We start from the raw sequence: 72,089 nt of genomic DNA, 5'->3' as shown, positions 1-72,089 counted from the left end.
AACGAGATATCACCTTCCGGTTATTAGGATAGACACCATCAAAACTCAAAGGATAACAAAGGTTGATGCCCTTTATACACTGCTGATGGAAATGTAAACTGGTGCAGCTGCTTGTGGACAACAGCATGGAGGTTTGTCAAAACATTAAAAACAGAACTACCATAAAATTCGTCACTTTCACTGCTGGGGATATGTCCAAAGGAAATGAAATCACTGTCTCAAAGAGATATTTGTACCCCATGTTCATAGCAGCATTAGTCAAAAAAGCCAACATATGGAAACAACCTAAATGCTCACTGACAGGAAAATTTTAATGGAATATTATTCATCTTTAGCAAAGGAGGAAATTCTACCTTTTTTTTGTTTCGACATGAATGGACCTGGAAGACATTATGATACATGAAATAAGTTAGGCACTGAAGAATCACTACATGATTCTGCTTATATGAGAAATCTAAATTATCCAAATTTAAAGAAGCAGAAAATAGAATGGTGGTTACCAGGGGATTGAGGAGGGAGAAATGTGGAGTTGTTGTTCAATGAGTATAAAGTTACCATTATATAGAATGAGTACCTTCTGGAGATCTGCGTTACAACTTAGCGTCTGTAGATAACAATATGACATTATGTACTTCAAAACTGTTAAGGGATTAGATCTTAGGTTAAATGTTTGTACTCCACACATGTGTGAGTGTACACACACACACACACACACACACACACACACACACATCCCAAAACCAAAGGGACACAAGAAACTTTTGGAAGTCCAAACATATCCAATCATACACATTAATTACATGCAGTCTTTTGTGTATCAATCATACTACAATAAAGCTGGTAAAAAAAAAAAAAGCAAAACTGTAAACAGCTTTTAAAAAGCATAATTTTTCAGTTTCCCAGTTTTTCAGTTTACATTTCTTAAAATGTAAATAAATGCATTATCTTTTCCCAGAACTGAGCAGGGGATGGGGAGGTAAGTAGTGAGTGGAAAGAGATGTCAGTCTGACTCTTGATTCCCTTTGGGAAATCCTACCACCCACATCTGTGGGGACTGGCAGATGAGAGGAAGAGATTAAAACATCCCGGTACAAAGAACTTACAACAACGGAGTTTTCAGTGAGCAACGCAGATTGCTTAATATTCCAAACTGAACGTTAAGGATCTAAACTAAATGATGTAGTTTTTGTAAGGGTTTTTCAGAGTAACAAAGCAGAACGTTAAATGAGAGGATGCTCTGTTTCACTTCCCATCAACATCACTGTGTTGTTCTTTGTTCCAATCAAAGTTGAATATGGGTCAGAAAAGAAATAGCATAATGCTTATTCATAAATACTTGGAGAAAAAAAAAACAACCCAAACCAAAGTAAATGAAAAGCGAGGAAAGCAGTGTAAATAAAAGGTAGATGAAAACATCCCGATAGAGGGATTTGACTAAGACATGGGATAAGACTTGAGAGAAATGTTGCTTTGTAATTTCAGGGAAATGACAACATATTTATTCTTAAAACAAACAAAAAACAGATGTGATTCAGATCTAAGAGTTCAAAAATGGTATTAAAGACAACAGAGGAGATAAAGATTGAACACCGACTTAAAAGGGAAAGGAACAGTAAAAGCTTCACGGACTGAAGCACTTTACAAACAACATAATAGTGCAATCGTGACAGATGACAGAGTCAGTGGTATGATAACAAAGGAAATCAAATCCCAGTGACATAAGAAGAACAAGGATTTGAAAAAGTAGAACGCATGATGGCTTTAGCAGAACAGAGCGATCCAGTGGTGTTACTGGACTCCAGAGCTTTAAAAAAATGCCATCAAATAAATGATCAAATCTATAATGGAAGAAAACTTTTCTTTTTAAAAATTTTTTTCTAATGTTTATTTTTTCTTGAAAAAGAGAAAGAGCGGGAGCCAGGTGAGGGGCAGAGAAAGGGAGACACAGAATCCAAAGCAGGCCCCAGGCTGTCATCACAGAGCCATATGCTAGCGGACTTGAACTCAGGAACCAAGAGATCATGATCTAAGCCAAAGTCTGACGCTTAACGACAGACACCGGGCACCCCTATGATGGAAGGAAACTTTTCTGAAGTAAGGACAGACTTGAATCTGAAGATCAAAAGTCATTTAATGTGTGGGTGGGTGAATGAGGAATGGGAAATGAGGATTCTGAAACAGACCTGTCAGAAAAGAAGCCATATCGTGGTTAGATTAGAAGGAATCCAAATATTGAGGAAACTATTAGTATAACCTCGCATTTTTCCGAAATAGCTTTTAATACTAAAAGAGTACAGAGGCATCTACAAATTTCTGAGGAAAGTACATCTAAAGGGTTTTATATCATCTGAATTATCTTTCAAACGTAGAGTCTAAAAACACCCTCTCAAATTTTCAAGATTTTAGAGGACATTGATTATGAATATTGAGACTGGAAATACAATAGTAAAATGACTGGTCGAAAACATTCCATCTTTTTAGAGAGACCTAAAGTTAAATAGTTGTAAGACATATCTTTATATAATCAAATGTAAATACTCTAACGAATGACAGTAAAATAAAAAAAAAGTTTTGAAATAAGGAAAGGTCAAGAGAAGTATAAATGCAAACATTTCACCACTGATCATAGCAGGGGCTGGTCACTAATTTTAGTGCCTAAAATTAAAGTGAGAAAAGATTCTGACCTCATGATGTTTTTTATAATTATTTTTTTCTTCACTCTTAAGAGATCTTCTAGTAACTAATATTACATTTCATTAGCATTAAGAAACCATTAATTATGAGATGCACGACTATTTTATGTAACACTAATGAAGAGAAATAAAGACTACAAATAAACTATGACACATTATTAAGATGTCCTTGACTCTAAGGGCCATCCTGATTTCAAAGAGCTTAGAATGTGGAAACTCAAGTATCTTTAATGGATGCAACACCATATGTCTTTTGGTGAAGAAGCATTTATCTAAAGTTCAAAAATTCCTTTAATTTCACCCTAATATCTACATATTATATCTACACCCTAATATCTACATATATATATCTACATATTATATATATATAAATAATATCTATAGATACAGATATCTATATATCTATATATCTATGGATATCTGTGTCTATAGATATATATATCTACATAATACCTACATATTATATCTACACCCTAATATCTACACATATATATTAAGTTTAACATTTTTATTGAAAAATAACATGATATAATGTCATTTACATGTATTAATATACTTTGATATATGAAATACATATTTATACTCTTTCTCTCCCCCTTCTGTCTATTCACTCATCTTCTGAACTATTCCCCATATATCTCTATCAATAGAAAATGTATGTAATTGTGTCTATCACACTGTAGCTAAAGTGTATTCATGTGAGTGTATTTAATAATACATATGTGTATTTGTATATGTACTGTTTCTTCATTCTTTTGTCCTTTCCTTGAAAATTTTGTAACAGACATCTAATTTGCACAACTATTATTATTCTTAGAAAAATTGCTTTCTCTCTGCAAATAACAATACCAAAAAAATGTCTAACCATTTTTCTTACAAGATATTGTTGTATTATCTACTTAAAGAAATTTGTCCTGATTTTCATAGATGTGATTCTGCATATATAGTTTGGTGTCCGGGCAATTTCTTTACCTCTTTTTTGCCTTATAACAATTTTAAGAAGTCGAATCTATATGTCTGTCTATCTATCTATCTATCTATCTATCTATCATCTATTTATCTACAAGTTGATTTCCGTATTCTGTATCTGAAAAATCACTGCAAAACTGCAAAATAAAAAACCGGCTGAATATAAAGTATAGCGTTTTCTGGCTGTTGAAATGCTGGCAGACATTTTTATTGGTTTATCTTCTTGCTGATAGATTGAGTTGCTCAGTCATATGGCAGATCATCAGGGTCTGTGATCCAGGCTAATCCATCAATTTACAGCCTCAGAGAGATACTTGTTATGTGATTGTTATAATTGATAGTTGACTTATGATATATTTATTCTACAAGTAATAATAGAATTTTAAAACAGGTAAATAAGCAATGATCAAGTAATTCTTGGTCTATTAAATTAAATTTGAGCCAAGCCAAGAGGGGCATGGCGAACAAGCATAGTATTCTGGCTCTGCTACTTCTTACGAGTGGGTTACTGGAGAATGTATTTAACTTCCAGAACTTCAATATTTTCATCCACAAGCAAGTATTCTTGTGAGGAATAGATGATAAAAACCATATGAAAGCATTACCGAGATTGTACGTCTGTTATGCGACTGTTTGATAAGTGCTTTGTATTATATACATATTAACAAACTTCTGTCTAAATGAAATAATGGCAAGATAAGGTTTTCAATTAATCAAAGTACCTCTGTGGACAGAGAAGGAGAGAGGGACCATAAAACCACCCCAGGAATGGGTCTTCATGAGAAGCAAGGAGCTGTGGACCCCACCTTGAAATTCATGGTGTTTCGGGAGGAGCAGAGAGCAGTTCCCACCCTTAGCTGGGAACTGGATCCAGGTCCTCACTGTCTTGGGAAATTTGTGGAATTTGTAGCCCCCAAGCTGCCAATTTACAGCCTACTCAGAACTGTGGGACTCAGTGATTTGGAGAATATAATTATAAAACAACCAGAAGAGAGATCACATTCTCAAGGTTATCTTCAAGTACAGAGCTTCCTTCTCAATATTTGTGTAGAAAATAACTCAGTCATATTACACGTAGAAAACTAACAATATGCAACGTAAAAACAAGCACACAAATTTAGTTCGGAAAGAAATGTAAAACCTGGAAGTATCTGGAAAAACTTGAAATAAGTATATTTATAGGTCACAAATATATAATGGAGGAGTAGTGTCCAAAATAGATCAGTATCTATGAAACAAAACCAGAAGAATTGGACAGAAAGTCTAGGCAACAATAATGGGAAGAAAAATGAAACGAAACAAAGAACTGCAATTCTGAAACTTCATTTTTATTAGGTAATCTTCCCAAGTGTAATAAAAACAAGTCCTTTGCACCTGTTGATGATAGCATTGTTTTACTCATATGTTATGTTTATGGCAGGTGATATACAGAGATCTGGAAGCAAATTCTGGATCTTCACTTACATGCCGTATAAGTTTTGGGAATGTACTTAATCCCTACTAGTTCTATATCCTCGTTGGAATATTGTTAAGAAATAATAACTCAGTGGGGAACATTGAGGATTAATCTGCTAGTACCCTTGCCTTCATAGTGAACCTCATATTAACTTTAATTACTGATTAACAGTGTTTAGTCTTGGAATAGACCATCTAAATTAGTCACTTATTGATTATTATTTTGATAAACAGTCAACTCATTATGTGTGGTTGCTTTGTTTGTTTTTTATTCATCACTAAGACATTTTTTCCCTTATGAAGGAAAATAAAATTAAATACCAAGTTTAAAATCCATGACTTGCATCCTCTTCCAGATAACCAAGTGTATCTTTCAATGGTTTCACAAATCATTCTTTTTTCTTATTTTTAAAAATTTTATTTATTTTTTTAAAATTTACATCCAAAATTGTTAGCATATAGTGCAACAGTGATTTCAGGAGCAGATTCCTTAGTGCCCCTTACCCATTTAGCCCAATCCCCTCTCCCACCACCCCTTCAGTAACCCTCAGTTTGTTCTCCATATTTATGAGTCTCTTCTGTTTTGTCCCCCTCCCTGTTTTTATATTATTTTTATTTCCCTTCCCTTATGTTCATCTATTTTTTTCTCTCAAAGTCCTCATGTGAGTGAAGTCATATGTTTTTTTGTCTTTCTCTGACTAATTTCATTTAGCATAATACCCTCCAGTTCCATCAACATTTGGCACATAAATATTTACAATTGTTACGTCCTCTTGGTGGATAGACCCCTTGATTATGATATAATGCCCTTCTGCATCTCTTGATACCATCTTTATTTTAAAGTCTAGATTGTCTGATATAAGTATGGCTACTCTAGCTTTCTTTTGTTGACCATTAGCATGATAGATGGTTCTCCATCCCCTTATTTTCAATCTGAAGATGTCTTTAGGTCTAAAGTGGGTCTCTTATAAACAGAATATAGATGGATCTTGTTTTCTTAACCATTCTGTAACCCTGTGTCTTTTGATTGGAGCATTGAGTCCATTGACGTTTAGAGTAAGTACTGAAAGATATGAATTTATTGCCATTATGATGCTTGTTGAGTTGGAGTTTCTGGTGGTGTTCTCTGGTCCTTTCTAATCTTTGTTGCTCTTGGTATTTATTTATTTACTTATTTACTTATTTACTTATTCACTTATTTATTTTTTCATCTTTTCTCCCCTCAGAGAGTCCCCCTTAAAATTTCTTGCAGGGCTGGTTTAGTGGTCACAAACTCCTTTAATTTTTGTTTGTCTGGGAAACTTTTAATCTCTCCTTCTATTTTGAATGACAGCCTTGCTGGATAAAGAATTCTTGGCTGCCTATTTTTCTGATTCAGCACATTGAATATATCCTGTCACTCCTTTCTGGCCTGTCAATTTCTGTGGATAGTTCTGCTGCAAACCTGATCTGTCTTCCTTTGTAGGTTAGGGACTTTTTTTTCCTTTGCTGCTTTCATGATTCTCTCCCTACCTGGGTATATTGTGAATTTGACTATGATATGCCTTGTTGGTGGTCGGTTTTTGTTGAATCTAATGGGGGCCCTCTGTGCTTCCTGGATTTTGATGTCTGTGTCTTTCCCCAGGTTAGGAAAGTTTTCTGCCATGATTTGCTCACATAACCCTTCTACCCTTATTTCTCCCTCTTCCTCTCCTGGGACCCCTATGATTCTGATGTTGTTCCTTTTTAATGACTCACTGATTTCTCTAATTCTTAAATTGTGCTCTTTTGCCTTCATCTTCCTCTTTTTTTCTGCTTCATTATTCTCCATAAGTTTGTCCTCTATATCGCTGATTCTCTGTTCTGCCTCATTCATCCTTGCTGCCATGGCAGCCATGCATGATTGCAGCTCAGTTATAACATTTTTTATTTCATCCTGACTAGGTTTTACTTCTTTTATCTCTGCAGAAAGGGATTCTAATCTATTTTTGACTCCAGCTAGTATTCTTATTATCGTGATTCTAAATTCTGTTTCAGACATCTTGCTTGTATCTGTGTTGGTGAAATCCCTAGCTATCGTTTCTTCATGCTTTCTTTTGGGATGAATTCCTTTGTTTCGTCATTTTGAAGGGAGAAAATAATCAGGTAGAAAAATTAAAATTAAAAAATTAAACACACACACACACAAAATTGAATAAATGATGCTAGATCCTAGGTGTGTTTTGGTTTGGGTTTTGAAAGTGGTTTTATAGATTAGAGAAAAAAGGGGGGAAAAAGGAAGTCGTTTGAGAATTAAAAAAAATGAATACACTGAAGTAGACTAAAATGAAATGATGGGAGTAAAATAGAATTTGAAAAACTTTACACAAAGGTAAAGAATAGAGAAAAATTAAAGAAAAATATTATTAATAAAAATTAAAAATAAAAATGAATTTTTTTCTTTCTGTAGTCAAGAAAAGAAAAAGAAAAAAGAAAAAAAGGAAATCGTTTGAAAATTTGAAAAAGTGAATACACTGTAGTAGACTAAAATAATGAAGTAAAATAGAATTTGATGAAGTTTACATAAGAGTAAAAATATAGTTAAAATATTAAAGAAAAATATTTTTAATATAAATTGAAAATAAAAATGAAGTTTTTCTCTTCCTGTATTCAAGAAAAAGTGAAGAAACAAAAAAGTGAAAGAGGAAAAAGAAAAACAAGGAAATCGTTTGAAAATTTGAAAAAGTGAATACACTGAAGTAGACTAAAATAAAATGATGGAAGTAAAGTAGAATTTGAAAAAATTACACAAAAATAAAAATATAGTAAAAAAATTAAAGACAAATATTTTTAATAAAAATTGAAAATAAAAATGAATTTTTTCTCTTTCTGTATTCAAAAAAAAGAAGTGAAAAAGAGAAACAAAAAAAAAAGAAAGAAAATTGAATAGATGGACCTGCTAACAGATTGAAATAGGACTGAAATTCCTTCATTTTCCCCCAGAAGTCAAACTACAAAGCCCCTTACAGTCCACAAACTAAGCAGGCCCATTCTTCTGAAGAGCTAGGCTGGCCCGGTTGGGTGGGGCCTAGTGCAACGGCTCCGCTCGCCACCAGATGGCGCTGCCAGCCCCACTGGGGTGGGTTGTTGTGGCCCTTGTAGGTGCTTATGCGCATGTGCGGGCGCTGTGAAAACTGCACCTCCCAGCTACCCCGTCTGTTCTTCCAGATCAGCGATCGCGCACCTGTCCTCTGTCTTCAGTTTTCGTCCACTCCCCGCTTCTTCACTGTCTGTGACCAGTCCCCAGGCAGGACCTCCCTCCCGAGTTTTGTCTCAGATGCGGCTGTTTTCCCCCCGGCCCCTTACTCCTGAAGGACTGCGGCTTTGACCCGCTCCGCCTCTCTGCGGGAGGGTCTCACCGAGCAATGGCCGAACGATGGTCGAATGTCAGCTGCGCCCAGGAACGCCTGCTGGACCTTGCTGGTGCCGGAGCCCCGAGACTGCGGCCGGGTGCCAGCCCGCCCCAGAAAAGTTCGCGAGACAGCGTAGCAGCAGCTTTTCAGGGATTATGGAAAATCGCAACACACACCTGGCACCAGGCTTCACCCTCAACGACCTTGTTCCAGCACCAGCGAATGTGGCCGCTTTCTGGGGTCTGCCGGGACCAGGTGGCTTCAACAGTCTCCACCAAATGTCCTTCGGCAGTGGAACCGCTTTTCCTGGTGTGGCCAGAGAACCTCCCGGACCCCACTCGGCTCCCGGGGATCGCCCTTCCCACCGCAGCACCGCCAGGTATGGAAACGCGGAGTTGCAGCCTTTGCGCTCCCCTTGTTTACAGTCTTAATGGAATTTAAACCCTCGCCTTTCTCCCTTCTCCTTTCTCCGTTTTTAGTTTAGTCCCTGCGGCTGTTTCCAATTTTCCACTTTCTCTCCAGCTGCTTTTGGGGAGGGGTGCTTTTCCCTTATTCTCCCCTTTGGTCTCTGTCCTCTTTCTACCCACAAAAGCGGCTCCTGCCCTCGCGTCTTCTCTCCTTCCCAGTTCACTTCTCCACTTCGCGTACCTGCTGAGTTCTGTGGTTCAGGTTGTGCAGATTGTTGTGTTAATCCTCCGATCAGTTTTCTAGGTGTGTAGGATGGTTTAGTGTTGGTCTGGCTGTATTTCACGGACAGGAGACACACAAAAAACTTCCATGCTGTTCTGCCATCTTGGCTCCTCCTTTCACAAATCATTCTTGATGACACAACAAAATTGTCAAGGTGGAAACTTGCTCAAACAACTCTGCACTGTTCTTTATATTTGTTGCTTTGTTTTCAAAGCAGAGACGCTGGCGAAAAAGGTCGTAATTTGTGTTGATTTAATTGACAAGTGAAAAAAGAAATCATGAAGAATGTTATATGGAAGTCTGCCACAATCTGGAATACACAGATTTCTGGTTTTTTTTTTCTTTTCTAAGTTTTAATTTAAATTCCAGTTAGTTAACATATAGAATAATGGTATGGAATTCACTGATTTCTTTTTATTTCAGTCCGTTATTTAAAATTTACGTATTTCTTAGGCATAAAAAAACCAATTAGACATGGTTCTTGGGAGTTCTACTTACCATCCTATCCTTATGAAGCCCCACAACTTGCAGCAAAGATACAGGGTTTTATTTTATTTATTTATTTATTTTTTTCATTTTCGGTTGGTTGGATAGTTTGGGGCACACAGCTACACAAACTGAAACAAATATATTTGCAGAATATTTTGGTCATATCTTTCTGGAGAATGTATCAAGGTTTATCTGCCTCAAATATTTTTTATTATTGTCATATAAAACAAGTTATAGCATCCATACTTTAAAGGATTTTAGAATTAAGCATATTGCAACAAATATATACTATTTTTCCACACCTATTATGAATATTTAAGACACTTGGTCATACTGACGCAAAAATACTTAAAATCATGTGGGAAAGTTGTAGTTTTAATCTCACTATAATAAATTTGTGTGTTTGACTGCCAAGGAGGTACTTGGCATTTGTTTTGAATTATGAATTGCCACTTACATCATGATGGTTTTTAAAATCATGATTGGGGCAACTGGGTGCCTGAGTCGGTTAAGCGTTTGAGTCTTGGTTTTGGGTCAGGCCATGATACCACAGTTTGTGAGATCAAGCCCTGTATCGGGCTCTGTGCCAACAGTATGGAGCCCACTTGGGATTTTCAATCTCCCTCTCTCTCTGCCCCTCCCCCCCCAACATAAATTTAAAAAACTTTAAAAAGTAAACTAAAATAATGATTAGCAGAGAAAACGTATATTGTAAATGATAAATGTATATATAGATAGATTATTATTAGAAAAATAGTTTCGGGGCGCCTGGGTGGCTCAGTCGATTGAGCGTCCGACTTCGGCTCAGGTCACGATCTCACGATCCGTGAGTTCGAGCCCCGCGTTGGGCTCTGGGCTGATGGCTCAGAGCCTGGAGCCTGTTTCAGATTCTGTGTCTCCCTCTCTCTCTGCCCCTCCCCTGTTCATGCTCTGTCTCTCTCTGTCCCCAAAATAAATAAACGTTAAAAAAAAAATTTAAAAAAAAGAAAAATAGTTTCAAGATTTTAGATGGGCCAAAATCTGGAAACCGTAGCCTCATTCAAATTTCTCTTAGTGTTACTATCATCAGGTTCCCATTTAAAATATAAACTGAACACAAAACATATCTCAGATTGTATTTTTGATGATCGGTGTGGGGAATAAGCCTAGAAATTCCCCGGAATTATGCCAATGGGTTAAGAAGGCATAAAGAATTGCAAAGCCACAGGATGCTCACACCTGAGTTTGGGTAAACAAGACAAGACAACCAAGAATAGGGAGGTGCAAAGGCACACAATACATAGGTACATGAAATAAACAAGATTAGATATTCAGGGTGGAAGCACCCCCCCCACACACACACAATTTAGTACTATAGCAGAAAGCTGCTTTCACAGGAAGGAAGGACCAGCTAGGTAAACTGGTAAATTGGGCTATAGACTGCTGCGCAGCAGGTGAAGCAGCCCAGAGTGGAGATGATTAAGAAACGTGCCTTGTTAACACTGAGGTCATGTGTCCTATCTGTCTCATCCCCTGGGCTAGTTAAGATAAACAGAGGTGTTCACTGTAAACAACCTTCCGCCTGGTGCCCGGATTTTGCTTTGTATTAACCCAAAACCTTAACCCCTCTTAATATCTTCAAGACCCCCTTTTCCTCATGTCCTCAAGTTAAGGTTCACAGTTTCATTGTCTCTTTGTGCGCGTCCATTGCCACATTTGTAAGCCTTCTGATCCTAATAAAAATGGAGCGAGACCCTTATTTGGGGCTCTTGTCTTTTCCTGGACATTAGACATCTCTCACTTTTCATCCTGCGTCCTGCTCTCTTGCTAGGCAAGAGAGCACTTTAGACCCAGAGTCTACGACAGATTGGTTCAGCAGATCAAATTGTGCATGCTTTGTGAGGAAGGGACACTTTTATGCTTACATTTTTATAACAAAGGGAAGAGAGTCAATTCCTTAGGAGGACACTGACATTATGTTAACATACTCCACAACAGACTTTTCAAAATCGGATGTTCAAAGGACAACATCTGTTGTCTATAGGTCTTACTCTCAAGGAAGGAATGATACCATCCGGGGACAAGGCATAGTACTCTTTCCATTAAAATGGAAAATCTTTCCTCCAAAAGGTCTTCCTCACAAAAACCTATAACCTTAGTCTAATCATGAGGAAAACATCAGACAAATACCTATTCAGGAACCTTTTACAATATGCCTGATCGTTACTCCTTAAAACTATTAAAGGCTTCATCAAAGTCATTAAGACGGGGCCTGAGAAAATGTAACAACCAAGAAGAGGCTTGAGGAAATATGAAAACTAAATGCAATGTAATATCCTGGAGGGGATCTTGAAACAGAAGGATATGAGGGAAAACTAAGGGCATTTGAATCCTTTTGCTAATAATAAACCAACATTGGTTTATTAGTTTTGACAAATTCTTCATACCAATGTAAGCTGTGAACAATAGGGGACACAGTGATCCACAGGAAATTTCTATACTATCTATACACCTTTCCCACAAATGTAAATGTATTTTACGACAAAAAGCTTACTTTTAATAGCTGATGGAGGTTAAGGAATGCACTTGCTGTGTTAAGCCCTGGCTGCTATATGACTGTGTTGAATCACTCCATTGTACACCTTAAACTGATATTATACTATATGTTAGCTAATTGGATTTTAAAGAAAAAAATGTTAAACTTTTACTTTAATAAAAAAGTGGACGATGAAAATGACATTTGGCAACATCGGGTTCCTCATCCTAATGAAAGGATTACTGTACTGGCTGCAGAAATTAATTTGATCATACTAAAGAAAAATTGCATTGCTAGTACTCAACGTGAGTAAGGAGGTTAATGTCTGGAATATAAGATACCATCTGGGACACTTCACAGTTGTCCCATGTCCTGGATAACAATGAATGGAAAACTGCAGAAACATCAAAGAGCCAAGACGGTCCTGCTCATGGCTCAAAACCTGCAGAAATAAAGATGATTCGGGCCACCCCATCAGACAAAGAACTACACCAAAATGCTAGCAGATGGTGAAGAAAATAAGGCATGAGTAATGAAGGAACAACATAAGAGCTATAACCATGTGAACAATTGTGGAAATGAGGGTTGTAATAGTTCTGAGTATTTCTGACTTATTGTGGTGTGAACTGTATTAAAATAGGATTAACCGATTCTCCCTTCCTCCCGTACACCTACCAACTCCTATAGGGGTGTGAGAAGCAGGTAATCTTAAATATTAGTATTGGGGCTACAGCCTATTAAGGGTGGTGTGCCTCAGCTCCAAAGGAGAGAACATCGCCCAAAGGTAGATAATGAAACTGTGTATTGTCTTTGAGGAGCAGTTGAAATGTTCTGTGTATGAGAAGAAACAAAAACATTGGAGGTGAAAGCATGATATTTCTGTACTCGAAAATTAAGTACGGTTGAAAGAGATGTGCACGGATGCCAAGACAGGAAGTTGACGGTGGTAGTGTCGAACTATGGCAACATGGGTATGTTTCCCAGAATTCTCGTTATCGTCCATACTGGATTAGAGAAGGTGTGCAAGATGTGAAGGCGACATGGGACCAGTAACCATTGTGGTCTGAAGATCACCCGGGGACACAGAGGTTCTGTTGCTCACACACATCCTCTCTGATCTACCAGCTGGTTAGCCCAGAGGGTACCCTTCCTTCAGGGTTTCCACAGCCTGGGGCAGGCACCTATGAGAAGGTTGCCAGCTCCTTCTGGAGATCATTTGCACAAAGTTGGAGACAGTGAGATACCGACACAGGCATCCCTTTGTCCTTGAGGGTTTCAGTTTGTCCTCATTGGTCTGAATTTGCCTTTGCTGTTCTCTGCCGCACATCCAGCTGTTTTTCTGGACTCATGACACTGGCCGCAGGCCACCACAGCAAGAGGCTTTCCAAAGGCTTCTTTTTGAGTTCCCACTGAGTAGGGATGAATCACTACAATTAATGCCCTATTTCATGTCATGCAAACTAGTTTTGTTTCTCTGATCAAACCCTAAGCAATATAAAACATGCAAATGAAAGTTGTGGAGGCGGGAGGACTTCTGGCTTGCTAAATGCTTGGATGGACCCGAATGGGAAGCCACAGAACATAACAATAGGCTCGCTAATCAGAGAATTTGGGGAAGCAGGCTGCTTTCTCCTTGCCAGTGCCCCAACACTGCTTGAAGAAGCAGAGGTTGGCAAGTGTGTTTGAGTAAGAATTGAAGCTGCTGGCAGTTGTTGGAGCTGCAAGGACTGTGTCCCTTCAAGGTAGTAGCACCTCGAGGAGACAGGGAGCTTCAAGAAACACGAGATCCAGATGCTAACTCATCCCAGGAGGCAGCATGGCCTTCCCCAACATGCACAATGACAAGAAACAAGATCTTGCAATCAATCACATCTGTATTCCAAGACAAATGAACATGGATTATCAAATTAACAGAAAAGTAGAAAAATCAAACCTTGCTAATTACTTGAAGAAATGCAGTAACCTGAAAGAGCCATAAGCCTTAACCGGCAGAATAATTAACCATGGGACTCCTGAGGAGACTTCCCAAAGCATTTAGAGACTTAAAATAAATATATTTAGAGACAATGGACATAGCTGAATTCCCACAAAGAATAGTGTTACCAAGTAGAAAAGAACATATGTTGAAACTTAGAATATCATTGTCCATGAATTAAGAATGAAAACAATCTACTGTGGAGAATGAAAAGCAGAGTGAAAAGACCTAGGTTATCTACATGGGAAAGTGAATTGGATTCATAATGAAATTTTTATTAAATACATTAAGCATGGATGGCAAAAAGCAACATTGTAAATATTCTCAAGGAAAATGAATTTGAAACTAGATTCGTCTACCCAGACATTTTAGAATTTGTGGGAAAGGATAATTGGAGGCATTTTTTGGATATGCAAAGGTTCAGAAACTTTTAACAACTACGGGATCTCCCTGAAAGAATTGTTGAAGAATGAATAGATTCAAGGACATTTTAGGCTAAGAGAAATGGTAATACTAAGAGTAACAATAAAGCTTAAATATGTGTCTAAATAATTGTTGTCAAAAAATTGTTCTATAATTAAAAAAGAAAAATCCCAAGAGGTTTCAAAATGGGTAGGGGTGGTGATAGGGGAGAAAAGTGGAAATATGCTAAGATGCTTTTCTTATTCAGAGGTAAGATACATTATGTTCAACTCCAGACTGTACTGGAAAAAATACATCTTTAAATGTGAGGTGAATGAAACAAAGAAAATTTGTTCCAATCATCAAAAGAAAAATATGACGGAAAAGCAAACGAGAAGGCATAAGTAGAAACCATGAACTAAGATGGTGGGAAGATAGTCAAGCAAATCAATATAAGCGTAAGGATGAACTGGAGATCATCTCAGGGCTGCAAACAACCTTAGGTAATCAGCTGTTTTCAAGGGACACTCGTTTAAAGTAACAAAATTAGAGCCTCTGAAAATACTGGCATGGAAATACTGGTTGTATGAAGGAGAATAAAGCACATGTTGTAATACGGATGTCAGGTGAAAGGCAAAGCAGAAAGTTGTGCAGGGGTGGAGAGAGTACATCAAAGTGCCAGAGTCTGCTGAGCAGAGAGTGTTCGCCAGGTCAGTTAAGAAGAGTGATGCCAAAGGGGGGAAGGTTGGAGAGCTTTAGGGACAGAGATTTTGAAGACACTGTTATTAATGATTTGAAAGGGGATGAAAACAAGCATAGTGAAAACAACTTTCAACTTCAAAGATTCTGGGGGCTGCATCTGCACGGGAGAATCTCATTTCAGGTAAAGTATGGAGGAGTGGGGCAAATATTTTAAAATGTCATGATGATGGGGGTGAGTGTGCAGATCGTCAAGAAAGAGACAATTCTGTAGAAAACCTCTCCGGAATGTGGGAAGAAGCTGGGGGTAAAGAAGCAGACGATAGAAAGGGGCACTGGTCTAAAGAGGACAGTTCATCTGAGGGTCTGCCCTGGGGCATGCTGGCCTCAGAGCGAGTTATATGGTGGAAGGGGTCCTGCAGCTGTGCTGAGATCCAGGCTGTCTCCAAGTGGCCAAGCGCTACTCCCAGAAGTGGAGAAGGCTTTTAGGGAGGGCTAGGATGACAAAGTAACCCTTCCTGTAGGTACCGAGTTGACACTCCATTTGGTGGCAGATGTTCTCGAAAGGAGGGCAAGAGTGGTGGTTGGTCAGACTGAGCCTCTTGCTAAGGCTGCCTCTCAAGAAATTTGCTTCAACACAGGTTCTTGAAATTTGTATGTAGCAGTGTTTTTTCCCTGTGAGAAGGCAAGGAAATACAAGAGAAACGACTTATGAGATTCTACTAGTAGACATCAGTCTGTGTGGAGGTAGATGCTCAAATGGTAGAATTAAAACACAAAATGTTGAAGGAAACTCGTTTCTTGTGGAAATCGATGTGGTTAAATCCGTGCACCCATATACACGTCTACACACTCATACATGTTGATGAACCTTGAAATTACGGCTGCCGCATCTTCCGAGTTTTCAGAGGGGGCTAGAACACACCTGGATGCATTTACGGAGGTGGGGAAAGGGTGTTTGGGAGATGAGGATTTCCTCTGGAGGATATCCTAGTCATTTCTCATCAATTCTCATAGACCCTGCATGGTGGGAATCCTGGCTCTACCATTTACTGGTTTTGTGATACTTGTATGCAAAAATAACATGATAATCGTATTTAACTCACAGGGCCATTGTGAGAATTAAATCAATCAATCAAAGTAATGTGCCTAGCCTTACATCTGGCTCATTGAATGTTCAATAACTGTTATTATCATAATTATTCTTCTTTTCCTCTTCTTGGTTATTTGCCAGGAGAGGAAAGAACAAATAAACAAAAATATATCCGAAATGTGAAACCTAGCAAAATAGTGAAATTTTGATAGGAACTTCTGTTATATGTAGGAGAGCAGGTAGGGAGACAGGTTGATCTGTATATAGCTGTATCTGCTAGGTATAGTTGGAATATGTAGTCTTATGGAAAGTTCTTCACCAGAGGAACACATTTATTTATATATCACCTCTTATCAGATATTAAAATAGATACTTTAGAATTTTACATACCCCCTAATATGCCTATCTGACTATGACTACTATTAATAATAACAATAAGACTTTCAGAACATATCCATGTCTCAAAAATTTCACATTTATTTTGAAAAAAAAATCTAACCTTTAAAAAGTCTAGTTTGGAAAGCAGTGTTTTAAATATTTTGCTTATAAATGTGCTGCTGAATAGTCAGATTTATTTTTCTTACTAGAGGTAAATATAATGTGGTTATTTTACTATCAGATACAGTAGCTTCTTCTTTCCTGGGATGATAAATACTAAATATCATCCCCCTCTCTTTTTAGTTCCTTTACCTCTCTTCCTCTCTGTCTACCCTTCCTCTCTGCCTCTCTATATACAGGAATTTTTTACAGAATATTGCACACTTTTTTTTTCCTGCTAGAGAATGGGGTAAATGGATGTTGTAAGATATTTTAATTTTTTTTATGTTTATTTATTTTGAGAAAGAGGAGACAGAGCGTGAGCAGGGGAGAGGCAGAGAGAGAGGGAGACACAGAATCTGAAACAGATTCCAGGCTCCAGGCTGTCAGTACTAAGCCCAATGCAGGGCTTGAACTCACGAACTGAGAGATCATGACCTGAGCTGAAGTCGGATGTTTAACTGACTGAGCCCCCCGGGCGCCCCTGTAGTAACATATTTTAAAATGCAGGGTACAGATAATCTCTTCTGAAGCAAACAGCAAAGACTTTGTTCTTTATTTTTGAAACCTTATTTGAAGTGTAACAAACCTAGAAAAAAGAGGACAATCCTAACTGAACGGCCCAATGAATTACCACAAAGTGAACTCATTTATACTCTAGAGCAGGTCATTACACTGATTGTTTCAGCGCCAGAGGGGCCGTTTATGTCTCCACCCAGTCATTAATCTGTCCGCCCTTAAAAAGAAAATAAGTATCATTAAATCTTAAAATTGAGTTTTATCTGTTTATTACTTAAAGTAAATTGAATCATAAAATTGCATTTTTTTTTTGTATGTGTGTTAGGCATCTTTCACACAAGATCTTCAGATTATTTCTTCAAGTTGTTTCATGTAGCTATTGTTTGTTCTTTACATGCTCACTAGTGGGCAATCCATTGCTGATTAGCACTTGAGTTGTTTCCTGTATTTGCTAAGGGTAATTCAGCCCTGAACTTTCTTGTACCTGGGTCTTGATACCTACGTGCATACACCTGAAATATTCTGAAGGATGGAATTGTGTTGATGTTCAACTTTAGTGTATCTTGACTTCCACACAGTGCTCCAAAGTGATTGGACCAATGGGTGCTCACACCCCCAGAGTGGGAGAATTTCTTTGTCCTACAGCCTTGGCAACAGTGGGCGTAGTAAGTGGCTCTTTTCTTTAATCATTTGGAAGGTGTGCAATAATAACTCCTATAGAATATATTGATCACGATTGTACCTCCGTGCTTAATCATTACAATTAGTAATCTTTGGTGCATTGTTTGTTTGGGATGTCTTTCTAAAATTTTCTGGCAGTTGGGCTCCTCGCTGGCTCAGTTGGAAGAGCATGTGATTCTTGATCTTGGGGTTCAAGTTTAAGCTCCATGTTGGATGTAGAGATTACTTGAATAAAACTTATTTTTTTTTTCTGTCACTGTTTTGATTATTCTAGATAGGAGCTGTTTTTCAGTGTGTATTCTGTAAATATGTTCTCTCACTCTGTGGCTTGGCTTTTCAATTTGTTAAAAGTGTTTTTTGGTGAAGAAGAGTTTCTATTTCAGGCAGTCCAATTTATCAATATTTTTTCTCTGTAGTGTTAGTGTTCTTAATGTCTTAAATCTTTTTCTTTACCAAACTCATGAACTTATTCCTCTATGTTACTTCAAAGTGTGTGTGTGTGTGTGTGTGTGTGTGTGTACAAAAGCACATATTTTCTTTGCTTCTAATGCTTTTATCAGGATTTTGTTATCAAGTCTATAGTAGAAAATAAAATTACTTGTTGCATATTCCCATTTTTTTCTTATTTCTTGAAGAGATGTCTATGACTGACGTGACTTGTTTCTCAAATGTTTGGTTGAATTCCCTAGAATAAAATCATCTGGACCTTGAGATTTTTTTAGGAAGATATTTAGTTGTATACTCCATCTAAGTTTTTCAAATTTTAGTTTTCTCTTTCATAAGGTTTAAGAAGTTTTCATTACTTTGTTGATTCAATTTCAGTTTTCCAATGTATTGGTGAACATTTGTTCACAATACATTCTTACATTAATTTTATACCCATAGACTCTGTAGTGAAGTCCCTATTTATTCCAGATATTCTTTTCACATTTTCTTTCAATTGTTCTTGCCAAGAATTTATCAAGTGTATTAGTTTTTTCAGAAAGCGATAATTTTTTTTGCTGATCTCCTCAATCTATTTTCTACTGTTACTCCTATTATTACTTTCTTTCTATTTTAGGGGATATAATTTTTATTAAAGTATAATTAATATACAATGCTATATTAGTTTCAGCTGTATAACATATTGATTAAATAATTTTATATGTTACCTAGTGCTCCCATGGTAAGTGTGGTCACCATCTGTCACCAGTGTTGTTATATTATTGACTATATTCCCTATGCTGTACTTTTCATAGTTCCCTTTATCTATTGCACCCATTTCCCACCCACCTCCCCCTCTGGCAACCACTGTATTTAAGAGTATGTTTTTTGGTTTGTTTGCTTTGCTTTTTAAATTCTGCATATAAATGAAATCATATGGTACTTGTCTTTCTCTGTCTGACTTATTTCACTTAGCATAATACCCACCTGGTCTATTTGTGTTATTGCAAATGGCAAGATTTCATTCTTTTTTATGGCTGAGTAATGGGCCACATCTTCCTTATGAATTCATTTATTGATGGACATGTGTGTTGCTTCCATATCTTGGCATTAGTAAATCACGCTGCTATAAACATAGGGCTGCATATATCTTTTCAAATTACTATTTTGATTTTCTTTAATAAATACCCAGCTGTGGGATTACTGGATCATATGGTATTTCTAGACCACTTTCTTACATCCTATACAAAAATAAACTCAAAATAGATTAAAGATGTAAATGTGAGACCTCAAACCATAAAACTTCTAGAAGAAAACATAGGCATTAATCACTTTAACATTGGCCAGAGCAACATATTTCTGGATATGCTCCTTGGGCACGGGAGACAAATGCAAAAATAAACTACTGGGATCACACCAAAATAAATAAGCTTTACACAGTGAAGGAAACCATCAACAAAACAAAAGTGATCTGCTGAATGGGAGAAGATATTTGCAAATGATATGTCTAATAATGGGTTAATATCCAAAGTATATAAAGAACATACAACTCAACACTAAAAAAAAAATAATAATCTGATTAAAAATGGGCACAGAATGTAATTTGTTATGAATTTCATTTCACAGGGGTATGCTTAACTCATTTTTCAGCCTTTTTCTTCTTCTGTATATATATTAAAGGCTATATAATATTATTTAAGTATTGTTTTGCTGCATTCTACAAGTTTTTATAATTGTATTTCAATTATCACTCAGTTCACAGCATGTTATTCTAAAAAATAAAATTAAATAAAATAAATATTTTATTTCGCCTGATTTGTCCTTCTTCTGGTGTTCTTTATTTATGTAGATTTCAATTTCTGACCATCATTTTACTTCTCTCTGAATAACTTCTTTCAACAATTCTTGCAAAGATCTATTGTTGATAAATTCCCTGTTTCAGTCCATCATCAACCTAGAGATTAGGCAAGGTATATCCAGAAAAGTAGGAACCCCTTTGTTTATTTGAAACAAAGTGAATATAGAGCAAATCATTTTAACAGAAGTAATGGGAGACCTAGAAGTCAAATGAAGGTTTGTGATTTCACTAGAACAGAAAGCATAGGGAGCCTGTAGGACCAGCTGTCTGGAGGGACATAAAGAATCAGTTAGCTGAGGGTAGAACTTGGAGCTCCAGCAGCCTGTCAAGTAGGGATCAAATTGGAGTGCAGAAGGTGGCAGTGATGGAGATAAGGTTTGGGGTGGAGAACAAGGAGAAGAGACATAGTAGCTTCTTCCCTGCCTACTCTCCAGTGTTCCAGTGGACCAACTACAGTGGAAGACCTGAAAAAAAAGGCCAGGGAAAGAGGCCCTTTCAGTGGTCAGGTATGTATTTTTTATGGCAATATAGGCAAAGTGTGAGGAATCCATCTGAGGGCAAAATACCCAGAGGCATTCAAATATTACATTTGTTAATATTTTAGATGCATTCATTCATTCAAGAAAAATTTGTCGATCATCATACAATGACAAATACTAGCATGGTAGGTGCTGGAAAATAGAAGGATTAGGCAAATTAAGCAAACAATTATTAGAGTAATGGATTGTTAGGAAAGAGAGCTGCAGCATCGTGTGCCTCTGTATCAGGGAAGCTGAATCTGGACCAGGTAATTAGCCTATCTTCTCTTCCCACCTCTCTCAGAAGTGAACCTAATAGTTACATCTGTAGGCTAGGCAGGAGAAAGTTAGGACGATAGAGTGAGGAAGAAGGTCGTAGGCAGAGGGAAAACCATGTTTGAATGCAAGAAGCTAAGAGTACAATACACTATGAAGTTGAAGGAGTATGGTTATGGCCAAAGTCCCTTGGGAGAAAGGGGCAGCAAAATTTCCTGGAGACTCAGTTGGTGCAGTTTGCAGAAGCCAGAATGTGCAGCTCTTTGAAAGCTGCCAAAGTTCTGGATATCATTCTCTAAAGAGTAAAATATAGAAAAAAATAGTTGTAACCAGACATAGATTTTTAAGGGATTTCTTTTACTGCAGGTGGTAAACTGACCACAAGCTCTGTAACACTCAGACGGAAAACATGGATGTGGTTCAGGAAAGAGATGATAAGAGCTTGGATGTTGGAGACTGAAGTAAGGAAAGCAATCATAAGTGAAGCCCAGAAATATTTATTCAGAAAAGATACATAAGATTTGGTGATGTTTGTTTATTCAGTCATGCTTTCACTCATTATATTCAACAATATTTGTTGACTAACTACTAAGTGAATAAGATATATATTATATGTATATTGAGGGTTATTAATATATGTTGCTATAGTTTGTTACTGTAAATCCTAACAATAATTATTTTAGGAAGTACTTAATAGAGAATAATAGAGAGTGGGATAGTGGTTTAATTAACAACTTAAATAGGTGGTTTGGCCAATGCACAGACTTCTGGAGTAATTGCCTTAAATCTATCATTGAAACCATAGAAGCAACAATTACTTCATGGGGAGAGGAAAGACTCCTGAGTGAGTAGAGAAAGCAGTAAAAAGACCGAAATAATAGTGGACAGAGTCCACTTCCACCTTCAGAGTCTCCTCATCTCACTAGCAAATCAAGTCAATTACTGAGAGCAATGTTTGTACTTCCCTGTCAGTAAAAAAGATTTACTATTTTATTTATTTTATTTAAGTATAGTTGACACACAATGTTACATTAGCTTCTGGTGTATGACATAGCAATTGGACAAGTCTATGCATTATGCTGTGCTCACCATAAAAGAGATTTAGATTCTCATTTGCCTTAGTGATTTCTCCAATAACAAGACTGCTGGACTCATGGCCCAACAGTGAAGAGAACCAGTGCAAATGACCAGGAATGGAGCTGAAAATAGACTCGGTTTAGATTGCCAATCCCTTGCTATGGATTTAATCCAGTTCTTTTGCTGTGGTGACATCTTGCCCCCCTCAACTCTTCTCTTCCCTCTAGTTTGGCCCAAACTTACTTCTTTCAGGGCTCTGTGTCCAACACTTATGGAAAAAAATGAGACCTTAAGAAACTTTTGTAGAAATGCTTGAAAATCAATTGCTTTTATTCCAGGACCAAAAAATCACAATACTTCATTTTCTTTTACTTTGGTGGCACTGAAAATGTGCTCGCCTTCTGTACTAAAAAAAGAAGTTGTTTAAAATCTATTATTGCTAAGGAAACTTGAGAAACACTATTTGTCAAATATTAAATATCACCATGCCTAACCTGTGGTGAAGGCAGAAAATATTCATTTACAAGAGTTTGTTTTACATATCACATAAGGGGAAATAAAACGATTTTCTAGAAAAGTCAACATCTGCTATTTTTCTCAGATCTAGCTGTGGAAGATATTGGAAGGAGGCTGGACCCTGGAGCCAGAGAGCCTGGTTCCACTCCCTGCCTGGTTACCCCTGATTGTGTGAAATATGGCCAGTTGCTTAAATACTCTGGGAATCAGTTATCCCAGCTACACAACCCATACTGGTGCTATGTGGATGAGGAAGATGAGGCACAATATACATAAATAATGATGGTACAAATATGCTAAGTTATTTTAGGCATGATAAATTTTAACGCAAAATGACGTGACTTCTATAAAACGAAGTTGGTCAATGGTTTGTGAATTTTTTATGCCATTGATAGGTTTTCATACATCAAGATGCGTTCATTGAAAAAACCCACACATTTGTGAAATTATTGATTGAGAATATTGACTTAGCATGGGATTGTAGAGGGAAGGGAAACTATAGTTGGTTTACAAAGAAATATATTTGACAGCCTGTCACTGCCTTAACCTGTTAAGTTTATTTAAGGTAAGTGATGTAAGAAAACAATTCGTTCTTATATAAGCAATTAATGTCAATGAATATCTTATATATCGACTATTTATCCAGTAAAGAAATTTTACAAGCAGAAACCATGAGAGAAGTCTATCTTTCACACCTAAAATATAAGCCATATAAAAATTTCCTATGATTAAAAAGTATGAATATCAGCTATTTAAGGCTAGATTTGTTCACATAATAAGAAAGATGATACCAGTTCCAAACATATTTTCTATAAAAAATATACTTAGTATAACAATATTCATAGGCTTCCAAAAATATACTCAGTGATATATCTAAAGGCTACAGCAAAAAATAAAATGTCTGATTTTGAAAAGTTGTCAATGCCAGACTTCATCCATAAATATTAAAGACAAAACATGACCTGAATTACACAAATGTAAGCATTTCCTTCAATACCATAAAAAGTAAATAGTAAGTGAATGAATAATCTAAGATTCTGCATTCCCAGTTCTGCTAAATAAAATGTGATTCCTTACATAATGGTAAATTTACTGCAGAGATAAGTATCCCTTTACTCGCTTCATGCTGGCCAATCCCAAATTCCGTCCCCAAATTACTATTGGGAGAAATGGTCCATTTACAATATGATTACCATATACTATGTCAGATGAGTGAGAAATTTCTCATAAATATGAAACATTTGAGGCTACGGGGTAATTTTATGTCTTGGATAAACATTTTATAAATGCACATGATGTTTTCCTGCTTTGTCTCCACTCTGATTAGTACGGTCTTTCCAAAGTTATGAGTTTACTCAATCTCCTGTGAGCTTCCACGGTCCCGGATGGGTTTGAATGATGTACTCTAGCCGGTCTTCCAGGTACCCTCAATAGGCTCAAATTAGTCTGCTTCTACAGAAGAAGTGCTTACTCAGCTTCCCTGCAGTAGATATTTAAGGGTTTTGGAATAAAAACAACCTCTCTTCAAACTTAGCCCTGCACTGACTAGTTTGTGTAATTTAAGACAATATGTCATTTCTAAGCCTCATTTTATTTTTATGTAAAGTGATTGCACAGTAATTATCTCTCTGAGGATTAATTATGATAGCACGTGTGAACTGTCCTACAAAATATAAACTGTTTTCTTCCTGCTTTTTTGTTTAAAGTGTGCTTTAGACACTGTCAGAGGCTCTGAGAATTTATAAGAACTTTACTCTTCATAAATCTTATGTGTGATATACAAAAAGAAGGTAAAGCTTCTCATGTTGTTCGTCTGGCTGTGGATTCTTCCGGCCTGAGGCCCTGCTGGCTCATCCTCTCCTCTCTCTGTAAGATGTTGTGTTCCTCAGAGCTGATCCCCAGTCCCCAGCTCTTCTCTCTGTGCACGCTCACTGAGGCTTTGCATCCTCAAGGCTTCAATTTGCTTACAAATGTTAATAGACTCTAAATTTCTATGCATACTGCAGACTTAGCTTTCAAATCTGGTACCATAGAACCAATACACTGTTTGACATTTGGACCCAGGTAAATCACAGGGAGCTCAGAGTTCTAAAGACTTCCTGTTTCCTTCCCCATCAAGTTTACCCTCATTCTTCCCCATTTCAGTAAATGACACTGCCAGCTACCAAGTGGCATGGTCCAGAAACTCCTCCCCTTTCTTATTTCTTCAGTTTCTGTTAGTAGTCGCCTCACAACCACCAGCCGAACAGGACAGTTGTCTCCCCGTCTCTGCTGCTACATCTTGAATACAAAGAAGCCAGTGTGCTCTCTTGCCATTAGTATCATGGGAGCTTCCTGTTTCTGTTCTTTTTTTATTGCTCTTCTTAACTTGCACATCCCCCAAATCATAAGAGTAAGATTTGGAAAATGTGAGTTAGATCATGTACCTGTGCCTATTCAAGTGAATTTCCTGAATTTGAGTAAAATTCAGGAAATATTACATGAGATGCACAAATGTGTATAACTCAGTTCCCATCTTCCTCTGCAACATCATTTTATATCATCTATTTACATCATCAGTGTTCTTCGGTTATGTGGGTCTTAATACAACATGCTCTTTCCAGCATTGGTCATGCGTACCTTACTTCTTCAACTTCATGAGTCTTTCCTATTCTTTTGACTTTATCATAAACCATTAGAGATCTCTTCTTTAAATTTTGTTTTAATGTTTATTTGTTTTTGAGAGAGAAAAAGAGAAACAGAGCATGAGGAGGGGAGGAGCAGAGAAAGAGGGAGACACAGAATTGCAAGAAGGCTCCAGGCTCTGAGCTGTCAGCACAGAGCCCGAAGCGGGGCTCGATCTCACGAACTGTGAGATCATGACCTGAGCTGAAGTCAGATGATGAACCAACTGAGACACCCAGGCGCCCCTTAGAGATCTCTTCTATAAACAAATGAAGTAGCTCTCAGCAAATGTATGGTAGATTGTTTAGCATCTTTTCAACCTTTGTTATTGTCCTTTCATATAGGGCAGAGAAAAGAAAGAACAAAACTTAAATTCTATATCTCTACGTATGGTCATGACATAAGTCCTAGTTCATGGGATTTAAGCAGAAGGGGGTTTGAGGCTTCTGGGTGGTACCAACAAAAGAAACGTGTGTCTTCTTTCTGCAGGCTGGAATTAGGATGCGGTAATGTATCATTTTAGAAAGTATGGATGAAGTGAATCCCCCAGGGATGGTGGTATAACAAGATAAGAGACTTGGTTGGTGAAAATGTGTGGTTGGCACCTACTTAGATTGTTATGTAAGAAAGGAATGCTTATTAAAAAATATTTATTTATAAAACCATTGTTACCTAGCATTGGTAGGTAAAATATTTTTTTTATAAAACCATTGTTACCTAGGTCTCTGTTATAGCATTTAGTCCTAAGTCTTACTAATACAGCCCCACCCCTTTTTCTCTATTTTTTTCCTCTGAGCTCTGTTTATTTCTTTCATATTTTATAATTATTAGTTTGTTTGCTTGTCAAAACTATGCCATCCCCAACAGACCACAAAACAGAAAAGATGGGAGCTCTGGATGTTTTGCTGATTATTGGATGCCTAGTGTCTATTTTGGTCCGTAGTTCATAGTAAGTAGGTTTGCAATACATATTTGTGAATGTACAGATAAATTGGAATGCAAAAAAGTTTGAGTAAATGTTTTAAACTTATTCTTTGTATAATGCCTTCATGTTAAAATCCCAGCAATTACTGAGGGAAATTCAGTTCTGGTGCAATCAATTGGTCTGGAGACAACTGCAGCTGAGTAACGGAAGCTCCCCAAAATGATTTCAAAGTGCAGCCAAAGTTAAAAATGACTATCATGACAGTTTCTCAGAAAAACACATTCCCTTATCAGAAATGATAAGGCATTGCCTACTGAGATATTCTGAGATTTCACATGCAACCATCTATCTGATATTTTGACTAGCTTACTGAACCAATACGTGGACAGCAGGATCAAGAGAAGAAAAAATTAATCTACAGAGATATAATGTCATTCTACTGAGTCCTTTTATAGATGGTAAAGTCAGACATAAAAATAAAGCCTGGGAAATAACTCAGAAGAATAACAGACCACAGCACTTTGCAACTTGATGTAATCTTGGATATGACTGACACTCTGCCAATGCTTTTGTTCTGATCACCTCAACAACTATCATAGTTCTGACTGCATTTGTCTGTCAGTGGCTAGCACATTAAGGTACATATCAGTAACTACACCAAAGAGCTTTTTTGTAAAGACAGCAGTTTGAGGCAAGAATTACTGATCACGCAATAGAATGCTCCATATAAATTTTCTTAGTTAATAACCAAACACACATACACATAGGATGCATGACAGATTGTATTCTGTACAGTTTCATGAATACAGAGATTTGTTTGAACCTCTGGGTAGGTTTGGCTATGTAAACAGTTTCTAACATGAGCTAGATTTTCCTGTACTTTCACATTTATGATTCAATACAATGTCAATATTCCTCTGCTTTCAGAGCTAGTTCCCCTTCTATATTGATCTGCACAAAATAACTGTATCAGCACTATTAACTAACTGCAAATCTGTGCTGGGGCTACTTTTCTTTCCACTATGCTGTGAAATATCAGAGCCCAATAAGGGTAATCACATTCTAATGTGTGTTCTACCAAATTCTTGCTGTAACTGGTTGGGATATTTTCTCTTTTCCTCTGCTTTACATTAATAAGAATAGTTGAAAGAATAGTGCTATCTTTTTGAGAGAAGAGAATCACCTCTTGTTTCTCAGCTAGCAGAAAAAAAATATGCTGAACTTTACAGATCTGTGTGATCATGTCCCCTGTATGTAACACTTGCATATCCTCCTTCCAGTGAAAACCTAAAGTTTAACACTAGCTCTCATTACTGTTTCTGCTTATATGAGTAAGAAAATTAAATTATATGTTGAATAGCAGAACTAGAGCTATTTTGGAATCCTACAATAGTTAAAGTTTAGCAATATTTATTAAATCATATTAGCCAAAAATAGTCACATATATTAATGTTTTATGTTAAAAAAATTACATAATTTAACATGGAGGTTAAATAATATGCTTCCAAAAAGTGATTGGGACAACCAAAAAAAAAAATCAGAGAGGAAATAAAAAAAATACATGGAGACAAAGGAAATGAAACCCAATAGTCCCAAGTCTTTGGAATGCAGCAAAAGCTGTTCTAAGAGGGAAGTTTATAGCAATCCAGGTCCACCTCAAGAGGCAAAAAAAAAATCTCAAATAAACAACCAAACCTTACACCCAAAGGTGTTAGAAAAACAACAAACCAAACCCAAAACCAGTAGTAGGAAGGAAATGATAAAGATGAGAGCAGAAATAAATGACGTAGAAACAAACAACAACAACAACAACAAAATAGTAGAATGGATCAAGGAAACCAGGAGCTGCTTCTTTGAAAGATCAAAAAAGTTGATAAACCTTTAGCCATACTCATAAAAAAGAGAGAGGACTCAAGTAAAAACAATCAGAAATAATACAAAATATTTTAAGAGAATATTATGAAATCTGACATGGCAACAAATTGGACAAACTAGAAGAAATGGATAAATTCCTGGAAACATATAACTTCATAAAACCGAATCAGGAAGAAATAGAAAATTTGAAGACTGTACCAGCAATGAAGTTGAATCAGTGATCAAAAACTCCCAGTAAACAAAAGTTCAGGACCACACAGCTTTATAAGAAAATTCTACTAAACATTTAAAGAAGAGTTACTATCTATTCTTCTCAAACTATTTCAAAAAATAGAAGAGGAAGGAGAGCTTCCAAATTCATTCTATGAGACCAGCATTACCCTGATACCAAAACCAGATAAAAACACTACAAAAAAGAGAGAGAGCTACAGGCCAATATCTCTAACGAACATAGCTGCAAAAATTCTTGAGAAAATATCAGCCAATCAAACCCAACAATACATTTAAAAAATATTCACCATAATCAAGTGGGATTTATTCCTAGGGTGCAAGGGTGGTTTAATATTTGCAAATCGATCAGCGTCATACATCACACCAACAAGAGAAAGGATAAGAACCATGTGATTATCTCAATAGAAGCAGAAAAGTACAACATCCACTTATCATAAAAACCCTCAACAAAGTAGGTTTAGAGGGAACATACTTCAAAGTGATAAAGGCTATATGTGAAAAACAGATGACATCATAATCAATGGTGAAAAACTGAGAGCTTTTCCCCTAGGCTCAGGAACAGAACAAGGATGTCCAGTCTCACCATTTTTATTCAACATAGTACTGGAAGTCCTAGCTACAGTAATCAGGCAAGAAAAAGAAATAGAAGGCATCCAAATCAGTAAGGAAGAAGTAAAGCTGTCACTATATGCATCCTTTGTTCCAGGAAAAAAATGGTATCATCTCTGTATGTATAATCAAAAGTTGAATCTTATGCATGTTTGTAATCTACTAAATGTGTATAATATACATGTACATATAGTCTATATTTATAAAAATGTACATATATGCATATATAAATACAAATTAGTACCTTTTATAAAAAATATTTTTAGTTTTCAAACATTTTATTTTTAAGTAATCTCTGCACCCAATGTGGGACTCAAACTTACAACCCTGAGATCAAGTCTCATGCTCCACTGACTAAACCAGCCAGGTGCCCCTATAAAAAGTTTTTGAATGTTTAATTGTTCTCAAAACAATAAGAATCTTGGACAACTTTAGACACATGCCAAATAAAAATTTGTATTTATAGTATTATAGTTATATATTTATATTTGCCTATGATATATACATAATTAAAATTATATATTGAATATCTACTAAACCATATATTCTAATACATTCATGTGGTTATTGAAATCATGAAATAAATATGTAGGGATTTATAATTGTACATTCATTGAGTATATTCCATTTCTTTAATTCTTGTAAGATAATGTACAGAACCTTGGAGTCATAATGATGAACTAATCCCAGACATTGTCTTTGTAGATTTAAAACATAAAGTACATAGACTTAATTTGTCTAAGTACATTAGGCCCTCAATTAAATGTACTGCTATTGTTACATATCAAGCAAAAGAATTGTCAATTGTCAATTTATTGAACATGTGAAACATGACTCTGTATAATGCTATACACACAAGATACATTCTTATTGATTTTGTGGACTATGTATATATCTACTCAACTATAATTTTTCAGAGTCAATGAAAATATTTACTGTGTTGAATTTGAGGGTGAGAAGTCAAGGAAAGTGCATGGATCTTTAGTGTCAAGATTAAATTTTACTAAAAACTCATCACGCAACCAAATATACAAATGAAAACAAATATTTAGAATGGGACTCTGTGCCTTGGAATGACTGGTTCAGGTAATAGGGTATAGATATGATTTCACCTTCTGGTAAACCTTTTCTTTTCAACACTAGGGAGACTAATTATCACATAAGTTTTGAAAGAAATTCCCATGGCCCTCCTTAAAATATTTCTGGATTTTCAAAAGTGAAGCATTTGTGAAGGTTCTCACCTCTCAAGATGTCTAATTAGCTCTCCTTGTGCATTGAGACCTACAAGTTTCTTTCAAGATTCAAAGCTAAAGTTAGAAACTTAATTTCAAATGATATCAAAACTCAGTTTGATAGCACTTTGATTTTCCATATAAAATGAAATGCTTGATAAACTGTAGGCAAATTACCATGTGAAATTATAGGCATCTGTCAATGTTTCAGCCTTTTAAAAACATTTTGCAAGTTATTAAAATTATAACAGATAACTGAATTTTAATTTTCATATAAGTATGAAAAGAATGAAATTAGAACCTTATGTTAACAATTAAAGACAAAAATGATCTTCCTTTGTTTCTCTGGCACATAAATATCATTGTGAATTCTATACAGAATAACCTGTCTGTATTTAATACTTACAGCATTCTTAGCTGGATATGTATGAAAGGAATACATATACATCAAAGTCGAAATTATAAAGAGAGAGATGGCTCAGTAAATCATCTCTATGTTTTGGAACCCAACCTGTTCTAGAAGAATCTTGTTCCAGAGCTTATTAGAATTTATGCATGACAAGAGTAACATCCTTAATACATTCACAAGTTCCTATAATTTCAGAAAAAAATTGCTTAAGATATAGTTATACAAAGAATTCTTCTTTGTTTGTCTGAGTTTCTAATTTATCTGGCATCCTGTAATCTTATTTGTTAAATTTGACAGCTCTATGACAGAGAAACTTTAGAAGTAACCTAACTATTCATCAGTGGAATAATTATATAACACAACACATATCAGGCACCATTCCAAGTACTTTGCAAATTTTGCTGATAAATTTCTTGCACATCTACTCCTATTTTGAATTCTGCTTCTGAGGTGATCCAAACAAACACAGAAAGTCTATTGGTACAGGTGGTCCAGGATGTTGGTGGTGAAAGATTTGATTAATGACCCTTCTCAAGCTATGAGTTTATTATGTCTGCATACCCAAGACTTGGAAATCTTGACAATACAATCTTGTCATCAAAGCTAGTTATATTTTCTTTTTTTTTTTTTTTAATCTTTTTTCCCCAGGGATAATGATTTCTCCATTAGGGAAATAAATTGGAATTAGCAGAGCTTATTTCCACATGCCCTGGGAATTCTTCCAATGATTTATACATAATATATTTCTTGAGACGTGGGTCATGAGATATGATGCATGTCACCACTGCCAATTATCTTGGATGTAAAATAAGAAGCAGGAAGGCAGAACACCTCACAGAGGCAAAAGCAGCTACCAGGTTTTCTTCACTCTGCTTGGGTATCAATAGACTTCCAACACTAGGGGGCAGTAAGGCGGTGTTCTCCATTCCTACACAGACCTTTGAAACAATTCCAGTGAAGAGATTTCACCAGCAGATGGCCAAGAAAGCTATTTTGATGGAGTTTAGTTTAATTATTATTTGAGGCTATCTGATGTTAAAAACTTTTTTTAAAAGTTTGAAAAATTAAAACTACTCTTACGAATAGGTATGTCATTTGGAATTATGGAGTTTCACTTGCTAATTTAAAAAATAATTTATTGGGGCGCCTGGGTGGCTCAGTTGGTTAAGCTTCCAACTCAGTTTCTGTTCAGGTCATGATCTCACAGCTTCCTGGGTTGGAGCCCGGTGTAGGCTGGCAGGGCAGAGCCTGCTTGGGATTCTCTCCCTCTTTGCTGCTCTTCCCCTACTTTTGCTATCTCTGTCTCTCTCTCCAAAAATAAATAAACCTAAAAAAAGTTCAATAATAAAAAATAATTTATTAATTGTTTTGACAACTTGAAGGAGGGGAATTTCCTTTGATTTTTGATCAAGAATTAACATTATAAATTATAAATGTCAATTATATGATGTTCTAAAAAAGGCAAAATTATTGTGATAGAGAACAAATATGGTTTTCAGGGGATGTAAGTGGAGGGAGGAGGAACTTTGTGGATGATAAAATTGTCCTGTATTCTGATTGTGATGGTGAATACATACTATAAATTTGTAAATATCTATAAAATTTACACTAGAAAGGATATATTTTACTGCAGACATATTAAAAAATAAGTAGATGTGTGATACTGTTTATTGCCTGGCCACTGTTTTTTTGATATTTATTGAGATATTACTACGAAATCATTGAATAGTTTATTGCAATACAATTGCAGTTGTTAAGTAGCCTTTTTTTGCAACAAAAACAGGGAATTTCATACTCAAGAAACAAGATATAATAGAGCAATATAAAATAATTAAGCCGTTTGTATAAGAAGGGATTATTAAAAAGCAAAAGAAGGCAAATATGAAAAATAATCATACAGAAATCCTGGTATTAGAGGTATAATATTTGAAAAACAAATTTAATGTTTATTTACTTTTTTGAGAGAGAGAGAACAACAGAGTGTGAGCAAGGGAGGCACAGAGAGAGAAGGAGATACAAAATTTGAAGCAGGCTTCAGGCTCCAACCTGTCAGTACAGAGCCCAATGCAGGGCTTGAACTGATGGACCACGAGATCATGACCTGAGCCAAAGTCCAATGCTTAACCAACTGAACCACCCAGGAGCCGTGGAGATATAATATGTGAAATAAGAAGTAAGTGTCTACTCTGTAGTCACTGTATATTGAAATATTACTATTAAATTATTGAAATTACTGACAATTGAATCCCTGGTAACACATTACATAACAATTATTAAAAAAATAATAATTTGTCTTGATAAGCTTGTAAACTTGGTCAGAGATCATAGCAAATTCATTCCATAGGAATGACACAAAGTCATGAGTAAGTGTAATTACTGTGGAAGGTAATTCTTGCTGAATATGTAGTCATTTATAAAAGTATAAAGTATATTGGGACACCTGGATGGTTCAGTCAATCAAGTGTCTGACTTTTGATTTCAGCTCAGGTCATGGTCTCAGTGGTTCATGAGATTAAGCACTGAATTGGGCTCTGTGCTGACAGTACAGAGCCTGCTTGATATTCTTTCTCCCTCTCTCCCTCTCTCTCTCTCTACCCCTCCCCTGCTCTCTCTCTCTCAATCTCTCTAAAAATGAATAAATAAACTTAAAAAAATTTACAGTAGAAAGGATATTAAAAAGTCCATAGTCATGTGATATAGAAGACAAAAACAGGATATCCCATGACCCCCAAAATAAGAAATAATAATATAGGAAGGAGTTTGAAATAGTTTAAACATTTATTTGTAACACAAAATGTGAATGGTAAAAGCAGGAAAACTTGAAAAATAGTCATACAAAAATCTTGGATATGAAAATGTAATATTTGAAATATATATTTCACATGGACTAAATCATAAAGAATAAACACAGTGGAATAGACAATCAGTGGATTGAAAGACTGATATGAAGAAATCACTCAATGAAACATTAAAATATAAAAAAAAAATAAGAGGGATTAAGTAAATTTAGACTGAGGATGATTTAAGAAATTGGAATGCGTGCTGCCTAGTGGGGCAGTTAGAAGCTTTTCTTGTTCCCTTCCTCCTAGAGTCTGTTAAGACTTGCTCTTACTGACTTATGCTGGCTCCTTATGTGAGAAAAATTGACTACTTCTATTTCCTGTTATGATCGACTGTTTTGTATCAGAATAAGCTCTAAGAGAATAAGAAAGAAAACTGAGTGCGCTTAGATTTGTAGAACTCCCAAATCAAGTAGGGCTTGAGGAGCTATGATCCTGGAATAGATGGAGAGGTGAGCCCCAAATTCAGTTTTACTTTGCAACTTGAGACATTTATGGATTCTTAGGCAGTGACTGAAAGACAGAACCTGAGCCAAGTTCTTGAGACTATCATATGTTTGGGAAGAAAAATCAGTGGGTTCAGGGCAAACAAGGAAGGAGGTCTCTAGCCAACATGCCAGATTTTCAGTGGGGAATTTTGTAGGCTCACTACATAAAAGAAAGAAAAGCAAAAATGGAACAACGTTCACAAATACTGAATCCCAGCTACCAGTCAGCTCAATCTCTGATCTAATTAAAGTAGCCTAGCACAGCACTAACTGCTTGCCAGAAAAAAACGAATTCCACTTTACATAATAATAATATCACCTATGCCTTTAGTCTTCTTAAATTGTGTTTTATTTGGAGATATTTATAGATTTATATTCTGTTGTTAAGAAAGAAAAGAGAGATCCCATGGGCTCCTTTGTCAGTTTTTCCAAAGGCAGCACCTTGCAAAACTACAATATCACAACCACAGCATTTCCATCACAAGAATCTCTTATGTGCCCTGTAATATCCACATGTTCTTCCTGTTCCTACCTGCATCTTAACCCCAATAACTGTATTGTTTTCCATTTCTGTAATTTTATTATTCCCAAAATGTTATATAAATGAAATCATACAATAGTTACCTTTTGGGGTTGACTGTTTTTCACTTGACATAATTCTTTGGTGATTCATGCAAATTGTTGCATGTATCAATAGTTTTTCATGCCTGTTTCTTGGTATTATTCCAAGCTATGGATGTATCATTGTTTGTATAGCCATTCACACATTGAAGAATATCTAGTTTGTTTCTAGATTTTGGCTGTTATGAATAAAACAGCTACACGCATCCATGTATAGAATTTTGCGTTAACTTAAGTTTTAAATTATCTGGGAAAATGCCCAAGAGTTTATCCAGTTGTTGGGCGTCTAGGTGGCTCAGTCTGTTAAGACTCTGGTTCTTGGTTTCAGCTCAGGTCATGATCTCATGGTTTGTGGGTTTGAGCCCTGTGTTGGACTCTACATTGACAGCATGGAGTCTGCTTGGGGTTTTCTTTCTCTGCCCCTTCCCCACTTGCAGAAATGCGACACTCTCTCTTCCAAAATAAATAAATAAACTTAAAAAAAAACAGCTATCCACATTCTTGTATAGAATTTTGTGTTAACATAAATTTTAAATCATCTGGGAAAATGCCTGAGAGTTTATCTAATTATTGGATCATATGATAACTGCATGTCGAGTTAGTTAAGAAACCGCCAAGCTATTTTCCAATGGGGTTGTACCATTTTATATTACCGCAAGAAATGTGTGAAAGATCCAGTTGTCCATATCACTGCCAGCATTTGATGTTACCATTTTTCATTATAGACATTCTATCATTTGTGTGATACTCATTGTGGTTTTATTTTGCATTTCCCTAGTGACTGATGCTACTAAGCTTCTTCTCGTGTGGTTATTTGCTGTTTGTATATATTCTTCAGTGAAAGGTCTCTTCATGTCTTCTATTGATTTTCAAATTGGCTTTTTTTTCTTTTCTTTTCTTTTCTTTTCTTTTCTTTTCTTTACTGTTTTGAAAGTTCTTTATATATTCTAGATACTTCTGCAAATATTTTCTCATACTCTCTACATTGTTGTTTCATTCTCTTAACAGGTCTTTCACAGACCAAAAGTTTGAGGTTTTGACAAAATTCAATTTATACATTTTTTCTTTTATGGATCATGTTTTATTTTTAAAAATTTAGAATTTATTTATTTTTGAGAGAGAGAGAGAGAGCACAAGCAGGGGAGGGGCAAAGAGAAAGGGAGACATAGAACCTGAAGCAGGCTCCAGGCTCTGAGCTGTCAGCACAGAGCCCGATCCGTGGCTCTAACCCATGAACCATGAGATCATGACATGAGCCAAAGCTGGACACTTAACCAGCTGAGCCACCCAAGTGCCCCAATAGATCATGCTTTTGATGTCAAGTGGAAGAAATCTTGCCTAACACCAGATCCCAAAGGTTTTCTCTTATTTTTTTTAAAGATATTTTCTTACATTAAAATCTGTGGTCAATTTTGAGTTAAATTTTTTGTATGGTATGAAACTTAGGTCAAAATTATTTTATCCATCCATCCATCCATCAATCCAACTGGCTGTTGTCTATGGATGTCCATTTGTTCATTTATTGAAACGATTTTCTTTCTATCATTGAGTTGCACTTAAATATTTGTTGGAAAGTTACACATTTTAGTGTGAGGATCTATTTCTGAGTTTTCTATTCTGTTTCATTGGGCTATGTGTCTATCCCTCTGCCAATACCATACACTCCTGATTATTGTAGTCATCTAATGACTTTATAATGTCTTGATATTAGGTAGACAGATTCACTCCACTTTGTTCTTCTAATTCTAAATATTTTGAGCCATTTATAGTATGTCTATATAATCATGTACCTCTGGTGTAATAACTTTTAACACAGTTAACAATGAAGTGTAGAAACCTTACCTTCTTCCTTTTTATTCTTCTATCCTACTGTGTTTATAATATAATAGTCATTTAGAATAACGTTAGATAGTTGTGTTTCCTTCAACTGAAAAACACAATTTAGAAAACGCAAGAAAGATCCCACTAAAGAGAACTACAGACCAATTTCCCTGATGTACATGGATTTTTCTCACCAAAATACTAGCAAACTAGATCCAACAATGTGTTAAAAGAATTATTCATCATGATCAAGTGGGATTCATTCCTGAGGCAGAACTGGTTCAATATTTGCAAATAAATCAATGTGATACATCACATTAATAAAAGAAAGGATAAGAACCAGATGATCCTCTCAACAGAAGCAGAAAAGCATTTGACAAAATACAGCATCCTTTCTTGATAAAAACCCTCAAGAAAGTAGGGATATAAAGAACATACCTTGAGATCATAAAGGCCATATATAAAAGACCCACCGCTAAAATCATCCTCAATGGGGAAAAACTGAGATCTTTTCCCCTAAGGTGAGGAACATGACAGGGATGTCAACTCTCACCACTGTTATTCAACATAGGATTGGAAGTCCTAGCCTCAGCAATCAGACAACACAAAGAGAATATGGCGTCCAAATTGGCCAGGAGGAAGTCAAACTTTCACTCTTCGCAGATGACATGATAGTCTGTGTGGAAAACCCAAAAGGTTCCACCAAAAAACTGCTAGAACTAATACATGAATTCAGCAAAGTCACAGGACATAAAATCAATATACAGAAATTGGTTGCATTCCTATACACCAATAATGAAACAGCAGAAAGAGAAATCAAGGAATTGGTCCCATTTATAATTGCACCAAAACCCATAAAATACCTAGGAATAAACCTAACCAAAGAGGTGAAAAATCTATACAACAAAAACTATAGAAAGCTTATGGAAGAAATTGAAGAAAACACGATAAATGGAAAAACATTCCATACTCATGGATTGGAAGAACAAATATTGTTAAAATGTTGATACTATCCAAAGCAATCTACATATCCAATGCAATCCTTATCAAAATAACTCCAGCATTCTTCACAGAGCTAGAACAAACAATTCTAAAATTTGTATGGAACCACAAAAGACCCCAAATAGCCAAAGTAATGTTGAAAAAACAAACAAAACAACAACAACAAAAAAACAAAGCTGGAGGCATCACAATTCCAGACTTCAAGCTGTATTACAGAGCTGTAATCATCAAGACAGTGTGGTACTGTCACCAAAACAGACACACAGATCAATGGAACAGAACAGAGAACCCAGAAATGGACCCACCGATGTATGGCCACCCAATCTTTGACAATGTAGTATAGAATATCCAATGGAAAATAGACACTCTTCAGCAAATGGTGTTGGGAAAACTGGACAGTGACATGTAGAAGATTGAACCTGGACCATTTTCTTACACAATACTCAAAAATGAACTCAAAATGGATGAAAGACCTAAACATAAGAAAGGAAGCCATCAAAATTCTAGAGGATAAAATGGGCAACAATTTCTTTGACCTCGGCTGCAGCAACGACTTACTTGACATGTCTCTAGAGGCAATGAAACAAAAGCAAAAATGAACTATTGGGACCTCATCAAGATAAAAAGCTTCTACACAGTGAAGGAAACAATCAGCAAAACTAAAAGGCAACCAATGGAATGGGAGAAGATATTTGCAAATGGCATATGAAAAAAAGGGTTGGTATCCAAAATCTATAAAGAACTTATCAAACTCAACATCCAAAAAACAATTCAGTGAAGAAATGAGCAAAAGACATAGACGCTTTTCCAGAGAACACATCCAGATGGCTAACAGTCACATGAAAAGATGCTCAACATCACTCATAATCAAGGAAATACAAATCAAAACAACAGCGAGATACCACCTCACACCTGTCAGAATGGCTAAAATTAGCAACTCAGATAACAACAGATGTTGGTGAGGATGCGGAGAAAGAAGCACCCTTTTGTATTGCTGGTGGGAATGCAAACTAGTACAGCCTGGAAAAGAGTATGGAGGTTCCTCAAAGAAATAAAAATAGAAGTACCCTATGACCCAGCAATTGTACTACTAGTTATTTATCCAAAGGATACAAAAATGCTGTTTTGAAGGGGCACAGTCACCCCAATGTTTATAGCAGTGCTATTGACAATAGCCAAAGTATGGAAAGAGCCCAAATGATGTATTGATAAAGATGTGAGATACACACACACACACACTGGAATATTGCTCGGCTATCAAAAAGAATGAAATATTGTCATTTGCAACAACGTGGATGGAACTAGAATATATTAAGCTAAGTGAAATAAGGCAGAGAAAGACCAATATCATATGATTTCACTCATATGTGGGATTTAAGAAACCAAATAAATTATCATATGGGAAGGGAAGAAAAAATAAGACAAAAAAGACAGGGAGACAAACCGTAAGAGACTATTAAAGAGTACTTCATACTCTTAAATACAAACTGAGGGTTGCAGGTGGGGTCTTGGGTGGGGAGATAGGCTAAATGGGTGAGGGACATTGAAGAGGGCACTTGTTGGGATGAGCACTGGGTGTCATATGTAAGTGATGAATCACTAAACTCTATTCCTGAAATCATTATTACACTATATGTTAACTAGATTTAAAGTAAAAAAATCCCTCAAGAATGGAAGGAAAGTTTATTGTATATACCCATATTTTTGCTTACCATGATCTCTTCTTTTTCCTGTTACAACTATCTTCTTTTTTCTAATGTTTAAAAATTTTATTGGAGAAGAGGGAGAGAAGGGGCATGGGTGTGTGGGGAGAGAGAGAGGGAGAGAGAATCTCAAGCAGGCTGCACACTCAGCATGGAGCCTGTTATGGGGCTTGATCCCACTACCCTGGGATCATGACCTGAGTCAAAATTAAGAATCTGATGTTCAACTGACTGAGCTACCCAGGCGCCCCACAAAAGATATTCTTATATGAATCCCTTTCAGTTTATACAATTTATTTAGCCATTCTTTAGAGTACATGTTCTTTGGACAAATTCTGTTTCTTTTTATCTAGGAATGTCTTGGTTTCTCCTTCATTCTTTTTTTTTTTAATTGAGATATAATTGACATACGACATTGTATAAGTTTAAGGTATACAACATGTTGATTTGGTACCTTTATATATTGCGCATGATTACAACTGCATCATTAGGTAACACCTCTATCATATCTCATAATGATCATTTTTATGGTGGGAAAATTAAGATCTAGCTTCTTAGCAACTTTGAAGTTTATAATACAGTATTGTTACTTATGACCACTATGCTGGTCATTATATCTCTAGGACTGATTTATCCATTGGTTGCAAGTTTATACCCTTAAAAAACACTTCCCCAGGTCCACCACCCCATATCCCATGGTAATCACTATTCTACTCTCTGTTTTTATGAGTTCAGCTTTTTTAAGATTCCACATATAAATGATATCATACAGTATTATTCTTTCTCTGTCAGACTTATCTCACATATATAAAGCCATCAAGGTCCATTCATGCACTTCTAGGCATATATCCAATGGAAATGAAAACAGGATACCAAGGAGATATCTGCACTCCCATGTTTATTGCAGCATTATTAACAATATATGGAAAAACCTAGTGTCCATCAGTGGATGAACGGACAATGAAGATATATATATATTATTCAGCCATGAGAAACAAGAAAATCTTGCCATTTCATCTTCATATTTGAAGGATATTTTCTGTGGGTATAAGTTTTTGGGTTAAGAGTTCTTTTCTATCAGACCTTCGAAAAATATTCTAATTCATATTTCTGGTGTCCATGGCTTCTCATGAGATATCTCCTGTCATTTGCATTGTTTCCCCCCAATGGGGAAGATGTGTGTGTGTGCGTGTGTGTGTGCGTGTGTGTGTGTGTGTGTGTGTGTGTGTACGCGCGCACGCCTTGCTGCTTCCTCCATATTTTCTTACTCTCTAATTTTCAACTATTTGACTATGATTTGTCTTGGTATAAACTTAGTTTATTCTGATTGGTGTATGCTCAACTTCTTGAGTCTGTTGTTTTATGGTTTCTGCAAACCTTAAAAACTTGGGAAGTTTTCAGTCATTATTTACTTGAATACTTTTTCCGTCCTTCCCTGTCTGTCTTTTCTGTCATGACTCTGAGAACACCAATGACAGTGTTTGCTTATTTGTTTTGTTTGGCTTTTGTCCCCTGGTGCCCTGTGGCTCTGTTGATTTATTACCCCAGTTTATTTTCCCTCTGTTCAGATTGGATAGTTTCTTTTGATCTTTCTTCAGGTTTACTGATTCTTTCCTCTGTCCCCACCATTTTGTTGTTGAACTCACTCATTGAGGTGTTCCTTATTTGTTCCTTATATTTTACAGTTCTAAAGTTTCCATTTGATAGTTCTTTAAAATATTCCATTTATTTGCTAAGGCTTTTCTATTTCTTTGCTGAGACTTTCAATTATTTCATTTCTTTCAAGTGTGTTTGCAATTGCTTACTGAAACATTTCTATGATGGCTGCTTTAAAATATTTCTTTGATAATTCTAACCTCTGCCGTTTCAGTGTTGGCATTTATTGTCTTTACTTTGTTTCCTCCCTGGTTCTTAGTGTGACAAATGGTTTTCAGTTGAGATCTGGACATTTTGAGTATTATGTTATGAGATTCTGGATATTATTAAAACTTCTGGATTACCTGGCTTCTTCTGACACTGCTCCTGGGAAAAGAGTAAGGTGGAATTAGACACCTACATTCTCCACTCAGCTCAAGTTGACACCTGAGGGGATTGCTGATTGCTCCCAGGCAGGCATGAGAGGACTGGCTCCCCACTTGGTCTCCGCTGATGCCTCCCTAGATTGGAGAGGTTGATATACTTCATTATTGCTCCAAATATAACTTCCTCTAACACCACAGAACTGGGTAGTTTTTGTTACTGGTAGGCTAAAGTAAAATTTGACTTTCTATTAGGTCTCCTTGTACACAAGAAGGGGAAGGGATGGCTTGTTACTGTCAGGTGGGAATGGGAATCCAAGCTCCCTATGTGGTTTGCATTAACACCACTTGGGGCCTAGTGGCCACCTGGTGAGCATAAAATTCCTGGCTCCCTGTAAGGTTTTCTCTACAACACCCTGCCTCTAGAAGGGGGAAGTAGGATCCACTTTTGGCATTTGCTGGTTTAGGTGTAACTACACTTGTTTTCTGTGGTGTTTTGCTAGGATGGATTTGTTATGTGTAAAAGTTCTCCAGGTGCCTGGGTGGCTCAGTAGGTAAAGTGTCCAACTCTAGATATCTGCTCAGGTCGTGATCTCGAGAGGGTGAGATTGGGCCCCGCATTGGGCTCAGCACTGAGCATGGAGCTTGCTTGGGATTCTCTCTCTCTCTCTCTCTCTCTCTCTCTCTCTCTCTCTTTCTCTCTCTCTCTCTCTTCCTCTCTCCCTCCCTCTCTTCCCCTTCCCCCACTTTCATGCGCATGTGCACACACATACACTCTCAAAATAAATAAAGAAAAACATTAAAAACAATAAATAAAGTTCTCTATCTTGCTAGTTGGCTTCTTTCCTGGTTCTTTGGTTAGAACCAAGCCTCTTTTGTTGGGCCTCTTTGTGTGTGTCCATTGGCATCTCTCTGCTCCAACTCTGGGATTTATAAAGCAAAAAGTAAATCCAGGGAACTAACTAGTCTGCCACTTCCTGGGTGCTGAGGTCCCTGGCCAATCTGCTTTCTTCTCACACCTTTGAGGATTTTCCTGTATTTTTTTTTATATATAATGTCCAAGGTTTTGTTTGTATTTGGATGAATAGAAAAATAATACATCTTTTTAATCTTCCTGGAAGTGGAACTATCCTACACTTTCATTTTATACAAAAAGTTTAACATATAGTAAAAAATTATCAGGCACATTAGGAGACAGGAATAAATTGACAGAAATAAATTACCCAAGAATAAATAAGGGCTGCAGAAAGAATCTTTCAGGAGTTATATAAATATATATTTGGACACTGGAGTTATCATATACAGATTTTTAACATAGTTGCGAAGCAAATATTATAAGCAAAAGTAAATAGATTATGGGTGGAGAATATCAGCAAGAATTGACATCTGTGAAAAAATGGAAATACAGGAATTAAAAAAAACTGATATTTTTAAAAAGAAATGGAATTAATATAAAATAATTGAGATATCACAGAACTCCAAACATTTGAAAGAATAATACAAAATATCAACATTTAGGAAAATGCAACAAAGCTAAAAAAAAGGAGAGAAAAATATCACCAAAAGTGATATCAAGACTGATACAAACACACACACCCTTGCACACATACATATTGGCAGTTAAGATACACCAAGAATCGCTTGTATATGTGTATGTGAAATGTGTATATGTGAAAAATTGATTTGGAGAAATGGGAAATTTTCTAGAATATTATAATTAAAAATTACTCTTTACCCAGATTAAAGACTGAACATGATTACACCACTAAGCAACACACAAATTTGAAGGCTACTCAAGTCTCATCACTTTCAAGGCACAAGATCTAGAAAATTTACAGGCATGTTTAACCGAAACCTCAAAAAACACATGGAAGACAAATCATCAAAAAATCTCTTCTAGAAATTAGAAAAAGCAGTAATTCCCCCGAAGTCATTTATTAAAACTAGTATAATGTCAATATTAAAACTATATCATTAAAATTCAATTCAAATAAAAATTATAGGGTAACATCATTTTTGTTTATACAGATAAAAATTCTAAATAAGATATAAGCAAACCAAAGAGGATATTTTTAAAACAAAATTTCATGATTATTTTGGTTTATATTAGCTTTACATGTATGCTTTAGTGTTAGATAAACACGACATTGTCAGACTAAAGGAGCAAAAACAAATAATCATTTCTGTAGATCCATTAAAAAAACAAGAGGGCATTTCATGAATTAAAAAAAATCATAGTTAACTAGGAACAGAATGAAATTTCATTAAAAGGGTAAATGGTATTTCTCAAAATCTGACTGCAAACAATGTACATTATGGACATATCATAAAAATTAACCAAATCTTTGAAAAAAAGCAAGAGAATGGCTACAAGTCCCTTCCATTTCGTTGGCTCATCCTAGGGTTATTTTAATATCAAGAAGAATAGATCTGTATTGGACTTTGCTATTTTTGTTAATTAGAGCCCATGTGAAATTACATGGTCAGTTGCAGGTTACTATCTATAAAAAAGATAAGCCCAAAGGTTTCATGTTTTGCATGTACGACCTTAACCCATTTTGTCTCCATTTGCAAATTCATTTTAGCCTTCCTTGATCTATTTACCATTTGATAGGTTTTCTCCAATGAACTGAAAAATTTTTTGACATATATTCATTTATGTTTTTATGAGAGTTATTTTTTTTAATTTTGAAAGTTATACTCCATCAGTACTTAATAACTTTAGAGACATTCACATTAAAGTAGGATATAATGCATGGTCACTACCTTCACCTCTATTACACAAGATTAAACCGTAAGTTTGCCATTCTGTTCATTTATGAAGAAACATTTATTAGAAAATAAACAGAAATAAAAAACTGGAAAAGAGGGTATAGAAGTGTTAATGTGGCAATATACTGTCCTTGGTATCCTCTTGGTGCACATGAAAAAATACACAAATTTAAAGGATATGTATACCTTTACAATATGCCAGCCACAACTGTGTGGTTTCATCCAAAGAGGATTTTTCTCTGAACAGTAATTTTTAAAAATGGGATAGCTCAGGTGTTTTATGTTTTGAAACAAGTGATGATTTAAGTTGACAAATTTCATTTAACATCTTTAATGAAAAAGGACCCATTGTATGTGGAGGCTTTATCATCCCTTAATTCATGCTTTGGGTATTTGGTAAACACTCATTCTGCACCAGGCACTTACTATCAAGGTAGTGGTCAACTTTGGATGCTCATCTAGGAACCCTGTCCCCATGATCATTCAGGGATAGACTGCCAAATTGACTAAGACTACAAAATGATCCATAAACCACTACATGTCTCCATGTGTCCTAACAATTTCCTTCCAGTGCTTCATATCAAAGAAATTCATAAAATCACCAACAAAAGGCCTCAGACCTGAGACCTACGAATCGTGTGTGATCTCTCCTTACCATTTTTGCTTCTACACCATCCTGTGGAAGACTGTCCACTCCAGGAAGGACAAACGGTTGGGTTCTTTCAAACAGTTGAACACAAAGTCATTGATCTCATACCATTGCTTTACTAAAAAACAAACAAACGAATAAAACCCCAGCAAAGCAAAGAAGCAGAGAAAATGAACAAATCAACCCAGAACGTATCAACAGGTACAAAAATGTGAAATTTAATAATAAATTAAAACACAGTTTTCTTGTAATGTATCTACCTTGTGCTATTCAAAGTATAGACCGTGAATTATTTCTGGCCCTCAAGATGTTTATTAATGGCCAAAAACAGATAGGTATTGGGAGTAAGACTTTAGGAGATTAGGAGTAAGATTTTAGCAAGTGTGTGGTAATTCGGTATTACGTGACAATTTGTTTTACTTTACAAAAGTTTGTTGCTGGATAGATAAGAAAAGATTAAAGAAAAGAAACAGTATTTCACCAAAAATATCTGAAAATGCTTCATCTAACTACTAAATTAAGACAGAATATATTAGGAGAACCTGCGCCACTCAGTCAGTTAGGTATGTACCTCTTGATTTTGGCTCAGGTCATGATCTCAGGGTTCATGACATAGAGCCGGGTCTTGGTCTCTACTCTAATAGTGGGGAACCCACTTGGGATTATCTCTCTCCCTCTCTCCCTGTCCCTCCCCCACTTGGGCACAATCTTTCCCTCTCTCTGAAAATAATACATAAACACTTTTTTAAAGTTAGACTACATTAAAAATTACCAGTGTATAGGTTTAATATGTTTATGTAAACTAGCTATTCAATCGTGACTCATACTCTTGTATTACCTATAGGAATATTAACATCCTTGAGTGTCCTATTTTTGGAAATAGGCAAAAACTAAATAACCACTAATTAAGTAAGAATTCCCAATGTATATTGGAGACAGGCTCATAAATTCTCTAAATTTCCTTGAAATTCAATCTTTCTATGTATCAAAAGATCAGGTTATGCAGTATTTTCATTTCCTGTTCTTACATTTCTTGCCAAATAATAAAATTTTCCTTTATACTACTTAAATTCATGTACATGGTAACTACGTATTTAAGCTTTAGTGATAGTATACACATTGGATTAATTAATTAATTTAAGTAAGAGAATTTGTGGTTTGACAACATTTCTGTGAGTTCTCAATATAGTGACCCAATTGTTTCCACTTTTCTAATGGAAAACCTATACAGTCGAAATTGTTAGGTTAGTTTGATTTGTAAAATAGATCCTTTTCCCTAAGACTTCAATAGGCACGGGTTGGGGAACCGATTATTTCATTCTTACCCTTTCATAACTGCCAGACAATGGACCTTCTGACGTCTCACAAGAAAATACACATTTAGCCAGTGTTTGCTAGGAGTTACTTATGATTATTTCCACCCTTGGTTTATTGTTTTCCAGAAGCTTTTATCTTCCCGTTACGTTCTAACTGGTTTTCCTCTGAATTACTATTGGTGTTTGAAGCTTGAATGTATTTCTTTCTTCTTACTATTTTGAAAATGAATCCAGCTCTTGCCCTCTGTGCCAGGAACAATGATGAAATACATCGTCAGTATAGTGCTTTCTATTGCCCCAAAGGGATTTCTTTCCTAATTAAAAATTAAAGGTAGCAATAAGATTTTAAAGTTTCCTTTTAAGTGAAAATATTTTTCTATATTGGATCTCAGTCATACTGAGTAAATATGGCCATTATCTATTATAAATGAGCTACTTTGTAATAATTGAAATAGCAGTAAGATATAGAAGGCTAAGTTTATATGACATAGTCTCAGGAGGGTCAAGTTTTATATACAAGAGTTTTTTTGTTGTTGTTTCATTTGGTTTTTACAGGGACTTACATTGTGTGTCTGTGAATTAATTGAGAAATGTTTATAGCATCCATTGTATTCATCATGAAGGAAATAAGTTATGGAAGGCATCACCTAATACTCTTAATCTGTAGAATGAGAAATATTTGTACTCGAATGGAAATGTGTGATGCAAGGCGTCTATTAGCACTGTGTGTAGAAAATGATCACTGATATCAGTGATTGTAGAAGAGGGAAACCAAGGTGGGGATGGCTAAGGAGCACTTTGTAGAGGACAAGGCTTTGTAAAAAGAATAAAAATTTATAAAGTCAAAAAAATTTTTTTAGTCAAATGAAAGCTTTGGTCTAACTGCATCAAAAAAAGAGGAATGTCTAACATAATGGATAACAGCGAGCAGCCTTCGTGATGTATGTGCATACTAGAGGTGCCTACATGTGGGGAATACGTTTAGGAATTCCCTGAGCTTGCACTGATGGGTTAACAAGGCATAAAGAAATAGCAATGAACACACCCAAGTTTGGGTAAACAAGATGAGGTATTGGGGCAGAAGCCCCCCCCCCAAATTAGTATTGTAGCGGAGAGCTGCTGGAAGACCAAAATAGGTAAACAGGGCTATAGACCACAGCAGGGCAAAGTTGCCCATCGAGGAGCTAATTAGCAAAAGAAAGGTGCCTTGTTGACCCTGAGGTGGCATGCGCTGTCTTTCTTGTCCCCTAAGCAAGTTTAGGTAAAGAGAGGTGAGGCCTCATGTCTGCTGTAAACAACCTTCCACCCAGAGCCAGGATTTTTTTTTGTATTGACCCAAACCCTTAACACAACGTATCTTCAAAACCCCCTTTATCTCATTCCCATGAGTTAATGTTCACGGTTTCGTTGTCTTTTGAGCATTTCCATCACACTTGTAAGCCTTCTGATCTTAAAAACAGAGCAAGGACCCTTACTCAGGGCTCTTGTCTCCTCCAGGACATTAGTCTCTCTCAAATTTTAATCCTGCATCTGCTCTCTTGCTGGACAAGAGAGAACTCAAAACCCAGAGTCTAAAACACCTACAGCTTCTTATTTTTCATTCAATCATCTATATTGCTGCTATAGACTCACTCTACCCCTGAAACAAACAAAAAAAAGATATGTACAAATTAAAATATGGCGATAAAAAGCATCACATTTAGTCCTGCCAATTACCAATTTGAATTCCAATTTGTACTGGTAAAGTTGGTCAAGATATTAAAAGCAACTATAATTGATTAAGTGTTTACTAGAAGCTTGCAACAAAAAAGTATTTGATCTTCAGCAAGTGTATTGGTTTGATGTTGTAATACGTTAGGTTCTTTCCTTCTTGTTACATCTTTTATATAGGTGGGAAGGGGGTCAGTCTGGTTGCATGAATGGACATAGACTTTGAGAGTAACTTTTTCATCCTTTTGCAAAATGCTAAGTATTTTTGACACAATATGTTGGCATAGTGACAGAGTCCATAGAAAGGTTATTCTGGGGTTGAGGGAAATTGTTAAAGAAAAGGCTGACAGGAACATCTTTGAACACACTCAGAGAAATTCTCTCCTGTCTTTTCCTGACCCTGAATATCCCAGTTTTGCTGAAAAATAATGCTCCGTGGAAAACAGGTTCTAGAAAACCCATTAATATCTGTCATTAGCTCTTAAACCACCAATGCAAAATTTATTTTTCATCTAGAATAATGCGATACAATTTTCCTCATCTAAAAAGAAAAATTACTTAATAACTTAGCATACATTTTTATGCTTTGATAAATAGAATCAGCAGAAGTTCTGTCATTTTGAAGCTAGAGGAAGCATACTGCTCAACAATCTTGCTCACAAATTGTACAAAAAATAACATCCAGATGAAAAAGGCTCAAAATATCTACTTATAGTCATAAAAATGAAGTCCCCAGATCTCATGTTTTTATGTTAGGTTTAAAAAATATAAACATACAAGAATGTTTGTTTGAAGTCTTCCCTCAAATAAAACCAGATAAAAATGTTACCATTTTTAAGCATGTGAAATGAGACTTGCATATACATAGTATTTGAAAAATAGCACTACTCTCAATGTCTTCCATTTTGGTTTTATAAGTTGCATGCAGTGAACTAGTCTTCTATAGTGTTGGCACTTTCACCAAAATGAGCTGTTATTTGCTCTAAAATTACAAATTATGTTTCCACTTCCTACCTTGAAAATCATCTCATTTAGCATGGGCTTAGTTATTTTCTGTATTTTTCCTAACTATAAATGTCTATAAGATAATGCCATACAGCTCCTATCTAAATGTTAAAACTGGTAATTTTCAATATGCTTAATACTTTTCTATATGTTGTATCATATTTAGCTTAATTAGTAAAGAATTCAGCAATGCAGTTCTGCCTCGGGTTCTATTTATGAGCTGTTCTTAACAGAAATGTAGCATGTGTGGACTTGATTATGTGTCATCTGTTGGATATTAAATGCCTGCTTGACAATGCTGGCATTTTGAAATTGTTTATTATTTATTTGTGAGAGAGAGAGACAGAGACAGAGACAGAGACAGAGTGTGAGCGGGGGCAGGGCAGGGAGAGAGGGAGACACAGAATCCGAAGCAGGGTCCATGCTCTGAGCTGTCAGCATGGAGTCTGACGTGGGACTCGAACTCACAAGCTGTGAGATCATGACCTGAGTTGAAGTCGAAGGCTTAACCCACTGAGCCACCCAGGTGCCCTGACAATTCTGGCATTTTGAATGGCTTCTGGCCACATGCTTCTACAAAACTGAGATTGTGTGTTCACCAGCTTGAAACTCTGATAGGCAATAGAACCTAACTGAGCACCACACATAGGCTTTATGTTGTAAATATTCCAATAATCAGACGGGGAAGGTGAGTAAGTGCCTGGAGAGGACACAAACTGTCATTTGTCTTTGGAAATCATTACATGGCTTTTGGCAGCAGATTTGCCTAACGCATAATTTTTGGCAATGTTTAACATATTTTACATTTCCTCTCTATTCACTTGAAATTTTCTAACTAAAGTTCTAAGAGGCTGAAAAAATCCAAACTTGGATTCAAATTTTGCTACAGATAATGGGAAGGGGGAAAATGCATCTATGAGTAATTAAAATGAGGATTTACTCTATCTGTACATTAATATAATATATGGATCTGACTGCGATTCATCTTCCAGTTTTATACAAAAGCCAAGAATTCTTCTTAAATTCTCATCCAGACCTCAGCCTTGCATCTTTCTTGATTTTTCTCCCTGAAAATAATTCAATAATTTTAATATTTAATATTACGTTTTGAGAATGGTCACATTGGAATTCTACTCACTTGTGGACAAGGTATCAGAGTGACTCTTTCATTTCTCCAAAGAGCAGTTCATGCAATTTCTGCTGTTAGAAATTTGGTTCCCCTGAAAGCTATCATTTTATGTTGTGCTAATATTTTAGAAATACAACCTTTTAAAAGTAGTCTTCTTTACTGCCAGGCTCCAGAGCATTTATTTGTCAGGGGCATGACTCCAATTCAATTAAAAGAATTGTGGTTCTTACTTTTTTAGGAACCATAATAATATTTCTTTTAATGTTTATGGCCTTAATCTTATTTTGCAATATTTTAGAGTCATTTTGGGTTATAACAAAGTTAGAGGAAATAAACAAGGGCCTGATGACCTTGGTTCAATTCTGGTCTCTGCTACTCATTAACTGTATAAGGAAAGCCATTTGGTTTCTCAAAGAGAAGGCTGACCTGTTTATGAAAAGAGATTAAAATGACCTTGACCATCTCTCATAACTGTAAAGTAGATCACAGTACATGACAATGTGTGCACAATTCTGCTCAAACCTGTAAGCTATATTGCAAATTTAAGACAATTTTGGTTCCAGTGAGTATATATTAAGTATTCAAGAGCCATGACAAAAGAACTATAATCAAAACCATAGTTTCTGCTTTAAAACAATGTGTCTGCTAGAATTTATTAATCACATAGCGTAATCTTTATACTTTTCTTGATGCTTTAGATAATTAAATAAACACACGTTCATGCAGACACATACACAAGCACACACACACATACTATATGATAAACTACCATGAAACAATTTACAATCCAGTCCCAGGTGAAAGATGAATACTCATGCAGGGTCTGTACAGAGTCCTTTATATTTCAATATTAATTTGTGTGGCATAGCCAGACTGTATGTGCTATGAAACTTAAGGAAGAGGACATTTCTGTGGGTAGAAGAGTGTCTCAGGCAACGTTATAGGAATCTGTTTAGGTTTGCCGTTGTCCAAACTCCTCTCAAGGGAACATCTTCCCTCTGCCTAAAATACTCTCTTAAGTAGGCCCCATGACTCACTTACTGAAATTATTCAGGTCTCTGTTCACATCTTCTGTGAATAATAGTCTTTTCTGGGCCACCCTCTTTGAATTAGCTCCCCTGTCCTGCCCCAACTCACACTCTGGCCATCATTCCTTCCACTGATTTCATAGCACTTACTGTCTGCTATGTAACCTTGCAAGCATTTGAGGTAGGTGCTATGATCTATAGGTGAAAGCACTGACAAATAGAGGGATTCAATAAATGTCCCAACGTGACACATTTGATAGTGGACTAAAGATCTGGGCCCTTTTAGACACATTCCAGCATTTTGTAATACAACCATGTTTTGTCGCTCACGTCAATGGGCATGTAGGCTCCATGTAACCTACTTCATCCACCGTTAGACCTTTCCAATGCATGCTACATTTAGTGAGAAAAATAACTTCTGAGTTAGTAATTGTAATTCTTTAAAACTCACGTGTGGCAAAAAGCTCAAGATTTTTAATCTCATACTTCAACGTTTTCTCTTCCTCGTATATTGAATGGCTCAAGTCAATTATTTAGAAGAGCTAGTAGAACAATACAGTGGTTCAAAGAGTGGACTGTGGAGCCAGGAGCCAGAGTAGAAAGTCTGAATGTTCTTAGGCTGAGCACCTTGGGAAATTCACTGACTTTCTGGGCCTGAATTTTACCTGTAAGGGTCTCTCAACTCTATTTGACTGTTGTGAGGATACGGTAAGTTTATACACGTAAGTACTTGGAACAGTCTGGTTTTGCACAAGCATCGTACTGGTTTAACGGTATGATGTATTGCTTTGTCCCGTATGTGTGGAGGTATTTCTTATGTTGTTTTCACTTTAGAATAATTTCAGATTTATATAAAACTGGCAAAGATAGTAAAGAGCTTTTCTGTTTCCTATCACCCAGCTTTTCTTAGTGGTAATGTCTCATATAATAATGGTCCTTAGAAAGTAGATTAGTGGTTGTGAGGGGTTGGGGGATATCTGAGGGTTTGGGCAATTGATAACTAAAGCATACAAGGTTTCTTCTTGAGGTGATGAAAATGTTCTAATATTGACTGTGATAATATTTGCACACGTCTGGGAATATACTTAAAAAAATTAATTGTAGGGGTGCCTGGGTGGCTCAGACGTTTAAGCATCTTGTCTCAGGTCACGATCTCACAGTTTGTGAGTTCGAGCCCCGCATGGGGCTCTGTGCTGACAGTGCAGAGCCTGCTTGGGATTCTCTCTCTCTACCTCTCTCTCTGCCCCTCCCCCACCAAAGTAAATAAATAAACATTAAAAAAATTAATTGTACCTTTCATGGCTGAATTATATCTCAATAGCACTTTAAAAACAAGTAGTTTCTCCAGAAATAAATTTAAATATTGAGATATATGATCAGATTACATTACCCATATCTTAGAATCATATAGAGCCCTATGGGTGTTGTGTGACAAACAGAGAACCTGAATACACACTATGTAAAAGAAGTTTAAGATAGGATGCCTGGGGAAAAAAAATATATATATATACACACACACACACACATATGTATATCCTGTATATCCATAGTTTAGGAAAGCAGTTAATGTAATGTTCCCTAAGAGTAGTGACATAGTGTTAGAACATGAGCATAAATAAATAGAGTGTAGATTTTCTGAATCCCAACCAACAGGGAGGTGATGTCTGAAAGTGGACTCACACATAAGCCATTGCCCGCCACTGGCTGAAGTTCAAGAAAGCACCTTTGTCTTCAGGCAGAAGAAGCAAGGAGGAAGAGGATAAGTTTTTTTGACAGAAAAATTTCATTTCAGCAGTGTATTAGAATGAGAAATGGAAAGCTGGTCCTCAGGCTAAAATCGAGTTATATATATGGGGCTTTGTCAGGCGAGAAAAGATCTGAACATTTACTGAGTACTTACTTTGTTTAGGTGTGGGCTCACAGAAAAGAAAGGTCAAGTACAGCTATTTTGGGTCCTAGAAAATTGCCATCACAAATTGGCATTGGAAAAGGAAGGAGAATAGGAATTAACAATATGAGATCCTCTTGCTGTAATTAGATGTAAACTAGTTAAGATTTACCAGAAGATAGGGGAGTTGTGTTAGGGGAGCCTAGGGATTAGTCAAAGTGGCTTGTTTATAAACCCACTTGAAATATTAGGAATGTATTTTTGTAAGATATCATTTCTAAGCCATACAAAAAAGTCACTTGTTTCTGGTTATAATTTCTTTTAAATTCTTGAACCCAATTCTAACACATCGTGGGGGTGGGGGGGGGGACTTGCCCACACCACCAAAAAGCAATTGTTAGACACTAGCTGGGTGTCCTATAATTCAACTCTATTCTGACCCTCTCTACTCTGAGAAAGTATCTGATTCCACTGGTTAAGTGCTCATTTCTACAAGACTGCCCAGCCCTTCAGACAGACGCCCAGGCAAGCCCAGGCTGTTTACCCACACTTCTAACTGGCTGACTATAAATTGGAGTGTCCAAAGACGCCCTCCTTGGACTTCAAGTTCCAATCACAAGTACAGGTTGTTATCTGTTCTTGTGACCCATTGGCTATAATCAGAGGTTTCCATGACCTCCTTGGGTTCAATTAATTTGCTTGAGAGGCTCACAGAACTCTGAAACATTTTTCTTTGTGAATTACTGGTTGGTTATAAAAGGATATGATAGAGGATACAAATGAACATCCAGATGGAAGGATGCCTAAGGGAAGGTATGAGGAAAGGGCACGGAGTCTCCATGCTCACAATGGAACTATCCTATCCACAGAGTTCAAAGCATGCTGCTTCCTCCAGATCTCTACATGTTCACCAACCTGGAAGCTCTCAGAAACCAATCCTTTTGGGTTTTTATGGAGACTTCATTACATAGGTATGATTGATTCCCACTGAGGATTTATTCAACCTCCAGTCCCTCTCTCCTACTGGCTTCTAAGCCACCTCATTAACATAACAAAAACACCTTGGCTGCTCTCATCACTTAGGAAATTCCAAGGGTTTTGGGAGCTCTGCCAGAAACAGGAGTAAGATCAAACATATATTTATTATAAATCACAATATCATATGATCTCACTAGTAAAGTAGTATTTCTTAATCAGTTAATTATAACCGTATAATTTATATGGCTATGTTGTGTATACACATATATTTCTGTACTTTTAAAGTTCTTTTGATGATGATGAATTATCAAAAATATAAAAATGATAAAGCAATTCTGAAAATTAATTTTTGAGTCACACTTTTGTTGGAGGGAATATACCTCATATGATTGACGTATCATCCTGTGGAAAATAGAAACGTTAGTTGTAGCATAAAATTTGGTATAACCATAGAAGAGTTGTTTTGGTAGATTTTAATGATAATAAAACAGTGCTCCAGCACCTGAAAATGGCCATCACTTGATGGGGTTTTTCATGCCAAAGTATTTAATATAGAATTTTTCACAAAAAGTGAATAAGCCAAATTGATCTTCAGGAAATACTCCCACTTCAATAATTATTTAGTAGGGTGCTTTTGAATCTCACAAGGGATAGTTTATTTTTATTTTATTTTATTTATTTTATTATTTTTTTAATGTTTATTTTTGAGAGAGAGAGAGAGACAGAGACAGAGCATGAGTTGGGGGGGGGGTGGAGCAGAGATAGAAGGAGACACAGAATCTGAAGCAGGATCCAGGCTCTGAGCAAGAGGTCAGCACAGAGCCTGATGAGGGGCTCGAACCCACGAACTGTGAGATCATGACCTGAGCTGAAGCCAGACACTCAACCGACTGAGCCACTCAGGCACCCCAGGAATGGTTTATTTTTAAAAAAAGCTTTGAGTTTGTCCTCCTGATTTTTAGTGTTTGAGGCAGATAATTCCTCTTGAAAAAAGTCAAATAACATTAGTGTCAGGATTCTTACATAAGTTCAAGTATGTAGAATATTGCAGAGGACGTTAGAAAGATGGAAAATACCATAGTTTGTTTCATTTTTCAATTGCTTTACTATCCCAAGTGTCATATATATAAAACACACATGTACTCTCTGTGTGATGGTTAAGATGATGATATTTGTGATCCTATATAAGATATTTTAGGTATTTTACCTTTTGATACCCAAATGATCTTGACTATTTCACTAATTAGCTGGGTGATGTAAGACAACTAATTTAATCTTAATTATGGGTTAGGACTTTCTTTTTGTGCCTGTCAGTTGTGAACATTATAAGATGTATGGTAAGAAGGAAAAATGGAAACTCGTTGGTAAAATTTCAAGAAAGTAATTTATGCTGGGTAACTTTTAGGTGGGGTGTGAAAGAGAAAGACACAGACACAAGATACATAATGATACACTTATGTGAAATACACAGAGCTAAAAATATTTTGTTGTGGTGTAAAATCATGTATTTGAAGCCTATGTTCTATAAACAAGAACAAAAGGAGAGCTTGAACTATATGGATTTAATCCTCAGCAAGATTTCTTCAGCATGCAATACAGACGCATGTAGCCTATAGTCCTCATTTGGGACAAAGAAACTTCTGTCCTACCTCTAATCGTCTTTCTCCTTAAGAAGGCTCATGTCAAGGTAGAGGGGTGAAGGTGTTACCCAACCAAAGTTTGATCTGCTCACTGCATGACAGTCCGATAAGTCAAGTGACAAGTTGTTGAAGCCAAGAATATGACTTTTTTCAAGAAAGCCAGCTAGCTGAGAAGATGGTGGACCAATGTCCCAAATAAACTTCTTACAATCTCAGTGCAGGCAGGGGATTTTAAAGGGGAATGGAAGGGGGAAATAAGTCTCAAATGTTAAGCAGAAAAAATCAAAAGTTAATTATAACTCTTCAGGGGAACTTCTAGACTCTAGTCGTGATTGTCTTTTGTGTCTTGAGCAAGACCCTGTGGTCATTTGACTGTCACCTGCTTTTGGTTTGGCTTCAGTTGCATCCTTTATGTTTCCTGTAGAGCTTTACACAATATTGATTATTATCTTGGTTACAAATTAAGCTTTAGATTGTGTTTGAGAGTTACAGGCAGGAGTAGTAACATCATTTGCTCTGTGCTATAGGTCAGGCTTTCTTATGTATAGATTATCTTACTTTCAAATAATTCAAGGCGGAAGAGAAAGGTCGGCCTTCAGAATGGCCTTAGTTCTGCAACAAATGAATCATGGGTGGACAAGTAAGCACCCTTGGGGGCTGTAACTAGAGTGAAGGAACATTCATTTAGCCAACCCAAAACTCAGTATCAGGTAGGAAGGTCATCATTACTGTTTCTTTTTCAGCTTTGGGGATCCCTTTATTCAGCAATCGCATTTCCATTGCTTTTTGGTTGGGCCTTGGGATATACCCTGCCTTTAATACAGGCTCAACTAAGAAATGGTTTTTATGAGTTATTTATTTATTTTTAATTTTTTTTTTTTTACGTTTTATTTATTTTTGAGACAGAGACAGACAGATTGCAAGCAGGGGAGGAGCAGAGAGAGAGGGAGACACAGAATCCAAAGCAGGCTCCAGGCTCTGAGCTGGCAGCACAGAGCCCAATGTGGGGCTCGAACTCATGGACCATGAGATCGTGACCTGAGCCGAAGTTGGACGCTCAACCGACTGAGCCACCCAGGTGCCCCATGATTTTTTTTTTTAAAGAAGTATTTGTTAAAAGGTATCTAGATACATTAACTCAATTTCTTATTTTCCAGCAGGAAACTGTAATTGGCATTGTAATCCTAATACTTTGGGCCTGTAAGAGCCAACTATTAGTCAATGTCTCATTTGTTGTTTCCTGTAGTAGTCTGTCTGTCTCAGGGAAATCGCCCCTAGAAGGCCGATGTTCCTTTCTAGGAGCTAGGATAATCTGCAGAAGAAATGCAAGAACTTCTATTTTTGTTTATGAGTAAATGTAAGGCTAGCATGTAGACTGCAGGAGGGGTCGAAACGTATGTTGTTTTCGCTGTTTCCGTTCTTTCTTAACGGGTGTTGCGTTACTTGTCCTATTGTCCTACGCTAAGCAGCCAAAATTCTAATGAGCCCCAGGGATGGACTGTAGCAGCCAGGAAAATAAGTTGCTTGAATTTCCTACTGGGACAACCGTGATGTGCTGATATTCCCAGATGCTGCTTCTCTGAATCAACCACTGTATTCAGGCTGAGGCCGCAGTTGTGATGGACTTCTGCCAGGCAATGGCTGAGCATTGTAGCAGTTCTAAAGCATGCCCATTAGGGCGAGGTGCAGACTTCCCTTTTGGACAACCTTGGCTCAGGATGTCTGCATTAAGCTGGCTAGACCTTTCTTGGCATTGTTCTACACTCATACGCTCCTCCCACCCATGTCTACCTCCTTCCCTTTCTTTTCTCACAGATACTAACTCGCATTACAGTCTGAAGGCTCTCCTCATCTGCTCATACTCTGTCCTGTAACACATCTCTTGCACTTTTAACCTTGGAAAAATCTTCTCAGAATGAAAATTAAGGCTATAACATAGAGCTTAAAAATTTTTTACTTTAAATATGTAGTAGAATCAGGGTAAAGAAAACTCAGTACATATTTTAGACACGTTAGGTGGGGAATTGGAGCCAATGAGTTCTCAAATCTTAGTGTCTTCACAAAGTTGCTTTTTTTTTTTTTAATTTTGGTCTTAAAATTGTCCAATGGCCTTTTGGTTGAGTCATGTCTTCCAAATGTTGGTTTGAAATTGAGTCTCTTCTATTTTTGTATTTCTCCATATTATGTGATTTAACCACATGAAATTTCGATTTTGGTAGGTCAATTGTCAATAAAATTGCATCTATTAAGGTAACCCTGGAAGTCATATCCACCCCCAAGGATGGCAAACATGGAGAATTACACATGAGAGATTATCATGTGATAAGCCGGCCAGTAGCTCACATAATTTCTACCTTTGTTTATTGGTCTGAAATCAAATACTTACCTAATTATAACTGCAAAGGGGGCTGGTAATTGTAGTCTGGGTGCATGTCCAGGAAGGATAAACAGGTTTGGTTGATTAGATGTCAGTAATAGTCACATTCTGGAAACAAATGCCATTTTATACTTCCCACTCCCAGGGGCTATCCCTAATTCCTGCATCCAATCACAAATCAAAGATTTTAAAGGATGCTAGTCTTTTCCATCAGTCTTAGATAGGGAGCTTCCAAGTCCAGTGACCCATAAACTAAAGAGTTAAATTATATGCCTTCCCCCACCTTTATCCCTATAAACCCAGTATAGGATATTAAACCAGGGGCAATGTAATTGAACTAAAAAGTTTTATTTCTTGTATTCCCTGGCCCAATAGTTTTTTTTTCTCAACTTAATGGCAGCTACCTTGAGGCTATTAGAAATAATGGCATTAGGTGAGAAGGGCATACTCATATATATGTCAAATGTGAATATTAATAAGACTTTATCACTCCAAGCTGCTTGTGTCTTATCCCATACTTTTGAAGTATAGAGGCAATCAATTTTTCTAACACTTTAAAGCCCTGAATTACTATCTTTATTCACTTTCATTTTCTCATAAAAATAGACTGATTCTTTTCTGCATTTGTTTTTTTTCTTGTATCCCTTTGTTAAAGCAGAGACTACAAGGCAAAACACATAATTACTCTGAATGTCTAGTCTTTTCACTTAGATTTTAGACTCAATGGTCTAATGGTACTTCTTTTCCTAAATATTTTTGTGCTAATGCATAGCATGATTAACTGTATTTCCATCCACCAGTATATTTTATTTTTTAAAGTTTATTTATTTTGAGGGGGGGAGGGCCAGAGAGAGAGGGAGAGACAGAGAATCCCAAGCAGGCTCCCCACTGTAAGTGCAGAGCCCAGTGCAGGGGTCTAACTCATGAACTGTGAGATCATGATCTGAGTGGAAATCAAGAATCGTATGCTTAACCAACTGAGCCACCCAGACACCCCCCTCCACCAGTATCTTTTAAATTATGCAACTTGGTAAAGCCTCTTAAGTAGAGACCAGAAGATTTGTTAGATTTACTAGAAATTTCAACATATTTTCAGTTTTGAAAATTTCCCTTTGAACATCACCTTTTCTGCATACCTGACTTATTCTAGTGTCAGTGGTTACAAAAAACAACTTACTAAAAAGGGATTTGTCTTCCAATCCTTGAAGTGTGAGAATTGTTTACAAGCACTGACAGCTGGGAGAGAAGTCAAAACTCTTGCTTTTAGTCCTGCCCTGGTGCTCCCTTCAGTCCCAGATCCTTGGTTTCCTGCAAAGATAGATTGTACAGAGATCTCCAGAAGGTGATCTGCCACATGTGACACATCCCATAAACTCATTAAATTTTTTAAAAATGTTTATTCATTTTTGAGAGAGAGAGAGAGAGAGAGCAGGCTCCTGGCTCTGAGTTGTCAATGCAGAGCCCAATACGGGACTTGAATCCACGAATTGTGAGATCATGACCTGAGCATAGGTCGGGTGCTTAACCAAACGAGCCACCCAGGTGCCCTCATTCAACTCATTTTTATTACCCACATCATCACCATCAACAAAATCTGCTAGGGTAGAGATACACTTGTGTCTAGTTAATCTAGAAGTTTTCCCTGTTCTGGAGATAACACTATTCGGCTTTGGGCAATATCCTCCAAAACTGTACAGTTAAACTGTACAGTTAAACTGTACAGTTAACTGTGGCAGTTAAAAAAATACATACAAAGCTATGTATTATGAAAGCATTCAAATCTGAATGATCATTTCATTTTTGGCATTCTCTAGTTTCGTCTTGATTCTCAGAAAAATTAGTTTCCATCCATATTGTTAAGGCTCTAAAGATTATTTCACTTTTTCAAATTGGATTTAATCCGGTGACCAACCCCCAATGCTGCTTCCTTTAGGGCTTCTTCCCACTGTAGGAAGTTAGGTATCCATGCAGAGAACACATTAGGACCTGAGTATGTGGTCCATTTATGTGGACCATGTAGTGGATGTAAGAATGACAATCATTTCTACGTTACATTTATTAATTTCTTTATTCATTTCTACATGACACTTACATTTCTTACTATACTGCTACCCAAATCATGTTCTTGTTTTTGAGTGAAAAATGACCACCTAATATTTAGCCAATGAAAAGCATTTCATTTTAGTCATGAAAATATAAAAATAAGCATTAGTATGATATAGACATTAACATGTATATTTTCCAAGGCATATTTCTAACATACAGAAATATAGATACAGGTATAGCTGTAGATCTGACTGAATATATTTTTTAAAATTAAGAAAAATAAGATTCCTTTTGATAAGTACTATAGTCAATATAATATTGGAATGGATGTGGTTTAAAAGCCATACTCAAAACACTAGTCATTCATGGATAAATAGGTCAGGTTTTTTCTTCTCTGAAAATCAATTAGCAATATATATAAAAAGATCCCACAATAACAATAATGTAATTCTATAATAAAATAAGGAAATGAGATAAAAAAGACTTGTAATTATGTTCACATATATTTATGGAAGATTTTTTATTATAGCAAAAACAAACCAGTCCCCCCAAATTATGCCAAAAAACAAAGCAATAGAGAAAACAAAGCAAAACATGCTCTATATGCAGAATTGGGAAATTATCAGTTGAATTATTTCCTGTAAAATTAAAGACACATTATACAGGTGTTAAACTGTTGTTTACTACTAATTTCAACAATGCAAACCAAAAATATGTTATCATTCAAAATAGTCCCTGTATGTTATTTTTCAAACTGAAAGAGAGGCACCTGGAATTATTAATATTTGTTATTTCGAGAACAGAAAAGTTATATTTTATTGTAATTTTTTCCTTTGTATACCTTTCACATATCTATAGTAAATGTCTCCTTTATACTTGAAACCAACAAACTTTGTTAAGTTAATTTAGTTGTTTTTATTTTGTAGCTTCCTGAATTAAAGAATTTACATTTAAGGGACTAAATGAGAATTAAAAAACAGTTTTCTTTCTTTGTTTTCTAATACCTGTTTTTTTCACAATGTGTCTATAGAAGAGCACAATGTAGCATGTATGTTATTTTCCTCTGTCGTTGGACAGATTACAAAACCATAGTGAAATAATTGTAGCTTGTCTGTCTGCTTCCCCAACGGGCCAGCACTCCACAAGCCTCTGGCCTCGTGGGGTCTCACAGCAGAGAGGACAGAGAGAAACACTTTCACACCACTGAGAGTTTCACCCTGGCGAGGGGTGCTGCTCCAGTGGACCCTCACACCTTTGACTTTCTGGGCACAGATTGCTTGCCCTGAACTGCGTTATCTTCTACTCTTTACTCCTTACTACTGTCTTTGAAGGTTCCGTCCCTTTGGGTCATTCCTGATATAAACCTTAAATCTTGCAAGTAAAATATAGAGATAAATCTTCCACGGATACATAGCAAAGCCAAATCAATGAAATTTAAATAGCAAAAAAAAAAAATGACACTCTTATTTGATAAATTTGACTTAAGATAGATGCCCTAATTGTCGTGACAATTAAACTAACTACTTAACAAATAAATAAATAAATAAAATAAGTATATATAGAAATAAAAAACTTAATAAGAAAAACTAAAATATGTATTTAACCTCAGAAACAACATAGCTTTCTTGTCTACATATTTTAATCGTTTTGAGTGTTAGGTGTCTCTGTGTCCCCTTTCCACGTACAACTCGAGGGTCATTTCTTTTTTCTTTATGAACTATGAAGAGGGAAAACTTTACAGTCCAAAATGGAACAGAGGGCATTGTCTTCACATCGTCACCAAGATACAAGTGTTTAGTTTTCAAATTAAATTAAAAAAATCATAAATTAACTCTAAAAATTGTCATTTAGAGTAATAATGATGTTGAGGAAGGTGTTGCAATAGAATAAGTCTGTTTTTGGAGAGCGGAAGAGTGTAGTGTGAACAGTTGCTGGAGAAAAACAACACTAATGGAGAGAAATAGCTATGTTTTACAAAACACGCGTCTGAGACCATAAAACAAAATTGTGCTAAGTATTTTCATTTCCAGTTTTATTTGGGACATTAAAAACATAATATAAAAGGTTATTCTAACTTATTATTTTACTGTTTTCTATGGTGGGTCAGGATCTTGCATATCACAGAATACCTGAAATAAAACTAATTGAATTCACAATCTAATTCAAAAGTATCAAAAAAGCTTAATACTTCTTTGTATTTGAAACAATTTTGCTTTCAATTTGTCCAGCAAGTGTTAAGGAATAATAGAGGTACAGATTTTCGTCAACTTAATATGGGGTTTCATCCTGATAAAGCCATCAGTGTTTGAAAATATTAAGAAAAAAATGTATTTATCACACGTAACTAACCAAACAACACTTACCTTAGCCTTATCTACCTTAAACACTTCCATGAGTCTACAGTTGGGCCAGGTCATCTAATACTTTATAATAAAGTGTTGACTATTTCATATAATTTATTGACTTCTCTACTGAAAGTGAAAAGTAGAATGAATGGTTGTTGTACGTGTTGTTTACCCTGTGATTGTATCATTGATTGGGACCTACTGGTCAGGCCATGTGGAGCATCAGACTATATATCGCTGGCTCTGGAAACGATCCAAATTCAAAATTCAAAGTATGGTTTCTACTGAATGCGTAACAATGCTGAACCATCATAAAGTTGAAAAACCATATGTATAACTGTGGTAAGTCAGGGACCATCTATAAATAAATTGTTCCTCTTATTAGATACCTGAAGCCATTAGAGTCATAATAAATTGGTTATTTCCTATGTACCAGAGCATCTTATTTCTGCTATTAAGACACTATTTTAATGTGGTGTGAAAGTGAACTGGATTATTAAATGACACACTTTAAATTAATCAAGGCTTGTAGGACCTAAGGATTATACTGATTTTCCTATGCTTCATTTTATCTCTCTGTTCTATCTTTAACTCAACACACACACACACACACACACACACACACACACACACGTGAACACAATGTGTTCAGTTGGAATTAAGCACTGGTCTAATTAGATACTTTTGAAAATCATAATACATTGTTCTTTAGTATTATTTTGTTTTCAGGTTTACATATTGTGCTCTGTGTCAGAATAATCAAATAAAACATTGTAATGACAGAAACATTTAAAGGGTTTAAAGTCTAAGTATGCCACACTTAAATTTTTAAACACACTACTCTTACTTTAAATCTTCATAAAATAAGCTGATTATGAAATTAGAGTTTCACTTTTTATGGTTAATGGCAATAATACAGACAAAATGAGAAAGTACTGGGAGACAGGAAGGAGCATATCAACATCCTTGACATCTTATCTATTATATGGTTAATATTTTCAATAAAATCAGTTTATGTATAAAAATATTTTGAAAGACAGAGCTTTAGATGTAAGTGCTAGCATAATGGGTCAGCAGAAGTATAATTTCGTGAAGGCAAAATTTTGTAGAGCTCTAAAATGATAGGTGTCAGCACTGTGAAAGCCCAAAGATCTCCTTATATATGTAAGAGACTTACTGGTCTAACTTCAGTTCTCAGTTGTACATATAAGATAGAAATTTACATTCATCCTAGTCAGCATAATGAGCATTTCTCTTGCAATGACATATACGGACAAGTAAGAAACACTGTTCTTTAAAATTGAACATAAGGGATAGTATCATATACGCTTAGAATTTGTTACATTTATTAACTAATATAGTAAGATCCAATGTGCTATTAATGACAAGGACGTGGTAAATTTAGATTTTGACACTCTTCTCAAATGCAGTTAATAGGTTTTTAAAAGTCACCAATACGAAAGTAATTGGGCTACAAGCATTAGTTACCACAAATCTTGTTTCTAACTTTAGATTCATGGATGAAAATCATCTCCACCTTCAGTTTTAATTCATAATGTGTGTATTCCTGACATGCGATTGATTAAGTTGTTTATATTTATATTGGTTTTAAGTATTTTAGTCTTAAATTGATAGAGCACAAAACATGAGATTGAACTGTACAATGTTTCCTTTCTGCAGGTCTAAATACCCAATTATCAGCAATGCTCCATTATTGAAACTAATACATCATAAAATCAGAGCAAAATGATGACATTTTGATACTTCACTTTTAACGAATTTGCCAAAGATTATCGATCCGTTTTTGGTACTGTGTTTGGTACTTATTTTCTCATGCAGTATCTACAGTCCATTAAAACCTATGGACCATATACCCACACTCATAAGAGCAAACAAACAAAGAAATAATCCAACATCTCAGAAGGTTTGACAAGTAACTGCAAATATATAGAAAAATATATTTTTTAATTTCTTCAAAATATTCTATACAAATGCTTTAATACTAATATTTTCTCAGTCTATTTAAAAAGATTTCTTCCAGACCTGTAAGAATTCCAACATCAATTATGGAATGACTTCTGTAGGCAAGTCCTGATTCACAATCTTACATCTTTTGTGTTATTTTATAACATAATCTAATAATTATGCACAGTAGGAGCCATTTTTGGTGGAATTGTGTTCATTTCTGATTGCATGTGTGTGTATGTACCTTTTTTGTACTTTTAATAATTAGTAAAGTGCTTCTGCAATTCTACAAAGAAATATACTTTAAAAGACTAAATAATAGTCTAATAATGACCATTAGTTTATGCTGTGAATAAGATTTCTTAAATTTTAAGATATTTTAATATATATTTTTATTTTCTAAATGGGTATCTTTATATTTTATATGTGTATCTATATCAATATCTATATTTGATCTACATATCTATATATTTAGTTTTCATATGTAGACATTCGTATTATTAGCTATGATAGATAATATCTCACACTGACATGTCAATACAACTTGTCTTTGACAGATTGTCATCTTAGTCACTCATGTGCTTTATCTCCTTTTTTCTTTTTGATATTTTGTTGCTATATTTCCATACAATGTTTGAACTATAAGAAAAAACACTGCCATAATTTGAAATACAGAAAGCAGCCTTTTATCATTCTATTTAGTTCTGGAAATATTTTAAATTTCATTTAATTTTCTTGGTAGTCCATATCCTTTTATTACCTGCCATATAACAGAATAAGAAGTGATGAGATTGTTAGGATTTGTTGTCCCTTAGAATTATAATATGATTTCCATTTTTTGAACAAAGAAGTTTATGAAAACATCTGTTACATTACATTATTTTCCCCTGAGATTTGTATTTTCTAATGGCAACAGGTTAATAAGAGAAATCCATTGAGATCGCAATATTTCACATGAAATATAACTCAATTTTTACTGATGCCTGGATATTGAGATGCATGTCCTCTGCCTTTAGTACCAAACATTTCTTTGCACTATTAGTTTTCTGTTTACTTCTTTGTCTTAACTTTCTCTTTCCTGCTTAAGTCAGATTTTAGGTACTAAATTCATTATCTACACTCTCACTTGAAGGCAGTAAGTAACTCCTTTGTAAGAGAAGTACCTCTTACTTTTACAAAGCACAATGAATGGTTCTGTTCCTCCAAACAGTTGTGGATCATCTAGCTCAGGAAGAACTGTGCTTTGCCTGTAACTCCTTCCCTCTGCTCACTACGCAATCTTGGCACGATCCTAGCAATCTAAAAGGGGGAGATGATACAAATATAAAGAACAATGAATAAAAAACATAGTGGGGGGCAGGGTTGATTCAGTGCAGGCATAAAACGTCAGACTGTGCCTTTCCATAATGTGACCAAATTACATTCCTGACCTTGAGAAAGACTGGTCTTGCTTTCACCTTTGGAGAAAAGAATAGGAGTGGGGTAAAACTTTCAGTTTCTTCTAGAAACAGATGTCCCACTGACAACAGTGTCCCATCAGAAACCAGCATGATAACCTCTATTTAATAATGAAAACAGATAAGAGAGAAGACATACGGGTGTGTGTCCTACTCTGGTTATAGGACTCAATGTTTGAGTGTCTTCTTTCCAGTCACTTTTCTGAGCAAGAGCTAGCTTTGTCTTTGGGTTTATTTATTGAGAACTGAGACACGTTTCAATTATATCAAAATAATGTGTGTGTGTATGGCAATTAAAGTTATCTATTCAAAGGATGATTGAGATTTTCCTCCAATGTGCTAATGAAGTGAGATACTAACTTTGAGTAACCCTTCAGGGTAATAAAATAGAATGATATTCCAAAGACTTAAAAGTTGTACTTTTATTGTTTTACCACGGCAAGAGGGGTAAGAAATTATAAAGCATTAGGATGTATGAACATATTAGAAATGGAACTTTGCATTGATCAACAGTGAACAAGCAGCCTATTTTCACCCTGTTCCATACAACTCTTACACTCTTCTTTGTGTGAGGCATTCCTTTTACTCTGTAAGATGTTGACTGAAATTATCTCTTCCCTTGCTTTCTGGATTACTTATTCCCCTCAGTTTTTCTACTCTACTTTTAAACCTATCTATTATTTCAGTTCCTAATATCAGTCACTGTATTTCCAGAGTTCCTATTTTATTCTGTATAGCATCACATTTTTTACTGAAATTCTTCTCATCATTTAATTTCTTGCGAATATTAGCTCTGTTATTTTAAAGTCCTTTTCTGACAACTTTGGTATCTGGGCTTCCTGATAGTCTGTTTCATTACCTCTTTTTTTTTCCTCTCATTTTTCAACCTACTTAGTCTTTCGTATGCCTGTTATCTCCTCCCTGTGTACTGGCCATTTTGATGAAAAATTTGAGAAGTGATATGATGCTCTATATGACGTTTCCATTTTGCAGAGAGGATTTACTTTTGCTTTGGGTAAGCAATTTCTTAGAGGTAGATCCCCTAATCCACAGAGGACTCATCAGAGGTCGAGCAGGTGCAGGAGGACTAATTTATTTTTACTTTCTATTTACTCTCAGTATATAGCCCTTTGCTCTTCCCAAAGATGTGTACCAGCTTACAGTTCCAAAGGTATCTCTGTATCCCCGTGAGACAGTAAAAAGTTGAACGGAAAAATTGCTATCAAATACTGGCCTCACCTTGCTGGACCCCTCTCTTATTTCAGATCCTTTGTGACTTGCAAGGTGACTAATGCCTTCCAACAGGTGTCACTCTGTGTGATTGTGTGTGATTGTGTGTGTGTGTGTGTACACACGTGCACACGTATGTATGTATTTTGCCTCCTTTTCGACTTCTCTTTTGAAAGTTTACTTTGAAATACACTGGCTCGCTTATCTCAATGACATAAGAAGAACTCGCTTATGAAGACTTAAGCTGTAGCGAAGCTGTATGTCTGGAATTGTGATAAGGCTGAGAGAATTGATAAGTTACACGATATTTTATCTATACTATTCTCCACATTGGTCTGCCTCCTCGGGTCAGACTATTTTCTTTCACATTAATGGTAAGAGCAGAGGCTGCATTCTCCTACATTCAGAGACTGGAAGAGTTTCCCAAACAACTCAACAAATTTTTGCATATAATGTCTGTGAGAAAGAAAAAAAAATCTCCTTTCTTATCTATCTGGGCATTTCACAAATACTATTACTTAAAATTCTGTTAAACTAAATCATTCTGTTTCATGTGAAATAAAAGTACATTTCTGTAAATACACCGTAGGTAAAATTTGTGAAGATTTTCAGTTAAAAACTACACGTTGTGATGAGAACTGTGTTTTTTCCATTGTTAAAGATCGGGACTCTAGTGTAAAGGAGCCCCCACTTATCTGCAGTTTTGCCTTCCTCAGTGTCAGCTACCCATGGTCAACCGTGGTCCAGAGACAGATGACTCTCCTTCAAATGAATTGTCTAAAGGTAAGTAGTAGCCTAACACGACATCACAGCGTCCACATCCTTCACACTTCTTCTCAAAAGGTAAGCGGGTTATCGTCTCACATCACCACAAGGTTAAGTACAGTACAATAAGATATTTTGAGAGAGAGACCACATTCACATAACTTTTATTACGGGATATTATTATAACTGTTCTATTTTACTATGAGCTCTGTTTGTTAATCTCTTACTGTGCCTAATTTATAAATTCAACGTTGTCGTAGGTCTGTGTGTATAGGAAAAAGCATGGTATATGTAGGGTTTTGTACCATGTGCAGTTTCAGGCATCTGCTGAGGGTCTTAGAATGTATCCCCCACAGATAAGGGAGGAACACTGTGCACTGATTTGCAAAAGGGCTTTTGCTGGAAGGAATAAAGTCCAGAGCTGACATTGGGAGCAGCCTTAGAAGTAGGGGTGGAACTGATCCGGGGAGGACTATTGGATGAGGCACGGAGATACTTGGCCTGACTTTCCAAGCTGGTTGTCCTCACAGAATATAGGAAGTGCCTGGAAATGAGCTGAGGGCAGGAGCACAGAAAAAGGCACTATTCCAGCACCTAGGAGTGACGTTAAATCAGAATCCCTGCCAGCTTGCATTGCAGTCTTCTAGAAAGTGAGAGTCTCATATCCACTGCAGGAGTGCATGTGTCTGGAGACCCTGTGCTAGTAGAAATGTCTGCTCTTTCTGACCTAGAGCTGAGCAAGCTGAACATCTCTGTGAGAATTGTCGCAAGGAGAATGTTAGGCTAGAGGAAGAATCACATGGATGGGACACAGATATCCACGCTGCATGTGAATATAATCTGTGACTACTTCTGCATGTGACCCAATACATATTAATATAAAACTGAAAAGGGACAAAATGAACAAATTGATGATTGTATTAAGGCTAAAATATACCTATTTCCATTTTGTCGTTTAAACAATAAAATGGTTTATTTGGGTTATTTATCAGTAATAAGTACCTGTGTATCTAATACACTATCACCCGTGGAGAGATTCTCTGGAATACAATAAGAATAATTTATAAAGCTCCGGTTAACTATGCAGTGAAGAATGGTTTGGTTTAATAAAAATCCAATTTAATTACTACTGTATCAGGATTGGTAATAAGGAAGAACAAATTCACTCCAGTGAGTACATATGGCAATTTTAGAAGCTACTCAATTTATACAAAACTAGGTTTTCCATTTGTATTTTTTAAATCCTTAATAGCATCATTAAAACACTAGAAACACTTTATTCTTAGAACAATATTTTTTGATGACTTCATTTAATAGATATTTAGTGAACACCTATTATATATTCCAGACACAGAAGATACAGATAAAATTACCTGCCTAAATGAAGCTCAGGAAGCTTACATTCTAGCGTGGGGAGACAGTACACACACACACACACACACATAATAGAATCGACAAGCCTATTTCCCCAAAATATTTAGTAGGTAACAGAGTGGTTACGTCTGTTCAAATAAAGCAACAGCAGATGAGAAAAGAAAGGTAGAAGGGACATACTGCAATTTACACAGGAATAAGCTTAGTGATGCTACATGGACTGTTTAAGGTCATAATCTTGAACCTCAGGTGAACCCCTCATGCTAAACAGCACCTCTTGATGTTTCCATACTCTAGGACTATTTCATACCTTCTCTTTTCACAAACTTCCAACATCTTTGTCCCCATCCTCACATTTTGCTGGCCCTCTACTGTTCCTTCTTCACCAAGTAAACTGAACTTATCAGAAAATAAAGTCCATAGTCTCCCACGATCCCCCTCCGACAGCATCTGCGTCCACATATAATACCTCCCTTCTTGATACCCCAAATCTGGGCTGGCTGGTATGGTAGCTATCAGCTGCCTGTGGCTATAGAGTATATGAAATGAGGGTAGTCCAGGGGCGTCGGTTAAGCGTCTGACTTTGGCTCACATCATGATCTCGCGGTTCCTGAGTTCCTGCCCTGAGACAGGCTCTGTGCTGACAGCTCAGAGCCTGGAGCCTGCTCTGGACTCTATGTCTCCCTCTCTCTCTGCCCCTCCCCATCTCATGCTCTGTCTCACAAAATATGAATAAATGTGAAGAAAAAGAAAAGAAATGAGGCTAGTCCAAATTGAGCTGTCCCGAAACTGTAAAAGTCACACTGGATTTCAAAGACAATATGAAAAACTGAAAGAAAACTATCTCAATGAGTTTTTTAGATTGGTTAAATGTCAAAATAATATTTTGAATGTATTTGGTTAAATAACATATTATTAAAATGAATTGCCTCTGCTTCTTTTTACTTTTTTTTGAAACGTGTCTATTAGAAAATTAAAAAGTCCCTATAATGTTTCTGTTATAATACTGTTAGTGCTTTTCTGCAAGAAGTCTGGTCTTCTGTCTTAAGCTGACCTCTCCTCTCCTGTAGAGGATACGTACCTTTATCTCTTGGTCCTCAAATGGCCTCTCAGCTGTACTCTTTGCTCCTTCTCTTGCTCACCGCAGTGTGTTCTCAACACAGAAATAAGACCAATCCTTTTTGAACACAAATTACGTCACACTGCTCTTCTTGCAGCTCCTCCATGGTTCTCCGTTCCACTGCAATAAAGTCCACAAAGGCATGCCTATAGAACTCTGCATAATCCTCTTTCCCCCTCACCCCATTTTCTCTTTGGACTAATTTTCTACCAACTATTCTTTTTCCTAAATATGCTGAAACCATACTGGTTTCCTTGCTATTTCTGGGGAGAAACCAGGTACACCTCTGCTTTAGAATTTGACACTGGTTATTTGCTCTGCCTGAAAATGTTGTCCTCCAGGTTATAATGTGGGGTAATGTTTTTAACTACTTCAAGTCTTTGTTCAGATGCCAACTTCCTGATGAGGCCACTGGGCAAATTAATAAGAATCTTTTTGTCATTCCCCATGCTGTTGTCCCACACCTTTCTAATAAACTATTCTCTCACTAAGATATGGTAAGCCCATCTTTCAAAATCCAAACATGTGCATTAAAGCATTAAGGTTAAAAAATTATTAGTTGATCCTCCAGCGTCTGCCATCCGAGACAAGAGTTCTTTTTGCTTGACTGCCAACTTTCTCCTGGGAAGCTAGAATAAATAATGAATATTTTCAGTCATGAGGTTTCTTTGAACTTTCAGGGGGAAAAAAAACACCTGAGGAGTGGGAGAAAAGGGGAAAGAAACATTGGGGATTTCATTGATAATGGCATTTGAAGAGAGAATGAAGATTGATTACACTATAAAGAGGCTTCTATTGGATTTTGGATTTTCTTTGTTGCCTGAAATGCCAGAAGCAAAGTCTGTGTTTCCCTGGTGGATGTCACTCTAGATGCAGAGTTGCAGACAGCTTGGACACAGAGTCCCTGGCTGAAGTCAGCAAGGTTTTTATTTTACTACTTTAAAAGGAAAGTATGTGGTTGTGAATACACAGTACTGTATCTCTAACAGTATAGGCTTTTGCTGGTTTTTATTAAGGTCAGTGTTAATCCCAGCAGGTTAAAAAGGCATTCTTGAGAGATAGAGAGAGAAAGAGAGGGAGAGAGATGGAGAGAAGAAAAGAAAAAGAAAAGAAAACTTGAATCAGGAAGCATGGTTCACTTTGTTTGTGATTAGCAAAAGTAACCTTTAGAACATCTTGTGGTTCATTAGTGGAAATGTCCAGATCTGTAAATAATACTCACAACTTGCTTTCCCGCCCTGTTCTTTGTATCCTTTTGGTTTTAGTTAAAACATTCTTATCTCATGTAGCTCATATTGTTGGTTTGAGGGTGTTTGTTTGTTTGTTTGTTTGAAGTCATAATCTATCTCCTTCTAACTCTATAGTTAAAGCTAATTAAAAAGCATGCAATGATTTTCTTGAACTAACGCCAAGGTAAAAGTAACTTTTATATAATTCCTTTAAATTCAATGGTAATAGCCATACTGGGATCTTCAGAGATCTATAATATTTGATTGGATCAAATATTGAATCAAAAAAGAAATTCTCAAAATTCTCTACATATAAATAGAGTAAACTGATTTTTTTTGGTAATTATTTACTTTTCAAAAAAAGCTTATTATATCAGCTCTTCCAATATTGGAAAAAAAATTATACCATAAAATGGTAGTTAGCTTTTTCTACCTAATTTGATCATTCCTACTGGTGATCTGATCGTTTTCAGGAAAGGCCTTCACCAACTTCAACCTTGTCTGTATATTCTGGATATATTTTCTGTGCTTTTAAAATTTGTTTTATGGGCCCATGTGAATGTAGACAAGATTTTGGACACACTCTGGCCAGTGCATACCTTTATTGGATTGCTAAATGGGGTACGCCACTGCCATAATAATTTCTATTACTGTGTTTATTTCAAGAAACAGCTGTATGGTTTTGGCATGGATTGTCTTTAACTCTCTATCACAGTGCTTCTGCTATAGATAATTATAATTAAAATTAATTGCAGTCTGAAAACAATTTTCTTTTAAAACAATATTCTACATTAGGAGTTTCTTTGAAGCATGAAACCAAAAATAATTTCTTTAATTACATTTATTTCAGTCTAAATGGAGATGTTTATTAT

The 72,089-nt window shown here is 36.1% G+C and overlaps 2 long non-coding RNA genes across 2 annotated transcripts; both read right to left on the bottom strand.

The window, feature by feature from the left end:
- Window positions 1–17,120: 17,120 nt before the first annotated feature.
- On the bottom strand, window positions 17,121–47,575 carry LOC128311547 (uncharacterized). The gene is made up of 3 exons (XR_008290005.1): window positions 44,622–47,575; window positions 41,177–41,332; window positions 17,121–17,624 (listed from the first exon to the last, which is right to left on the bottom strand). It is a non-coding gene; the product is annotated as an uncharacterized LOC128311547 (long non-coding RNA).
- An 8,636-nt stretch (window positions 47,576–56,211) lies between these two features.
- On the bottom strand, window positions 56,212–70,527 carry LOC128311546 (uncharacterized). Its single transcript, XR_008290001.1, has 3 exons — window positions 69,950–70,527; window positions 58,864–58,994; window positions 56,212–57,847 (listed from the first exon to the last, which is right to left on the bottom strand). It is a non-coding gene; the product is annotated as an uncharacterized LOC128311546 (long non-coding RNA).
- Window positions 70,528–72,089: the final 1,562 nt, after the last annotated feature.

This window comes from Acinonyx jubatus, chromosome A1, assembly GCF_027475565.1.
Source record: "Acinonyx jubatus isolate Ajub_Pintada_27869175 chromosome A1, VMU_Ajub_asm_v1.0, whole genome shotgun sequence".
NCBI classification, from domain to species: domain Eukaryota; kingdom Metazoa; phylum Chordata; class Mammalia; order Carnivora; family Felidae; genus Acinonyx; species Acinonyx jubatus.
The sequence above is the reverse complement of the archived record's forward strand: the minus strand, read 5'-3'. Positions and strand labels throughout refer to the sequence as shown.